We start from the raw sequence: 71,930 nt of genomic DNA, 5'->3' as shown, positions 1-71,930 counted from the left end.
CTTACAAGTTTCAATTGGCATTGAAGTTATATAAAAAAAACGACTAGACCTTGATTTGATCACTAATCATGTTTTTAACAGTTAATTCAGAGTTATTATTTTGGAGTTAGCTGTCATACTTGATGACCTTTATTTACAATGTAAAAGGATTAGATTTGCAGATGGCAAATTAAAAGTCTCTAATAAACTGAGTTAGTCAAAACACCTTCATTTAAACCCAGCCTTTTGTATCTTCAATATCATGGAATACATAACACTGTTGTGTGTACAATTGGTCACTACAGAACTCAGGCAAAGTGGCGCAGTGGAGGGCTAAGTTCGTTTAACTTTGAATTGCTTTGCTTTTACAAAAGAATAACAAACATGAACCCTAATTTTATTTGAATATATTTTCTTCTACGGTTGCCAATAGCCAAAATGACTTGATGTACACTAGCTTTTGATGCAAAATAGTGGTTTCTATGGTATGAAATCTGGAGATTCAAGTTTATAAGTAAATTTTGTAAATCAAGCAAAATAAAAATACTGTAAAATGTGAATTGTATACCCAGAAAATGTAAATTGATACACCCATACTACTTGTGTCACTTTATTAGTGTCAAATTATTTTATTAAACAGTGAAAATAGCTAAATTTAATGGACAGTAATTATTCTAAGTATTGCTACTTTCTCCTTTATGAAAATATTGTAATGCAGTGGTTCTCAAAGCCAGTCCGCTGCATGTTCAGGGAAAGCCCCTGGCGGGCCGGGCTGGTTTGTTTCCATGCCGCATCCGCAGGTTCGGCCGATCACAGCGCCCACTAGCCACAGTTTGCCACTCTAGGCCAATGGGGGCTGTGGGAAGTGGCGCGGGCCGATGGATGTGCTGGCCACCCTTCCCGCAGCCCCCATTGGCCTGGAGCAGCAAACCGCGGCCAAACGTGCGGACATGGCAGGTAAATAAACCAATCTGGCCTGCCAGGGGCTTTCTCTGAGCAAGTGGCGAACCGGCTTTGAGAACCACTGCTGTACTGCACATGCTTTCCCAGAAGATGAAAAATATATAGTTTTGACTTTTCATTGGCTGGAATTCCCTTTCCCTTCACTAACTAATATTTTCATGAACAGTTGGATGCCCAGTTCTGATATAAATAAAATGCCAGCTATATGAGAGAGCAATGAAGAAGCTAATGTCGCAAAGGCTACTGGTTCCAGGGAGAAAGGTAGCTTAAAAGACTGCATTGGATGGAAGCACAATTTAAATAAAAAAAAAAAAAATTGAGCTGATGGAAAAACAGAACCTTATATAAAATGCAGACCACTGACTGAATGGGACAGTAAATGGTGGCATTTTCCTAGTAGTTCCTTAATTTGTTAAGAGCCTCACTTGCTTATAGGAGTGTAGTCATCATTAGTGAGAGCTCATGTGCACCAATTTGCAGATAAGGGATCAAAACAGCTATATTTTACCGAACAATCTCGTAATAAGTAGTAAAGTTGTATAAATGCAATACTGAGAATCAAGTAAAATTAAACCACATTCTGCTGTTCTTCTTTAGAAACATTCCTGCGTAAATACTGCAGTAATACTGTCATGCAGAGTGTATCCTTTCTTGTTGTATCCTTTTTTTGTGCAATGTTTTCCATAGCACTCAAATACCTCCAAGTTCTCTTTTAGTGTAGGTGCGGGGAGGAATTTATACCCTTTTTACAATTTGGTAAATCTGTTCAAATAAGTAAGATACTTTAAATTATAAAGGGGACTTTTTCAGGAAGAAGGTTAGTGAATCAGGTCACTTATTTACTTAGAGGGACACCATGAATGTTTCTAGTCTCAAAATGTGACCTTTCCTCCCTGTTCCTTCTCTAAATCCATATAATTATTTATTTTGTGGGCCAGATCCAGAACTGGTGTAAATTGGCCTTGTTCCATTGACTTCAGTGGAGCGATGCTGACTTATATCAGCTGATGTTCCTTTTTTTAAAAAATAGCAATACCACACTGTGTGTTAGAATGTTTCAGTTTTGATGGGGTGGTTATAAGCAGAAAACAATCCTTGATGTTGTCTTTTTAAGTAATACATTCATTTAATGACAGCTTGTGCCCCAGTTATGGGACGCAACCTGCACTTAGTTTCTCTCGTAACGTTTTCCTTTTTTTAGAATAGAGAACAGAAAATCTAGCAATGTCTCATAATGAAGTAATGAAGACTGAAGCTAAACTTTATTCATTGCTACCTTTGTTCCCCACTTCCTGGTAGTGTTTTATGGCTACTAATCTATAATTTGCTTGTGGGGGGTTGTATTACAGCATTCTGTGATTAACCTTAATTTTTTTTAACTTTATAAACTAATACATGCTGTATGTAGTAAGCCAAATTTAGTTGGCTCAGACATGATTCACTAATTTTCTATATTTTAAGATTTTTCAACTTTCCAGTTAAGCTTCTGACAACTGAACACAGTAATTTTCCAGTCATTTATACTTTTAACATGCCTTTATAATGTTCCAGGTTCCTTTTGTGTTCCATCTCTTTCAAGTGTTACCAAGCCACAGGAAGAAGCAATGTGATCAACAGGACTATTGAACAGTGCGTAGGTGCATTTCAAATGTTTTTAAAACAAGACTTAATTCTCTTCATTCTTAAAGGTTCCAAATGCTTTTAAACACATTGTAGCCTATCAGAAGACAGACATATGAAAAATGTATATTAGTCTGCTTGTTAAATCTCTAATAAATTATTCCTCTCCCCTTCACTTCGCGTTATACCTGCTCTTTTTATTTTTTTGGAGATGAGGTGTTTACCTCTTACAGAAACACAATACTGAATTATTTTACATGTTTGTGCCTCAGAGCTTTAATGTCAGAAGACACATTCCCAGGCACTAGGGTGAATGATATTTTCTTCCTGCCTTGAGGATATTGATGTGCTCTCTGAAAGTAAAAATGGGGATAAGAATCAGTTTTAGTGAATCAGGAATTCTTGTTTTGCCTTGGAAACAGTACTGAACTAATGCCTTGGTATTGTGTTGGGGGCACAGTACCAGCAGAGAGTTTTGTTTTTTTTTCATTCAAATGAACATGAGTTGTTGCTGGTCGTTCATTCTTGGATTGAGAATTACACTGGTATGACCAATGTCAATAAAGTAGGGACCATATCTGCAAAAATATATGAATAGTATCAAGTTCAAAGAGGCCCCAGTCCTGATTGAGGCCTCTGGACATTACCATAAGATACCAAACAATTATAATTTTAAACACTGCTAAGCCAAGGGAACAATGTAGGCTGGCATTCTTACTTGATTATTGAAGCAGCAGTGCTATAAATCAATGCTTTTTGGCTATCTGAAGGTATGAGATACTAATTTTCAGAACTATAGGAAAGCCAAGCAGTTTTATATATTCTAAAATCATGTGGGAAAGACTATGTAAAGGTGCTTAATTGGCAGTGAAATACAAATATTTTGAGGAGCAATAAGCCTTACCATCAAATCCAGAGCTAGTACTTTGTAAGGCAGGTGGAAGGGGATATAGACCTGTCTCTTGTCCCTACTCCAGTAGCAACAAGGGAAAGAAAGATCACTCTTAGTACTTACTCATTACTATTTAACTAAACCTATGCAATACATCTACATTCTTTCTTCAGTGAAACCTGGTTTTATTATCATTTAAAATGCTTTCATATGAGTTCTTGAGTTTAAGAAACTCTACTTGTTATGTTTTTTAATGCCTACATTATAGAGGTCTGTATGTGGGGAGGTTAGGATGACTTGCATCAAAACTTTTAACACATCTTTAATAAAACCTTAAACAGCACACCAGCCAAATAATCATCATAATGTTCTTTATTTTGAGCACGGCTTATGGAGATGGAACACTAGCACAAGCTATGAATAGACGTTTTAGAAAACTAACCTGTTGACACAAAAGAGCAGGGAGCTTTGATTGTTTTTATAGTGTATCAAATAATTGTCTTTATTAGTTTTAGTTATCTTAGTTGTACTAGACACACACCACTCATGATACTGAAAGGTGTTTTTCCCCCCACTACCATAAATAAAAAAGCTAGTTCCCGTATGCTGGTTTATTTCTGAAGTTTAGCCATCAAACAAAGTAATTGGTTGTTAATTGGGGTTGTTTAGTTATACTGTAGAGTTAAAGCCACATCACAAGTTAAGTTACTTAAATTTGCTAAAGAAAAGCAGAATAACCTACAGGAAGAAGTGTTCAGGTAGTCATTATGTCAACTTCCCAAACTAGCTTTGGCTCATCGTCAACACTTGAGAAGTAAGTGATACACCTGCCATGCCTCCATGGTCCATGAGCGATGTCCCTCTCTTTCTACCCTTTTTCACTAACCAAGTCACCGAAGCCAGGGTGCTTCTCTTATGTGTTGGGTCTTTTAACACTTAAGCCTTGACTTCAACAGTTTACTAAATTACTGAATTTTGAAAGTAGCCATGGTACAAAAACAACTCAGGTTACACAGAGTGATTTGATTAACAGCTCAGAGTTACAGCTGAAGACTGTAGCTGTGTCCCTACTGCATTATAAGCTCATGCTTCAGTAGTACTGAAGCATCTACCCATCGCCCATGGCAGACCATCTAGCTTGAATTTAAAACACCAGATAACTCAAGCTAGAGATTTGTGTATGTAGCTGGGAGTTGGGTTAGAGGCAACTCTAGTTACACTTTGAGCTAACACTGCAGTGAAGACAAGTCATTAGAGAAAATTTTCTTTGAGTTTCTAGCCCATACATTTATAAACAAAAGCTTAAGTTTTGCAGACGCTGTTTCAGCACATCTGATGGCTACTCATCAGTATCTGTAAATACCAGCTTAATCTTATCATAGTCTTGCCATGTCTCTTCCCTACTTGGTAAAGAGTTTTTTTACCTCCTGTGTATGATTTTAAAAGGGTTAAATGCATTGAGCTTTAACACCTTTTAAATTACCCCTTTTTAGCAAGGCATGGGAGAGTGTTTCTCAGAGTGTGTGTAAATATAAAATGTAAAGTTCATTCACGTTTAGTAACGAATGGCTTATAAAAATCACAAAGCGTAAATTACACTTAATTCTTACTCAGTCCAATGTACATCATTTAGATATAGTTACCTATAACTAGTTTTCAAACAGATGCCAGGCTATAACAGTAAAGCACTTGGCTAATTCTCAGAACAGATGTGCTTGAATAAAGTACTCCTGAAGGTTTCTATTAAGATCTAGCAAAAGAGTCCTTGATGCATTGTTGGGAAGTTGGGACATCAGAAAGTACCTTTTCTATACAGCATAAATCTAAAACTTGGCCAGATTCTTGGATGTGACTTGATCATTTTGTGCCGCATTGAATCTGCCTGTAGAGCAAGTGTATCCAGTCCTCAGAAGGTCACTTGAATCCACAGTAAGTCTAGTCATTTTTCTTGAAAAGAGCCTTGAAACTAATGCAAATGGATTCTTGTGGTTAAATGGAAAATGCATGCAGCTTGGCTGCACTTGTGCTGCAGAAGACTGGAGTTCTTAAAAGAGCATTTCCACCCTCACTCAGTGTATTTTTGTGGTAAATCCCAACGAATCATGTAGCTAAGTGTCATTTGAATTTAAAGCTAACCTCATGTGAAGTGTATGCTGATAGCACATGAGGAGTAAGAGACCTCTATTACCAAAGCAGATCTACTCCCTAAAGAATCAAAAAGAACGCCTTCCTCAACTACCCATCCCACAGCTAGAGCTCACAAGAAAACACTGGCCATCGCTACTGCTGTGAGAAACAGCTGCCGCTTAGAGAAGATTCTGAGATACTATCGGACGTAGAGGTACTGAGGTGGAGGGTGGAGGCTGGATGATGGAAAGACTGAAGGGTTTGTCAGGGAAGATTACAGAATGGATTTAGGTGAGGACGGGTTTGGAACAGGACTCTTTTCAGGGAATTGCCTACAGGCAAAAAAATTGTAGCAGAGCTCCTTTTGTGAAGATACTACTGTGGCTTTGGTGAATTTGTTCCTTCGTTTTCATTTTAATGGTGGGAGTGGTGTATTTTACCCCAAAGAATTTCAGGAAAGGGTGGGGTAAGTAATTTCAGCATCGATAACACAAATGTTTAGAAAGATGTATGGGATTTCCCCCTTTTTTTAAAAATCCATTCCTGGGTTGGGAGGGTGGGGGGTTTCTCCTCCTCCTTCCCCTCCCCCCCCCCAACGCAACATGTCTTTCAGGGAAACTCATGGTGTGCCTTACCTCCCACTGTTTTGTTTAAGTACCTATTTGCAGTAGTTCATGTTACTAGTATTTTCATAGCAGCAAACAAATTGCTCAGGTTTTTTCCTCTTTGGTGGCACTCTCCTCAGTTTCTAAAACTGGATTCAGTTTCGGTTTGTGTGACAGTGCACAAATGTTTATCCTAGCAATGGAGCTCTAGTAGTTTTCACTATGAAGAAAACAATTCTCTATCTGCATTTATCTTAGTAATAGGATAAACTTCAGTCTCGTATGGAGAAGACAGTGTGGCAACAATAAACTAGGCAGGTCTATAGAAGACAATATTGGTTGGTCCACCAGTACCACTTTCTGTCATACCTAGATATTCTTTGAAAGGGACTGAATTCCTTAATGAGTTGGACCTGGCATCCTTAGTCTGTCTAGGTGACAGGATCACAGTGCAAAGCAGAATGCAGTCAGACTACTGAACAGATGAAGTATAAAGCAACACACACATGCTTTACAATGTTTTAAAATCTCTCTGCTGTATTCCCTGACACAGACATTTGCTTCTGTGTGTTCTGCCAAACAACCATCATTTCAGATTCCCAGGGAATCAATAGGATGGAAGCAAGATGGTGATACATAACAAGAAACAAATAAAACATATCCCCATTGATCCCCTTTTCAAATCTCAAGGATCGAGACCGTGCCCATTGCTCAGCAAATGGTTTGAATTTGAAAATAAAGTTTAAAAAAAAACATTTTTCATGTCTTTGATTTAGTGTGATGTTTAAAAACAAACAAACCTACTTTCTTAAACAAAATACATATTTTTAAACAAAACTGAATTTTTAAATCAGTAGCCCAAATAGATCAGTAGAGGGCAGCATTAAGAGACTTATAATTACTAGCAGTAGTTTCAAGAAGCAGTCCTGGCAGGCATCAGAGGAACGGATTCTATCTATTGCTCCTTTATAGACAGAAAAGGTCTGCCTTTCAATGACTGACTTAGTCATACGATATTGCCATCAGTTCTACTTCGCACTGCAGAATGCTGAGATGGTTGTAAAGCAGCAGGAAAACTACTGAAAATGCCATCAACCAGTCAAAAATGTATGTCTTCAGATCTGCTTTGTATTTATTTTAGTGAAATAGTAGTATAATGAATTTGCTCATTTCTTGTATTTACAGGAAAAGACCTACACAGGGCTATGGATCCTAACAAGAGCTTTATTTAGAGATACCTTGATTTAAGGAAATAGGTACTAGTCAGTTGAGAGCAATGCTAAGGAGAAGAACCAACAGATTGTATGGGATTTAAATTACTTCCCTCTGAGGAAATCAATGATCTTTTGAGATGCTCATCAGACAGAGCAGTCCTGGTTCTAATCTCACAATTGAATTCAACAGAGTTAGTCCTTGTCTGTACAATTGACTTAAACCTGTATAAAACTCGTGGGAGAAAACAATCAGGCCTAGTAGATGGATTTTGAAAATAAAGTGGTATCAACGGGTGTCCACCGTGCCAAATGGATCAAACAAAAACAAGACTACAGTATGATATAAAACAGGGATGGACAACCTGAGCCTGAGAAGGAGCCAGAATTTAACAATGTACATTGCCAAAGAGCCACAGTAATATGTTAGCAGCCCACCATCAGCTCCTGCTCCCAGCACCACCCACGCACCAGCAGCCCCACCAATCAATGCCTCCCTCTCTCTTCCCGCACCTCCCGATCAGCTGTCTCAGGGCATGCAGGAGGCTCTGGGAATGAGGGTGAAGAAGTGAGGGCACTGCAGGCTCAGGGGAGGGGATGGGAAGGGGTGAAGTGGGGGGCAGGGCCTGTGGCAGAGCCAGGGGTTGAGAAGTGAGCATCCCCTGGCACACTGGAAAGTTGGCACCTGTAGCTCCAGCCCTGGAGTCAGTGTCTATCAAGGAGCCACATATTAACTTCTGAAGAGCCACATGTGGCTCCAGAGCCATAGGTTGGGCACCCCTGGTATAAAATCTCCAAAGAAGGCACAGTTTTATGCCATATTCTAGTTCATTAAACCACATCTAGATTAGTTAATCATAAAAGAAGCACAACACATCATAGTGATTCCTCTTTTACAAACTGAGAAAAGATCTATAATTGCATCCCTAACCACTTCTTCAAGTTCTTGCTCATGTTGATTCCATTCTATGTGTGCATGCCCACGTGCACAGTTGTCAGAGACTTCTGCCTTAGCGATATCGGTAGGGTCAGCTCTGGTGCCCCTTGGAGTGCCACACTCATGTCAGTATATTAAGCGCTGCTGACCCTACACTCTCTTCTTAACCGTCGGTGACGATTGGTTGGAGAACCTTGTCTTGCAGATCGCAAGAGCATTAGCAGTTCTTTATAACCTGTATCTTCTTTGTGCACAGTTTGTAGGTACTGAGTTAGCCATTAAGCTAAGTTGTTACCCGGGGTTCTTTCAACCCAAAGCTCTTGGTAACTTTACTCTGTGCGAGGAGGTGTCAGGAAATAAATCAGGGGAGACACGGCCCTCTGACCAATAGATGGCTGGTACAAACAGGACAACACAAGAGTGCTTTCACTTAAAGCTAAACTTTACTTAGTCTCAAGCACGTACACATGTCTGCAACAAGTTAGTAAAACACCTCCAACCCTTGATAATTACCAAAGCTGAGTGTGACTTTCGAGTGATACAGTGGCAGCCCATCTGCCACTGGGGATCAGAAGATGCATCCAGAAGGAGAGGCCAGTTCTGAAATAAGTCCCCCCATCTCAAGCTTTTCCCCCTTATTTATACATTAGTAATTAAAGAAACCTTGTTAAGTAAGCAGTTTCAAGCAAGAGGTTCCTTCTGCTTATTGATTAACCAGGTGTGAGTTTTTCCAGAACTTGCAGCCTTGAGACCTCAATAGACATTCCTGGGGCATAGCCTACTCTTTGAAAATGCATGTATCAGCAATTTTAACTCAATTCTTATCAGGAAGGACACAGGGTAAAGCTGCCCTTTCAGTGGCACCCTAAACCCCCCCGTCCCCTCCTGCCTTGGTCAAACTGAGACTTGCTTTTAAAGCTTGCTGACTAGGCTGTCTTTAACAATAAGCCATAGTTGTTTCAGGCACTTTACTGGTTTGCCAAAGTCTCCCCGTACAGTTTCCCCTCCTTAAAGGCCACTTATCACACAAGAGGGCCTTTACACAATCACTGTCACACCTTGTCTGGATGCACCTGAGTTGAGATCTAAGACAGCTCAAGGCTCTTAGCTGAGACAGAACAAATTATCTTCTCGTTGGCATCCCATACTTAGCACACCAGCACAGCAATTGACAAGTGATCGCCTTAGCCTCCTTTCCCATTTAAGGGAGGGGTGACAAGTTCAATATGTTCCTTTCCCTGGGATAGAAGTGCCAGTGGCAGTAACCACTGACTCATCTGTCGGGGACTTGCACGTGCCAGATTTTGTGCCAAGTCCAGCATGTCATTAGGCTGGTAACAAAAACCACTACTATTTGGCACTCTAAGATTACTATGATGGGGTGTTAGGCTAAATGCAGGATGTCTGTGCCAGTGGGGGACCATCCTAATAACATTTCCAACCAGTGGTGTGACAGGTCCTGGCCAATTCTTGCAAATACCCATTTAATTTCATTGGTATTATGATGCACAGTAACCATGACTCTGCGCCCTTCCTGTTTTGCAGTATCTAGCTGGTTCTGTAAATCAGGGTGTACAAGCAATGTTTGTAAAGCAGTTAGAGCCATTCCCAGGGGCACAGGTTTTACAATAGAATGCAAAGTATAAGACACTTAACTGACTATATTTAAATTGGGGTACATGAAGTTCAAAGTGAAATTGCTATAATATGACAGAAACATTTATAACATAACTTCATTTGTTTGCCAGTACCTCTATGTTAGTAGCATCCAGCGCTCCAACATCTAATCCAGTTCCACCCAAAGCAGTTCAATACATTTATTGGGAGCCTTTTCTTTAGGCTACCAGGGAAAATCCAATAACCTTCAGTAATTCACATTGAGATAATATTAGGGCAGCTGTACCTTCACTGGGCCTTTCTTTCCTTACATCCAATGTCATACAACACCCAGGTGCATTCAGCTAGACTTGCATGCTGGAAGTTGACTAAGAAGTAATAATTGGCAAGTCTTATTCTTTTAGCAATCAATGTTTTTACATACCCTTTTTCCCTTGGTAATCTCACTTTGTACTTTAAAACTTTTTATGTCCATCCTTTTATTCCCACCAACAGATGCATCTTGTGTCTCACGCATATTTTGCTTTTAAATGTGCCTTTACGACCTAAGTATGTTTTCCTGTTGACAGACTGGCTTATCTGTAAATACAGTTAAAATGCTTGTTCATCCTTTTCTGCCTAATGCAGAATTTTCTTGTTTTGTAACACAATACACAACAATGCTAGCAACAAGACAAACAACACAAGACAAAATACAAAACATAAAACACAAAACACAATCTTCGTCATGACAGTAGATCCATGGTATTCTGGGTTGCTCTTCAGCTGGTACCAGCTTTTCCTGAACTTTTGAAAGACAAAAAGAACATGTTTCTACCCCTTTGGGGGTAGCAGATTATTGCTTAAAATATCCATTCCTTTTTACCAATATCCCTGATGATTACAGGCAAAACAGAGGAATTACCCCCATACTTTCCTGTGTCTTTGTTCTATAGGCAGGCCAGGTTTCAATGGCTCCTACCTTTTAAGAGTTATGGGGAAATAATCCCACTGTTCAATTATGAAATTTATGAGGTGGTGTACCTCAGTTTTCCTTCTCATACAGCAGACAACTTTGTAATTTTTCCTGCTGTGCTAAGCTTTAAGTTTATTCACAGGTAATGAGAAGCATCATTACCACAGCATTGCATCAAAATCTTAAAGGTTTTTCCAAAAATCATACACACTATACATTGTTACAGGGGTACTTATTAACATTAAATTCATCCCAATTTTTAATATTAATATCAAATCTATTAAAAGCTTCAGATTTTAGCACTGCATACACAAAAAGAATTTTTTCCTACTTTGGGTTAACCTGTCCCTCTCATTTTTAGATTTGACTCCTTTTTCCACCTTTCTCTATCAGTAGGGTAATTTGCATTTTCACAGACATTTTTTGCTTTTGCATCCAAAGCCATCAGCAGCTCAGAGACCCTGTCTCAAAAGGACACAGTCAACTTCCACCTGAGTTTTGATTTCTCCTGCTTCCAAAACACACAGTGATCTGAAAAAGAAAACACAACCTATTGTGGCTCCCTTTAATAGGATTCTAGTTAAGTAGCATGCTTTGTTTGTATTTATTTTACCCCTTCTACAATATACACACTGCACATGTCCTGGGAAACATGCACATTCCTTTATAGTTTAACTTCTATAACACTATCAATTTATACATAAGGTGTAGTAACTGTTTCTTTTGTGATCACACAGCGTTTTAATCAAAGTGACAGTCTGATTACTCAGAGCCACCTTAAGGCTCAGTGTTTCTAATGTTGCTTCTTCGAATGAAAGATTCCGATGTCTTTTTAGTGGTGTTATTTAAAACCAAAACAGAACAAAAACCAATTTATTTTAAACCCACAAAACAGAGTTCTACAAGTCAGGAGTGTCGGCCTAGGTCCCAAACACTCCACACATTTACACAATATATCTATACACACAGAGAGATACAAGCATACTCTTCTGCTTAACGTCCGTTACACTGTTTTAATTTTTACACAGCTGTACATATATTACATTTCTATACATTTGGGTCAGGTAGGTTCCAGCAGAAACCCTTTATGTTCTTTTAGCGAATTTGACTAAATTGTTCAGTCAAATGATTTAAAGCAGATTGTCTTTCTGCCTGGCTTATTTACAAACATTCCTTTGGAAAAGTGCCTATTTTTCCTTCAGAATGGCTGCAAAGAAACCAAGAATTCTTTTTCTATTAACATTTGTACAAGGTTCAACTGCTTAATTCCCTCCAGCCTCTGCAGAGTTAACTTCTCACTTTCTTTCCTTAACTCACTTTCTTATTTCCCAAATTGACACTTTCATCAACTCAGATTTCACCATTTCAAGTATTGTCCCAACATCTGAATTCCCCAGGCCTGTACTTACTAACTCTTTTCCTTACTCCTGCCACTATGCTCCTCAGAGCTCCTAACCTGTTTTCCAATCTCTTTATCTGTTGCCTGCCTGCTTGTCTGGGCCTGATCCTGCTTTCCTTGCTGAACTGCCCCTTCCCATGGGTACAGGCTTTGTCCCACTAACCATTTAGCAAGGAAGGTGGGCTCCTCAACTAGCCCCCACCCCTCCTGGTCCCTTTTCTTTGTTCCCTTTCTCTCTTGTTGCTCTGGGGTGGTCATTCTGCCAGATAAGTAGCGACCCTTTCTGGCAGAAGACACAGGTTCTTTGCTATTTGTTTACTGTGTTAGACTCATCAGTTCAGATCTGTTGCCTGCACACAAGAGATACCCACCTTTTCCCAGTTCCTAGGGCTCCAGGCAAAAAGCACCTAACTTTACCCCTCCGTGGGTTCCAGGCTCTACTTCTCCATGGGCTCCGGGCTCTACCCTTCCCCTGTGGACTCTGAGCAAACATTCCTTTCCCTTTGGACTCATAGCTCAACTCTTTGCAGGTTTACAGGGTCTTTTACCAGTGACAGAGCCTTACACAATAATATTCTACATAACCTCTATTTCTTAATCACCACCAAAAACAGACTGCACATGCTACACATACAGTGCTCACCACTCCCAATAAGACAGATTAACTTTTCCTGATGACCAGTCAGAATCAGTTCCATCTGGAGGACTCCAGTTTCCGCACAATGTCATTGGCAGAGTATTAAGGTCTGGCAGCTCTGGGCTTTGGGGCTGTGTCCTGGAGTTGGTTCCCTGTCTCTGGATATAATTTCTCCACTCGAGCAGGCAATCAGCCTGAGTTCTGAGTCCCAGTAACAGAATGTATCCGTAAATTAACTCGCGAACTGCAACACGGGAAATTGTAGGGAGCGATCCCACCCTGCCGTGTTTTACCTCCTACTGCAATGGACAGACTACAAACTGTTTGTACCATCAGTCTCCTTCCTCTCCACCACTCCTCGCTGGGGCCTCCAAATTCTGTTACCCGAGTTTCTTTCAACCCAAAGCTCTTGGTAACTTTACTCTGTGCGAGGAGGTGTCGGAAATAAATCAGGGGAGACACAGCCCTCCGACTGATAGATGGCTGGCACAAACAGGACAACACAAGAGTGCTTTCACTTAAAGCTAAACTTTACTTGGTCTCAAGCACTTACACATGTCCGCAACAAGTTAGGGTATGGCTACACTTGAAATTTCAAAGTGCTGCCACGGCAGCGCTTTGAAGTTGAGTGTGGTTGGACTGCCAGCGCTGGGAGAGAGCTCTCCCAGCACTGCACGTAAACCACATCCTCTACGGGTGTGGCTTGCAGCGCTGGGAGCCGCGCTCCCAGCGCTGGGGCACTGATTACACTGAGGCTTTACAGCGCTGTATCTTGCAGCGCTCGGGGGGGTGTTTTTTCACACCCCTGAGCGCGAAAGTTGCAGCGCTGTAAAGTGCCAGTGTAGCCAAGGCCTTAGTAAAACACCCCCAACCCTTGATAATTACCAAAGCTGAGTGTGGCTTTCGATTGATACAGCGGCAGCCCATCTGCCGCTGAGGATCAGAAGATGCGTCCAGAGGGAGAGGCCAGTCCTGAAACGAGTCCCCCCCCATCTCAAGCTTTTCCCCCTTATTTATACATTAGTAATCAAAGAAACCTTGTTAAGTAAGCAGTTTCAAGCAAGAGGTTCCTTCTGCTTATTGATTAACCAGATGTGGGTTTTTCCAGAACTTGCAGCCTTGAGACCTCAATAGACATTCCTGGGGCATAGCCTACTCTTTGAAAACGCATGTATCAGCAATTTTAACTCAATTCTTATGAGGAAGGACGTGGGGTCAAGCTGCCCTTTCAGTGGCACCCTAAACCCCCCTTCCCCTCCTGCCTTGGTCAAACTGAGACTTGCTTTTAAAGCTTGCTGACTAGGCTGTCTTTAACAATAAGCCATAGTTGTTTCAGGCACTTTACTGGTTTTGTCAAAGTCTCCCCGTACAAAGTGTTAGGTTAGTTCAGGGGTAGGTGACCTATGGCACGCGTGCCGAAGGCGGCCTGCAAGATGATTTTCAGTGGTACTCACACTGCCCGAGTCCTGGCCACCGGTCCGGAGGGCTATGCATTTTAATTTAATTTTAAATGAAGCTTCTTAAACATTTTAAAAACCTTATTTACTTTACATACAACAATAGTTTAGTTATATATTATAGACTTATAGAAAGAGACCTTAAAAAAAAAACGTTAAAATATATCACTGGCACGCGAAACCTTAAATGAGAGTGAATAAATGAAGACTCGGCACACCACTTCTGAAAGGTTGCAGACCCCTGGGTTAGTTGGTAGTTAGAGTCTTGGCTGGGACTTTGTCCTGGAGCAAAGCATGCCCTGCTATCCGGGCTTCAAACCATGTTTGTCATGCAGCAGACCGATGCCAATCAGTGACCTCCATGACAGGTGCTTGAAGTGTTTAGGGGAGTTCCATAGAAAGGACAAGTGTCGAATCTGTAAAAACTTTTGACCTAGAACCCAAAAGGAGCGGGATATCTGCTTGAGGGCCCTCCTTATGGAGGCTGCGCTTTGTCCTGGATTGGAGCTCTCCCACTCAGACCCCAGCCCGAGCACTTCAGCTTTGGTGTGGAGTGCACCACCAGCATTGGTGCCTAAGAAGTGGAAAAAGATAATTCCCCCTACCCCTCCCCACTCCACCCCCCTGGAAGGAAAAGGGGTCTGAGGCAAAGAACTGATGTCAGGCCATGTACCTACCCCAGGGTTTCACAGGGGTACCGCAAAGGTCAGACCCCACTCCCGCCAGCCTGACCAGGGATCCAACTCTGGAGAGTGGAAGGGGACCCAGGTCTCTCCCAGGGCCTTTGTTGCCTGAAGTGGGCCTGGTGGCTAAAGAAAACAAGTAGGCCGACTGGCACTGCTGGCGCTGCACCAGGAGGCAGACTCGGCTAAGACCCCAACATCTAAGGCATGCCAATCATGGGCCAGCCTCTTAGGGCAGTGAAGCACCCTCAGTCATCAGACCACAGCCACAGATCTCCATCTCCGCGGCCTCAGACCCCGGCACTTTACCCTAGGTCTCCAGCTAGAACGCCCAGGTCCTCAATGCACATTCCATATAAAAGACATGGGACACTGGAGTCAAGGCATCAGTCCCCATACCACCGGTACCAGGGAGCTTCTCACCACAGATCACCACGGCCCAAGTCGCTTTTGCCCAGATGGTCTCCCAGATATCTGTCCCCACCCAGGCAGGGCCGCTCCTTGTCACAACACCAATCCCCTTCACCCTGGTACCGTTCACTGGGCAGTCGTCATTCCTCGCTCTCCCTCACCAGTCACTGACCAAAGTCAGTTGGCAGACTCAGGCCTCAACGGCTCCTCCCTGGTCGCTGGAAGGACGGCAGTCCGAGTTGGAACAGGAGTTTAGCACCTCACCAAGAAAGGTCGATTTGCTGCTGACTCGTGAGACAGGTGTGGCACCTGCAGTGACCATGTGGCAGCAGGGACAGTGGCCCACTCAGTGGCCATATTGGAACCTGTGGGGCAGTGTGCCCTCTAATTTTTTCCACCCAGGTGTGGAATGAACCAGCTGAGCGGCGAACAGCAGAGAGGCTAACAGAGGAAGTTTGACTGGGATCTGTCCGAGAGCAACTACTCTAAGTGCTGCCTTGGGTGGGGCTGTGTTGGTGGTGAGTATCTGAGCGTCTGTTGTGGGGACAGTTTGTCAGTTTGACCGTGTGCTTGATTGTTTGAAAATCGAATTGGGAGTGCTTTGTTCCAGGTGGGCCTGACTGTTATAAAAAGACAGCAAGCTGTGAACCAGCTGAGCGGCGAACAGCAGAACGGCTAACAAAGGGAGTTTGACTGGGAATTCACCTGGGAGAGCCCATTGAGGCTTTCATGTTGCAGGCTTCTCTGAGTAGTTACTGCAACAACTGAGGAAGCTCTTAGAAGGAAGGTGATATGGATGGTGAGCGATCAGCTGTTGTGACCTGCAGAGGATGTGCCATGTTTGTCTTTCTTCCTCAGGACAGAAGTGACTTTGTCTGTATAAAGTGCAAGCTGGTCTCTATATTGGAAGAGAATGTTCAAGGACTGGAGAAACTAGTAGCAACCCTGCGTTGCATTAGAGAAAATGAAGATTTCTTGGACAGATGCCAGGATACGCTTCTGCAGGCACAACATTCTGAAGAATCAGAACAGACTGTGCAGCGGGGACAGAAGGACAGTGAAGACAATTGTCAGCATGTGACCTCCAGAAGAAGAAAGAGGAGTATCCATGTACCAGCAATGCACATACAGTGAGCAACCATTGTCATTTTCTCTCCACATGTACTAATGCAGAGGGTGGATGAGATGATACATCTGAAGGAAGTGAGCAGGAGACTGCACCGATTGGAAGGCATGAGATGCACTGTCCTAGGGATGGGGGTTCCACGACCACCACTCCCAAGAGAAGGAGGCAGGTGGTGGTGGCGGGGAACTCCTTCCTAAGGGGGACTGAGTCATCTATCTGCCTTCCTGACCGGGAAAACCGAGAAGTGTGCTGCTTACCAGGAGCTAGGATTCACAATGTGACGGAGAGACTGCCAGGCTCATCAAGCCCTTCCTGCTTCTTCACATGGGCACCAATGATACTATCAAGAATGACTTTGAGCAGATCACTGCAGACTACGAGTCACTGGGAAGAAGGATAAAGGAGTTTGAGGCACAAGTGGTGTTCTCATCCATCCTCCCTGTGGAAGGAAAATGCCCGGGTAGAGACTGTCAAATCGTGAAAGTCAACAAATGGCTACAGAGGTAGTGTTGGAGAGAAGGCTTTGAATTCTTTGACCATGGGATGGTGTTCCAAGAAGAAGGATTGCTAGGCAGAGATGGGCTCCACTAACAAAGCGAGGGAAGAGCATCTTTGCAAGCAGGCTGGCTAACCTAGTGAGGAGGGCTTGAGGTAAGAGGAGAAGTGGGATACCAGGAGGAAGCAAGAGCAGAAGAGCAGAAGAAGGGAGGACTCCTGACTCATACTGAGAAAGTGGGACGATCAGTGAGTTATCTTAAGTGCCTATACACAAATGCAAGAAGCCTGGGAAACAAGCATGGAGAGCTGGAAGTCCTGGCACAGTCAAGGAATTATGATGTGATTGGAATAACAGAGACTTGGTGGGATAACTCACATGACGGGAGTACTGTCATAGATGGATATCAACTGTTCAGGAAGGACAGGCAGGGCAGAGAAGTTGGGGGAGTTGCATTGTATGTAAGAGAGCAGTATGACTCCTCAGAGCTCCAGTATGAAACTACAGAAAAACTTGAGAGTCTCTGGATTAAGTTTAGAAGTGTGAGCAACAAGGGTGATGTCGTGGTGGGAATCTGCTATAGACCACCAGACCAGGGAGGTGAGGTAGATGAGGCTTTCTTCAGGCAACTAACAGAAGTTACTAGATCGCAGACCCTGGTTCTCATGGAGGACTTCAATCATCCCAATATCTGCTAGGAAAGCAATACAGCAATGCACAGACAATCCAGGAAGTTTTTGGAAAGTGTAGGGGACAATTTCTTGGTGCAAGTGCTGGAGGAACCAACTAGGGGCAGAGCTCTTCTCAACCTGCTGCTCACAAACTGGGAAGAATTAGTAGGGGAAGCAAAAGTGGATGGGAACCTGGGAAGCAGTGACCATGAGATGATCGAGTTCAGGATCCTGACACAGGGAAGAAGGGTGAGCAGCAGAATATGGACCCTGGACTTCAGAAATGGAGACTTTGACTACCTCGGGGAACTGATGGGCAGAATCCCCTATGTCAATAACATGAGAGGGAAAAGAGTCCAGGAGAGCTGGCTGTATTTTAAAGAATCCTTATTGAGGTTTCAGGAACAAACCATCCCAATGTGTGGAAAGAATAGTAAATATGGCAGGCAGCCAGCTTGCTGATCTTACACACAAAAAAGAAGCTTATAAGAAGTGGAAGATTGGACAAATGACCAGGGACGAGTATAAAAATATTGCTCAGGCATGCAGGAGTGAAATCAGGAAGGCCAAATCACACTTGGAGTTGCAGCTAGCAAGGGATGCTAAGAGTAACAAGAAGGGTTTCTACTGGTATATTAGCAACAAGAAGGTGGTCAAGGAAAGTGTGGGAGGGATGAGGGAGGCAACCTAGTGACAGAAGATGTGGAAAAAGCTAATATACTCAATGCTTTTTTTGCCTCTGTCTTCACGAACAAGGTATGTTCCCAGACTAACTGCACTGGGCAGCACAGTCTGGGGAGGAGGTGACCAGTCCTCTATGGAGAAAGAAGTGGTTCAAGACTATTTAGAAAAGCTGGACAAGCACAAATCCATGGGGCTGGATGCACTGCATCTGAGGGTGCTAAAGGAGTTGGTGGATGTGATTGCAGAGCCATTGGCCATTATCTTTGAAAACTCATGGTGATTGGGCGAGGTCCCAGATGACTGGAAAAAGGCTAGAGTAGTGCGCATCTTTAAAAAAGGGAAGAAGGAGGATCTGGGGAACTACAGGCCAGTCAGCCTCACCTCAGTCCCTGGAAAAATCATGGAGCAGGTCCTTAAGGAATCAATTTTGAAGCACTTCGAGGAGAGGAAAGTGATCAGGAAAGGTCAGCATGGATTCACCAAGGGCAAGTCATGCCTGACGAACCTAATTGCCTTCTATGATGAGATAACTGGCTCTGTGGATGAGGGGAAAGCAGTGAACGTGTTATTCCTTGACTTGAGCAAAAAGGTCTCCCACAGTATTCTTGCCAGCCAGTTAAAGAAGTATGGGCTGGAGGAATGGACTATAAGGTGAATAGAAAGCTGGCTAGATCATTGGGCTCAACGGGTAGCGATCAATAGCTCCATGTCTAGTTGGCAGCCGGTATCCAGCAAAATGCCCCAAGATTTGGTCCTGGGGCCAGTTTTGTTCAATATCTTCATTAATGATCTGGAGGATGGCATGGATTGTAGCCTCAGCAAGTTTGCAGATGACACTAAATTGGGAGGAGTGGTAGATACTCTGGAGGGTTGCGATAGGATACAGAGGGACCTAGACAAATTAGAGGATTGGACCAAAAGAAATCTGATGAGGTTCAACAAGGACAAATGCAGAGTCCTGCACTGCTACAGACTAGGGACCGAGTGGCTAGGTAGAAGTTATGCAGAAAAGGACCTAGGTGTTACAGTGGACGAGAAGCCAGATATGAATCAACAGTGTGCCCTTGTTGCCAAGAAGGTTAACGGCATTTTGGGCTGTATAAGTAGGAGCATTGTCAGCAGATCGGGGGACGTGATCATTCCCCTCTATTGGGCACTGGTGAGGCCTCATCTGGAGTAGTGTGTCCAGTCTGGGGCCCCACACTATAAGAAGGATATGGAAAAATTGGAAAAAGTCCAGCAGAGGGCAACAAAAATGATTAGGGGGCTGGCGCACATGACTTCTGAGGAGAGGCTGAGGGAACTGGAATTATTTAGTATGCAGAAGAGAAGAATGAGGTGGAATGTGATAGCTGCTTTCAATTATCTGAAAGGGAGTTTCAAAGAGGCTGGATCTAGACTATTGTCAGTGGTACTTGATGACAAAACAAGTAGTAATGGTCTCAAGATGCAGTGGAGGAGGTTTAGGTTGGATATTAGAAAAAACTTTTTCACTAGGAGGGTGGTCAAGCACTGGAATGGGTTACCTAGGGAGGTGGTGGAATCTCCTTCCTTAGAGGTTTTTTAAGGTCAGGCTTGACAAAGCCCTGTTTGGGACGATCTAGTTGGGGATTGGTCCTGCTTTGAGCAGGGGGTTGGACTAGATGACCTCCTGAGGTCCCTTCCAACCCTGATATTCTATGATTCTATGAATTTTGTTATGTGCAACAAAATGGAGGTGATGTGTGACACATTACTTTCATATCAGTGCACATAACAAAATTCATGTGGTGGGGGTGGGACTGAGAGGTTTGGAGTGTGCTCAGGGCTGGGACTGAGGGAAGGGGTGTGAGGGCTCCAGCTGGGGGTGTGGGCTTTGGAGTGGGGCTGGGGATGAGGGGCTCTGGGCTGGGACAGAGAGTTGGGGTGCAGGAGTGTGTAGGAGTGTAAGGACTCTGGCTGGGGGTGAGAGCTCTGGGGTGGGGCCAAGGATGAGGGGTTTGGGGTGCAGGAGGGTGCTCAGGGGCTATGGCAGGGAGAAAGGACTCCCCGCAGCTCTCTGTCCCTGCAGCAGCAACTGGGCTCTTCCCACTGCGGCAGCTCCAGGGCTTGGACTGCAGGATATGCACCCCTCTCCTGGGTACTTGTTGAGAAACATGGTGGCCTGCACTTACACGGTCCGGCATGTGTGGCTCTGCCTCAGGCCCCTGCAGGAGTGCCTGGCATCAGGCTACATCCCCAACAGACATGGCATGGACTGGGTGGTCCAGATTCTGAAGTGCATACTGTTGTCACTCACCTGGTGGCAGGATCCTACATCAGTGGTGGCAGAAGTCCCCTTTGTGACTCCTTCCCCCTCGGTGACACTTGTCTCCAATGGGGTGAGGGAGCCCACCTGGGCAATGTGTTGGAGCTGGGATGGGGGAGCCCATGTGGGCAATCTCAGCACGCAAGGTCGTTGGTCCAGTTATGATCGCTCCCTCCATATCAACTCAGAGTGGTTCTCCTGACCTGCCAAGCCTTCCTACAGGGCTCGACAGGGGCTCCCTGTCAGACGCTTTTCTGCTCCCATGGTCGGGGGCTCTGTTTTACGCCTCCCCCCCCAAGTTCCATTAAAACCACGGCAGTCTTCTGCATCTGAACCTGGAGGCACTGCAACTGACAGTTTGGCTGCTGCATGGTTGAATGCATAGGAGCAGCAATGCTTAGCCAAAGTCCAACAGGTCCTGTTCGGCAGTAGAAAGCCCTCCACCAATGCAGCCTACCTTGCCAAATGAAAACAGTTCGACTGCTGGAGGTCAGATAAAGGCATTTGGCCTGAGAAAACATCACTGCAGTTAATCCTGGACTACCTTCTGCATCTCAAGCTCCCAAGGCCTGTCCCTTCATCTATCAAGGTCCATTTGGCAGCTATATTGGCCTTCCATCCACCACTTGAGGGTAGGTCAGTTTTTGCCCAGGATATGATGGTCAGGTTCCTCAATCGCCTTTACCCACACATCAAGGACCCCGTTCCTACATGGGACCTAAATCTGGTACTGTCGCAGCTCCTGGGTCCCCACTTCAAGCCTGTGGCTTCCTGCTCTCTCCTTCACCTGTCCTAGAAGGTCGTGTCCTGATTGCAATAACATCTGTCCACCGTGTCTCCGAGATTAGCCCACTCACCTTGGAACCGCCCTATATGGTCTTTTACAAAGACAAGGTCCAGCTGAGGCCACACCAAACCTTTCTGCCCAAGGTGGCCTCTCAGTTTCATACAAGCCAGGACACTTTCTTACCTGTCTTTTCCAAAGCTGCATATGTCAGAGGAGAAGCATAGGCTGTATTCCCTAGATATCAGGTGGGCACTAGCCTTCTGCATTGAAAGGACCAAGCCATTCTGCAAGTCGATGCAGCTGATAGGATGAAAGGTCACCCAGCATCTGCACAAAGAATTCTTCTTGGATCACCACCAGCATTCACTTACTTCTATGATCAGATGAAGGTGCAACCCCCAGTGATTGTAACTGTCCACTCAACCAGGGCTCAGGCCTCTTTGGCAGCCTTTCTGGCCCAAGTGCCTATCCAGGACATCAGGACAGGCAGCCACCTGGTCATCTGGCCATACATTCACATCCCACTATGCACTTACCCAGCAGGCCCTGGATGATGCTGGCTTCAGTAAAGCAGTACTACAAGCCACCAAACTGAATTCTGAGCCCACCTCGGATACTGCTTGTGAGTCACCCAGAATGGAATCAACATGAGCAAGCACTCGAAGAAAAACAGTTATCTATCTTTTGTAACTGTTCTGTGAGATGTGTTGCCCATGTCCATTCCCTGCCCTCCTACCCCTCTGTCGGAGTTGCCAGCAAGAAGCAACTGAAAAGGCATAGGGTCGGCGGCACCTAATATACTGACAAATGAGCGCAGCACTCAACAGGGCGGCACAGCTGACTCTGTGGATACCACTAAGGCAAAAGTCTCCAACAACTGTGCACGCAGGCACGCACATACCTAGAATGGAATGGACATGAGTAACACATCTCGAAGAACAACAGTTACAAAAGGTAGGTAACAATTTTTCCTTTGTTACTCAAAGTGGTATTCTAGTAAATATTAGAGTCACTTGTTTTAATCCCAGACAGATGACAATTGCATTCTTAAATTTGCTCTGAATTGAAGGGAGAGTGTGCCTAGCTAGCACTATTGAAAGCTTGGAAATTTACATACTGAATTACAACAGCATTCTACAATTAAATGCAAAAACTAAGTTAAGAAGGAAGTTTGGGATGCCAATGTTATGTTTCCAGAGCATCTGTAACTCTCTTAGGCCTTGTCTACACTACAGGGGAAATTCAATCTATGATACACAATATGAGTTATGTGATTAGCATAATTCAAATTGATGTATCTTAGACTTACTTACCGTGGGGTCCACACTATGCGATGTTGACAGGAGACACTCTCCCATCAACTCCCCCTAAGCTTCTCGATCTGGTGGAGTACAGGAGTCGACGGGAGAGCGATCTGCAGTCGATTTAGCAGGTCTTCACTAGACCCGCTAAATCAGCTGCCAATGCATTGATCACCACTTGTCAATCTCCCGGTAAGTGTAGACAAGCCCTTAGACTATATAGTATTTTGCTACCTTCTATTTTTTTTTTAATTATTGTTTGCATACACACTGTTTCAAAGTAATTACTGTAGAAACCACAACTTTGAATTTGTGCATATCAGATAATAAGAAAATCTCAGCTGAGTGTTTGATCATATTTGAATAATCAGGTGATATCTTGGGTGTGAGTGAGGTACCATGGGCTGCTAACCTAGTTCAGCATCTGTTTCCTCACATTTATTTATTTATTTATTTATTTATTCATTCATTTATTTATTTTAAGGCTGTCTGGATTTTCACTAACTCTGTTGGTGTTTTCAGGGGACTGAATAGGAGGCTTGTTCTCCTAATTTGTCACCTGGGGGAAATTGACTAGCTCTCTCTAAAGATTTCAGGAAGTCAATGATATTGTTCAGAGGATCAGCCCCAAGCCTGCTCCTCCATGCTGTGGCAGCAGGATGTATGTGCTCCTCTGTGTGGTATTCTGCTCTTTAAATACTGAAAGCACACTGAGGCTCAGATTCTAGGACCCTGTGAGGTGAGAGAGTTCTAGAGCTTGGGCTGCAGCCCAAGCACGAACATCTACGTTACAATTAAACAGTCCTTTTTCCCAAGCCCTGTGAGCCTGAGTCAGCTTGCGTAGGCCAGCTTCCAGTGTCTAGTTGCAGTGTGTAGACATACAGTCAGGGTGCACTGAGGGATTTCACAATCACCATCATTAATTGATCTGGCTTTACTGCAAGCTAATCTTCCACCTCATCTCAAAGAACTAGAAAACCTCCGCAATGGACCCTCCTTTCAAACATTAACTGAACTGAGTGAAAGTAAGGGCAAAGTTCATATTCAGCTTGCTATTTTGTGTGATCTTATCATACATTTTACCTACATGATTACTCACTTTACTGTGGACACGGACATGTAACTGTTCTCTTGGAGTCAGGACAATATAACCAATTATAGTCACAGCCAGCACACACAAATATTAAATAGCCAGTCAATGCTTCAACCTCACTCTTGATTGCTAGGATTGCATGTACATGTGCAACTTACAGTTGTGGTGTGAATGTAATAACAAACTTAACTTTAAAATCAGATTGCATGGTGTAGAATTGCCTGGTTTTTCTAGCAGTGATGTATAAAACAAGGTGTGATTCACGTGTCCAGGAAAGAAAAATATTACAAATGCCATAATTCTGCCAACCACGTAAGCTGCTTCTGTCCTCTCCAGAGAAGATCAAAGGTTCAGTGACTTGATCACAGATTCTCCCTCTTTGTTACATACATTCTCCTCCAATCAGGGAACAGAAACAATACTATGTGATCAAGCAGACCTGGCACACGATGATGAATCTACAAACTACAGTTCATAAACAATTCCTAGGCTGAAACTTGTTCATAACCTACTTAACAGTTACAGATAGCCTATTTTTCTTCTTACAAACTGATTTTCGTGCTAAATTTGTCAAATGATTCATTCAAAATAGCTAACCACCCAATTATGATTGTGAATTACAATAACAGCTGGTGGCAAGAGGATCTAGCAGCAGAAGCTGCGCTATATAAACTGGCACACTTTGCAGTTGAACAAGTTCCAAAGAGTACAACTACACAGAAAGGGTGAGGTAGTACTGCCTTGCTTGTATATTTATTTAAAGCAAAAGGAGGGTTGCTATGTAGAAGTCAAAAAAAAAAAAAAGACATTTTGGGATAGACCCTTTACCATTCCACTAGTTTGTTTGGTGTCTGTAACATGATGAGGTTTTCAGCAGCATTTTCCAACCCAACATTGTTTACAAATGAAGGCTGTGTGACTGGGGGTATAGAAACCCTGAAGACTTAAGTCTTTCCAAAAAACACATGCTGCACTGAGCTGAGTGTAAAAGAGCCTGTTTTGTTTTTCAACCTTCATTGTAGACCACCTCCACACTGGACCTCCCTTTCAAACATCACCAAAGCTGACCAAAAGTCACACCAATGTTTATTTTTATCTTGGTCCTTTTGGCTTGTCTACACTGGCAAGTTTCTGCGCGTAAAGCAGCTTTTTGCGTTCAAACTGCAGACATGTACACACTGCCAAGCCACTTTGTGTGCAGAAACTCCTCAGCTGCAGCGCTGCAAAAAAAACCACCTTGAGGAGAGTCATAAGGCTATTTGCACAGAAGCTCCAGCGTTCTATTGCCAGTGTAAACACTTGATTGCTTTCCGTGCTGTAACTGGCCTCCGGAATTGTCTCATAATGCCTCAAATGACTGCTCAGCTCATTGTTTTGCACTCGGCTACCCTGAAGACATGCATCCCTCCCCTTTCAGAGCACCGTTTCTGACAGGCCTTGTGTGCTGTGCTGATCTGTTCCAGGACACAAAGCAAGCCATTAATGTGGAATGCTTGTGCTGTTGAACACAGAAGTGTGTGTGTGTGTGTGTGTGTGAGAGAGAGCAGGGATGGAGGCAGGGGCTGATGTCAGGGGTTTTCCCCTCCCCCACCTCGGGACTGGTTGCTTCCTGCCACTGTCTGAATTTGCAAGACAGCATGCTGACACACTCTTGCCCCCACCCTCCACTCACACACACACACACACACACACACTTGCTCGCTCTCTCTCTCTCTCTCTTTTCCTGTCAAAAACTCTCCTACCTCCCTCCACTTCAGTTGAAAAGCAGCCAGCAATGTAGTAGGATGCCCATGGAAGATGGGATTGAGAAAGCTGCATCATGTGACACTGTGCCTTGCCCCATGAGGCATTGCAAACCCCTCCCAAAGCACCCTGTGACCAGTTGCACAGTGGGATAGCTACCACAATGTTCTGCTGTCTTTGCCGTTGCAAGAGCTGCTAACGTGGATGTGCTCCAGCATCACAAAGAGCAGTGTGGACACACAACAACGTTTTAATAAAAGTGGTATAAGTTGTGTTGCAGAAACTTGCCAGTGTAGATAGAGGGATAGCTCAGTGGTTTGAGCATTGGCCTGTTAAACCCAGGGTTGTAAGTTCAATCCTTAAGGAAGCAACGTAGGCCATGGCTACACTGGCACTTTACAGTGCTGCAACTTTCACGCTCAGGGTGTGAAAAAACACCCCCCTGAGCGCTGTAAAGCCTCAGTGTAATCAGTGCTGCAGTGCTGGGAGCGTGGCTCCCAGCGCTGCAAGCTACACCCGTAAGGGATGTGGTTTACGTGCAGCGCTGGGAGAGAGCTCTCCCAGCGCTGGCAGTCCGACTACACTCACACTTCAAAGCGCTGCCGCGGCAGCACTTTGAAATTTCAAGTGTAGCCATACCTTTAGGGATCCTGGGGAAAATCAGTACTTGGTCCTGCTAGTGAAGGCAGGGGGCTAGACTCAATGACCTTTCAGGGTCCCTTTCAATTCTATAAGATAGGTATATCTCCACACATTGCCCTTAGTTCCTTCCTCTAGCTCAATACTCAGTCCTGATAGTATATGTTGACTTCCTTCATAAAGAACAGCTATTCAGCTGCTTTTCTCCTAATTTTTAGATTTTGAATCCAAGAAAAGCTTTTCAACTCCCTGGTTATAAAAAGTATTTACCATCTGTATGAAATGTGTACAAGTTAACCTAATTCAACTGTCCTACTGTCACTGCTACAAAATGAGAGGCTAAAAGCTGGGGTTCAGGCAACCTCCAATCTGTTGGGTTCTACATTCTAGCTGTGTTTGGAGAAGAGAGCACAGGTTGTTTTCACAGAGCCATTTCAAGAGATCCCAGAATTTTGACAAACCCTTATTTCAGGGAACATGTTTAGGGGACTCATTATTTTAAACAAGGTCTGGAAACTGAGGACTAAAAGCTGGTTGGCCCTGGCTTGGCTGCACAGAATAATAAGAAGCTTTACAAAGTGTGGCGCTGGGCTACTTTCAGTGCTAAGTAAAATACTGTTACTGCACCCAGCAGAGTGTAGCACTCCAAAGGTGTAGGAGAGTAGGTAGCCATGGCTCTGGCCTCACTATGTGCCAGCCAGGAGAGCTGGTTAGGCCACACAATGGTGGGGACTATGCTGAGCCTGTTAAATGGCTGAAGCACTTTCTGCCAGCTCTCCTTTTGTACTAGGGAGCTAAGAGAGGCAAGACAACACAGCTCCACACCACTCCCAGCCAAGGACTGTGCATGAATGGCATAGTCTACCCTGAGAAACAGGTTTTCAGTACATTTAATACATCATTTTGCACTATCAAGCTGCAGCACAGATGGATGTCAAATTTTAGTATTTCCGGTTCCAACCCAATAGAAAATTACAGCTCTGAGAGACCCTCGGCAATTAGGATTTAGTTGCATTATTTGATGCTGCGTTCAAGTCTGGTTTTGACAATAAGTATTTGTTCTCACACACATCACTGTCCTTTGAAATACCGAATTTGTTGACAGCATTAAGCCACAAAACAAAACACTAAGGCTTTCTCTAAACACAAAAGTAGTACAAATTTGACTATACTTACAAGACCCCCTTAGTGCAGATACAGTTATAGCAGTATGAAAGTGCCTTCCACGAGTATAACATGCCTATACAGGATGGGGAATGAGCCCTAGTGTATTACACACCTTTGTACATTATATCTTACGGATTGTACTGGTATAACTATAGCTGTAAAAAGCTCACTCCCTCAACCAATATAGTTAATACCAATACAACACTTTTGTGTAATCCAGGACTAAGCCTTAACGTGTTACATTAGTAAAGTTGTCATGAGAGGTTGTGGCATAGCTTCATCAGATAAGCAGTTCTGAAACTATCAAAGCAACAGCAAGATAAATGCTAAAAATAGTTGGCCTTTTAAAATGTGTAATTTGTACCATGTACTTTACCCTCTTGCACGAGTATAAAAATCCATGAGAAGAGCACAAGCTATTACGGAAAGAACCATGAAGGCCTTTCTTCTGCTAGCAGCCATTGGACTTTGTTCAGCGCAATACAACCCAAATACAAAACCTGGGACGACGTCTATTGTCCACCTGTTTGAATGGCGTTGGGTTGACATTGCTCTTGAATGTGAACGGTACTTAGCACCCAATGGATTTGGTGGAGTTCAGGTATGTAGCTTCTAATGTTAATAGACATTGAAATTGCCTAATAAGCGGCACATTTTGCTTACCAAAGTAAAAATCCTGGTCATATGGGACAGGCACCAAGTTCAAACTAAACAGAAATTGGTAATGGAAGTACTAGATGCTGAAGCAGTAAAAATAGACCAGTCCATCATGATGGGGTGCATTTATTTAATTACTCCAAAGGGTGTGATTGAAATATTTATTCCTCTAGGTGAAAAGTAACACCTGAATCTTTATTTACTACTGTGGAAAATGAGGGAGATACTGATATTTTGACTATGCAGAATTAAATGAAAGAAATAAAGGTACCCACAGAGAGATACCAAGGCTCCTTAGGGGAGCAATGGAGTGAACTTTAATTGGGAAATACTCACCTCTCTGACTCCAGCTGGGCTAGTGCATTTATTTTTTTTGATCCTGGGATCAAAGGAACATGATGGCAAAGACCCCTCTGCCTAGGAACAAAGAGGATGCTGGAGATAAGTCTGACAGACATACTGAAAGTATGTTGCAAGGGCTGGCTGTCTCTCTCCCAGTCCTGGTTTATGTGGGCTGGGCTGGATGGAATTTACTCAAAACTTGCAAAGAAAGAATAAAGTTTAGGTAAGACATGGGCATGTATGTAGGCCCCTCACTTTTTAACTTCTCGGAATACTGTGTATTTTGGGAGGAATAAACAATACTTTATTTTGACGAAGCTGTTTTTAGAGCCTTTAATCAGCCAGTAGTCACAGGCTTCTAGATTAAAAAAAAGGCTGGCAGACCAGATGCCAAATGCAGCTGGGCTTGTCATATTATCACCAGGGGACCTGCAGCCCAGAGGCCCATTCTAGGAGTTGTAGGACTGTGTGGTTCCACCCAGAGAGGGATGATGGTAACAAAACTTGTTACCAGAGAGGTATACTCGAGGAGCCAAAAGGGGTCTAAGGTACAGCTTGGCCTTTTAGTGTGACAGCTACAATTTGATATATACCATTTCTCAAATTGCTGCACAAACACTCACCTATGTCTATTTCATATGCCAGTTTCATTCAAACACTTAAATATAAGCAAGCTCAGGAGCCTGATCACCCAGTGAGTTCCTGTCTGTAAGGACTGCCTCTGAGATGCTGAGCTGCTTCATCTCCTATTGATATCAAAGGGAGATGAGAATGATGAGCATCTCCCTGGATTGGGCTCTGGTAGAGCCAACTCCTTGCCACAGAGGATCATGGTCTCAGATCCTCTGTCTTTATATGTCTTTTACAACACTGAACAAGTACATAAGTAATTACAAGTTTATTTTCAAATGACATCACTTTATTCACAGATATCTCCTCCAAATGAAAATATTGTCATTACTAACCCGTGGAGACCATGGTGGGAAAGATACCAGCCAATCAGCTACAATTTATGTACACGATCTGGACATTATGATGAATTTAAAGACATGGTGACCAGATGCAACAATGTTGGAGTAAGGGACTTGAAATTCCTCCTATATAAACAGTGTGGGGAGATGTAAGAGATTTCAGGTTGCCCTCTGTCCTGTTCCCAGTTAAAAAAATATATATATTCTTCAGTAATGCCAAGGAGATAAGGTGCCAATTCTAAACTGAAGACGTTTTTTCAAGCCTTCGCAGTGGAAGACTAGGTCAATCAAAAGCTTAATCATGCAGCAATAGCGCAACCCAAGAAAGTACTATTAAAGAGAAACCCAGCAAAAATTGTTTGGTTTTTTTTGTTTGTTTGGGTTTTTTTTAAGTTTGCAATCAGGAAAAATAGTTGCTTTTCAAAAGATGCCTATTTTTAAAATTTAGTATAATTGAAAAACTCTCAATTAGCAAAATTGGAGTCATTATTCTTTGAAGATAGAACTTAAGATGGATGCTTAAATGTAACTTCTTTACTTCACATGGTCTTGAAGCTGACTGATGGTATGTGGTCATTAGCAGTCAAAATCAGAGTGAGGCACCAGATAACTCAGGAGGGAAGATATGGGGAGATAAGAGTTAAAAAGAGAGATGATCTAATGTTCTCCCAAACAGTCTGGTCTTTCAAATGAGGTGCAATCACTGAATGGTAAGCTCACTGCTGGATATTTAGAAAAAAATAATATTCTATCGCTTTGCTCACATGAAAAAACTCTAGAAGAAAAAAAGTGAGGCGTCAAAAGGGTGGGGAATGTAAATGAGACAATAAGTGCTATTTAGTCAATGGCATTCAGGTACCGGCTTTATTAAACTGAAATGCAAACATTGTTCTCTAGGTTCATATTTATGTGGATGCTGTAGTCAATCACATGTGTGGCTCTGGTGCTGGCTTTGGTAATAGTTCTACTTGTGGAAGCTATTTCAATGCAGAGACCAGAGATTTTCCTGCTGTGCCATACTCAGCCTGGGACTTTAACGATGGTAAATGTAAAACTGGAAGTGGAGAAATTGAAAATTACCATGATGTGACTCAGGTAAATTTAGAATTGTAAAATATATTTTCCTTGTTTATTCTTACGCCCACCCTCTTCTTTACAGGGCTTTGCTGTCACATAAAAACCTCAGAACAGGAAAAACTCAGAGATGGATGAATAACTGATTTCTCAGTTCACTGGCAATTTAAAAATAATAATATAAAAAAGTTTCCATTTTAATTTTTTACGTTTAAAAAAGCTTAAAATAAATTAAAGAGGTTTTTTGAAATAAAAATAGTTTCAAACCAAAATATTAATACTTTAAAAAAAAAAGTCAAAATGAAATTTAGGAATGTCTCAGCTCCCCTCCTCCCCAAAAACAATTTGGCAAAATTGACACAAAATCATTATTTTCCTTGAAAAAATGTTTGATAGAAAATTTTTGCCCAGCTTTAGCAATATTTCACACATAATAGTCTTTCCATTAATTAGTTAGTAGAGGTAGTGAGAATTACATAACCAATAGGCTACATTTCAGCAAGATACTTTAAGCATGTGAATAGTCCTATCAAATCAGTGGGATAACTCTTGTAAGTTAGATTTCAGAGTATCAGCCGTGTTAGTCTGTATCCGCAAAAAGAACAGGAGTACTTCCACAAGTACTCCTGTTCTTTTTTCTTATACGTTAGGAATGTGCTTAAGTATCTTGCTGATCAATCAAGGCCCTGCTGCTCCTTTCAAAGGCTATTACCTCTTAAAAGCTAATCAGGACTGAGCCTGATCAGTAAACATGCATGCAAATCCCAGGGTAGTACAGAGACGTGTGAGTAGTTAGCATTCTTCCTTGTGCTCTTTTATGGGTTAGCCACACAACTGACTTGACCTCTTGTGCTTAGTTGGTATTTAATGGCTCCTTTTCCCAGTGAGGGGTCTTAGGTCATCAGCTGTATTCACCAAATTCCATTATGCATTCCATTGCCTAAATTCCCATGGCAGCTTCATTTGGAAGCAATATTCTTCACCCCTCTACCCTGAACAGTTAGGTAGTGGTGCTGTGCATTGCTAAACAGCATCTTTTACCCCATTTCAATATGACATGAAAGGATTCCTGTGTATATCTCTCTTACTCTGTTTCCCTTTGTCCTTGTCTTGATGGCTGGGGAGGGGGAAAAGGAGGGAGCGAGAGAGAGAGAGAGAGAGAGAGAGAGATTGTAAAATTCATTAAGCGATTGGGCATCATTCAGGATGAAAGATGCTAAAGTGTCATTATTATTCACCTCTTCACTGTAATACAGAGATCAAGCACTTGATTACACATGGTCTCTCAGAAGTACACTAGGATTGCTATAGGAAACCATTCTTTTTCTGTGAATATTTTAAAATACTCTTTTAAAATCTTCTATTTCATTGAAAATTCACATCAGCAAATTTTACAGGAAGCAAACACAAAAACGGGCATGAACACAGTCAGAATGGATTTGTTTAAAATTATGAAATAAAATCTGTGGAAAAATTTTGTATTATGAATCCAGCTATAATAAAATCTCTCATGCACTCCCATGGTAAGAGAAAAGTAGCATGTAGTTGATGTTCAAGAGAAATATTTTTATCTGTATATTAGAGTTGAAGTAAAAATGATATATTAAGCCAAATTACTTATTACTTCTCCTAGCTGTATTGAAATCACATGAGCAGGTTTGGCAGAATTTGATTTTTTAATATAATTTTGATGGATAATATTGTTTATTTTTAAGCCTTTTTACATTTTTATAGATTTAAATCATCACAGTTGCAAAAATTGTTTTAAGCTTTTTTTATATTTGTATTAATTTTAAATTTTCATAGATGTGGGAATTGATGGGAAAGGTCACACAATTTTTAATGATAATCCACACTGAGATTCAAAAATGTCAAGATTTATAATCATTAAAACAAAAATCAAACACCAATAAGTTCTCAAGCAGCATTTTTCTTTCTGCGCTACCTGTACATTTCAATTTTTAATGGGGGAAATATTTTTTCATTGTGTGTGTGTGTGTGTGTGTGTGTGTGTGTGTTGAAATCAATGTGTACTGACAGTTACTGATAAAAAGCTAATCCTTCCAAACCTCCCTATGAGTATAGAATTAATGGACTGATTCTCAGCTGGCATTTTCCTAAGTCACTTACACCTATGCAGAGTGGGTGTAAAATGCAATCAGTCTTTGTACAAATATAAACAACTACATATGATGCAAAGTAGTAGAGAATCAAGTCCTATAGCAGCAAAGTCTAGTATACATAATCCCAATGTCACCTGCAGCCATACGTATGTTATGCAAATTGTGTACCATTGGCAGTGACAAAAAAGAGGCGCGCTGGCTGGCCCACTGAGCACTGAGCACTGAGCACTCATGTTTGTCCCTGCCAGCCCTCCTGTCATAGTAGGGGAGGAGAGCAGTGGGGCCAAAATTGAGAGGTGTTGCAACCTGGTGCACAGGGGTCACAGTGCCACTCAGATTTGGCCTCATGATGGAGGGGCTGTGGGACCAACCCTGAATGGGTACACAGGGCAGTGGGATGGCCAGCACTGATCCTCCTTGCCATTGTCATGGGGCTAGTTTGTGCACCAGCACACCTCCACAGGGGCTTGCCCTGCCTCAACCCACTTTCAACAGCCCATGTCCCCTCTCAGGGATGGGGCGTGACACAACACCTGGCGGGAGAGGCTGGAATATGGAGGCTGAGCATGGCATGGGTGAGGAGCTGGTGTCAACAGCTCCCCTGGGCATGGCTGTACAGGGACTGGCAGTGCATAGCATAGAGAAAATTTCTGGAGGTGGCCCTGTGTAATTCTATATTATTCTGTGTTTTTTCGACAATGGCTTTGCAAGAACTGTGTTCAGGATATTTCATTTAGCACATGGGATGAAAATTGTCTTAAATCAGGGTCCCAACTAATTTTTTAAACAGGTCCGTGACTGTCGCCTCGTCAGTCTTCTTGATCTTGCCCTGGAGAAGGACTATGTGCGCTCGAAAGTTGCTGAATACATGAACGAACTTATTGACATTGGGGTGGCAGGCTTCAGAATTGATGCTTCCAAGCATATGTGGCCTGGGGACATGATGGCATTTTTAGACAAACTGAAAAATCTAACTACACCATGGTTTTCCAAAGGCTCGAGACCTTTCATTTACCAGGAGGTAATCTCATTTTCTTCGTTTTGCTCTACATAGAAATGGGGTCTTTTATGCAAATACTGTATGGCCTTGACCCTGCATGTATGTTAGTGCTTTGTTGCATCAGGACCCAAGTGCTCAGCAGCTTGCAAGACTGAATTATCTACAAATTAATGCAAAGAACTAAGGTCAAAATGTTCCACTTCCTAATTTGTATGGGCCCAAATGGAGCCTTTTGTTTGCAATCAAGTAACTGTCTAAATAGCTGAGGTGAAATCCTGGCTTATTGATTTCAATGTCAACACTCCCATTGACTTCTAGGGGCCAGGATTTTATTCATGATTTTACATGTGTATACACATTGTAGATGTCTAAATGATCACACAAAATGAAAAAATAATGGAGAATCAGGCCCCAAAAGTTTTAGTTCCTATGGATTCTAACCTTTAGTACTTAATATTCCAGCTCCCGGTCTCCTATTTTGGTACTAGTTTTACGTTTCCAAGCCTACTTGGCTTATTCAGTGAAAAACTTTCAAATGTGTACGTTAATTCTTCCATGCATTTTCCTCCATCACCTATTCATCATTATTCATATAATCATTAAAAATATATAGAGATCTCAGAATTTTATTTCGTAAGTTAGCTTCTGCAGTATCAATAGAGAAAATATAAATAAATAACTTTGTAAGATTTTCCCCCCAAGTCTCAGCAATATTGTTACATGACTTTTATCAGTAAATGAATGTTTTTAAACCAGAAGACAATCTCTACCAATTTTAAATGTAAATTAGTATTTTGGATCTAAACCTCCCAGCAATGTCCCTTTAAAGTCAAACTTCTCATTTGATTCTTTTTATTGTCAAACTGATCGTTCTGGAATTGGATCATGTATTTCATTACTAATCTATTCATGGTCATGACATATTTGGGAGTGGAGGAGAGGAGACGAGATTCTAATATTTTTCAATTGCACCTGAATTTGGGATGCTTTAGGAAGCAATAAATGGGATTTAGTAAGTAACCCAACTTGTTACTGTTTTAATGCATTCAATTGATTTCTTCTTCCCTAAAAGCAGCATTTAGGACTATGAATTTCTTTTTAACCAGGTGATTGGACTATAATAGTGGTTTTTCTTTCTTCTACTAGGTAATTGACTTGGGTGGAGAGTCAATTAAAAGCAGCGACTACTTCGGAAATGGCCGAGTGACTGAATTCAAATATGGTGCCAAACTGGGTACAGTGATCCGCAAATGGAATGGAGAAAAGATGGCCTATTTAAAGTAATATATCTATAATTTGAATTAATCATTAGATTCCTGCAATATTTGAACTACTAATTTCAATGTGTTTGACTCCTTGTTTGTTTGTTTAGGAATTGGGGAGAAGGCTGGGGTTTCATGCCCTCTGACAGAGCCCTTGTCTTTGTGGATAATCACGACACCCAAAGGGGACATGGTGCTGGGGGAGCTTCTGTTCTAACCTTCTGGGACTCCAGGTAGCTTCATAAAGCCAGCAAAGTTCCCTTTCTTCTTCTTCTTTCTTCCTTCCTGTCCTCTCTTCCCCCAGTCCCACCCCCCAAAAAAAAGACAGCATATCTTCATGTGTCTCATTATTCTTTGGTTTACAGACTATATAAAATGGCACTTGGCTTTATGCTTGCTCATCCTTATGGATTTACACGTGTTATGTCAAGTTACCGTTGGCCGAGATATTTTGAGAATGGAAAGGTAGGTTTATGATCAATGAGAACAAGTCTGTAGGCCATTAGGCTGTTAATTATCCCTGTGTCATCTTGTATGCTGCATTGAGCTGTCTCCCCAGATAGAACGTTTAATCTGTATAACTTTGTGTTTAATAACAAGGACATTAATGATTGGGTGGGACCACCAAGCTCTGAGGATGGATCAACCAAACCTGTTACAATTAATCCAGACTCCACTTGTGGCAACGACTGGGTCTGTGAACATAGATGGCGTCAAATAAAGTAGGACACTGCAAACAGCAATTTCCAATATATTCTTCACCTGATGTGGGGATATTTTAATTAAAGTCAAGCCCATTGGTTGTATTTTCAGGAACATGGTTATTTTCCGTAATGTTGCTGATGGCCAGCCTTTCTCAAACTGGTGGGACAATGACAGCAATCAAGTGGCTTTTGGGCGTGGTAATAGAGGATTCATTGTCTTTAATAATGATGACTGGTAAGTGGGAGGAGTGAATAGCTTCAGAAAAAATGTTACTCCCTGGTCAAGCTGTAGACCCTATTACTTGCTATAGAATCTGTGGCAACTGGTTGATGGGACAGGTCAAGGCTCTTACCTGATGCAGCTCCAAACCTACCATCTTCCCACTCCCAAAAGCATTCTTCAAAAGCCAGCAATAGCTCCTTAAGCAACACAATACTCTGCTGCTGGTTCCTGGTCATTGGACTTGAAACCTGCAGTAAGAGGTTGGTCAGTGGGGAATGCATGACCACGCAGATCTGAGAGGTACGTTGGCTGCTACTGGTGTTGGGCCTGGCCCTAAATAGGCTAGCAGACATGGCTGTGAGGAATGGGTGGAGAAGTGACTGAGAGTAATGTGGGTCAAGCTGGGATAGGTTTGAGAAAGGGCTGGCAGCTGGGAGTTTTCAGCTTTCTTTTATGGTGAGAAGAGTTGATGGTTGGATTGGATGTTTTAGAGGAGCACAGCAGTCAAGAAGTTCTCAGAATTGCATTACATATGAATTGTTCTCAGTCTTCTGTGTGTGTTGAGGTTTGAATCACTCACTTCATTTAAGTGTCTTCCTGCCTTATACAAAGGGCTTTGTTTCTAATCAGGCCCACTTCCTTTCTGGATATTCCACAAAGCCACTGGCAGAGTCTCATTAGGATTGGCACTTCATGTTAGGGTTATTGTTGTGCTTTTCTAGACTTCTTTAGAGTCAGAAGTGCAGAAAGAGATGTAGGGAATCTGTCATGCTGAGGTAGCCCCAAACAATATGATATTGGAGGAAAAGAGCCCTCCTGATTCCAATGGAGAGTGCCAAAACTGCTGAGATGACTCAATGGGACTGTCAGAAAAGGTAATTTGGGTGTGCAGAGAGGAAGGGACTTGGGAGAAGAAAAAGAACAATAGGAGACTAATAATAAGGAAGACTCTAAACTTTTGAAAACTGACAAGAATACCTGAATTTACTATCCCTACAGATAATATCATACACATTTGTCATCTTGTTTTTTTCTCTAGTTATTTGGGGTCTAATTCTGTCTTCTGATTTGTATTCACAGTCCCCATTGACTTTCAGTGGAAATTATATCCACACAGATGCATAATTTATATAGTAAATAGAGCAAGTAGAGTAGAATTGAGTCTTTCATGTGTAAAATATCAGAGGGGTAGCTGTGTTAGTCTGGATCTGTAAAAACAGCAAAGAGTCCTATGGCACCTTATAGACTAACAGACATATTGAAGCATAAGCTTTCGTGGGTGTAAATTACACTGTAGATATCTCCTTCATGCAAAAGCAGGAGGAGCTGTCAAATAGAACTGTATGCATGAGAGCATGAAAGAGAGACTGTCTGTCTGAAAGATACTTCAGCGGATTAACATTTGTACTCATGTCTATCCCACATGAAATGGGGCTTCAATTTTAATTAATTTTTGCCCTTTCAGAAGTGGGATCGTTCTAAAGATAATTAAAGCTAATTCTTTAAATGTCCAGGTCAAATGAGTCCAGGAAAAATGAGTCTGAATAATTTATGTTCACTGGCCTATATTATTGAATTTTAAATATATGAAGCCTTTGTGAATGGGAGTAGATGGATAATCTCTCCTTATTCATGCCTACACAGGCAAGGCTTGATGGCATTTCAAACTGGAACCTTTATGTCTAGAAGGGCTGCATGGGCCCATAGAGGCCATATAGACAGTATATACAATGGCCTTAGTATTCACTGTAGGCTGATGTTGCTCCCTACCTAACACACACTGGCTCTGTTGTATCAGAGACTGAAAGACCAGACCCAAGAGTAAACCCCAAGTATCGGATATTGTAGTGCAGAACACTATCCCCAAAGCCACCTGGCTGGCCAAACATATGATGCTTTATAATAACAGAGAAATACCCGCACTGGAGAGTCTGACGTACCACTTATTCCTTTTCAATGTTTTTATACATAGGAGCTTGAATGTGAATTTGCAAACTGGCCTTCCTGCTGGAATTTACTGTGATGTTATTTCTGGGCAAAAGGAAGGTGACCACTGTACAGGAATACAGGTGCAGGTTGTAGGTGACGGCACTGCTAACTTCCAGATTAGTAACCAGGCTGAAGATCCTTTCATTGCAATTCATGTTGATGCTACATTGTAATCCATGCAAGAATGAATGATTCTCTGTATAACATCTCTAACAAGGAATAAACTGTGCTGGCACAAAAGTCACTTTTTTTTAGACTCATTAATGAAATACTATATAAGTGCTGTAATAGTATTACAGAATAAGTAGCACGGATACAATTTTTTGAGATGGTTTAACAGGCCTACACATATGGTTCATTTTAAAGACAACTTCATTTTATTTCACAAGAAGACAGTAAAGGACAAATTAAACCATGAATTGAGATGATTTTACTGTTGTAATTCCAAAACTCAGGCAGGCAGACAAACACACACAGTATAGGCGGAGCTTGTAACAGCATCTATTACAGCCGTCTGAAAAAAATGATTTTTTTGGTTTGCTCGCAATGCAAACATATTGAAAAAGATCTTGTTTCACATCAAACCGGTGACCTTCTGTACCTCAAAGTGGCACTCTGAAACCCCCATATTCACTACTGTCATATATTTTGTACAAAGTATGCCTTGTGAGGTATCGGTCTTGATCTGTTGAACAATAATAAACTGTTGAATTTTATGTACTATCATTGTATATGAAGTTATGAAGTATTACTACATGTGTTACAGAAATATGTTGTGATGTTAGGAACACCCACAACCAGAGATGTGGCTATTGATAGCTACTCGGCATTAATGGCTCATCAACGCATAACTTAGAGACTTCTCTGAGGAGGCACATATGCCATGGGGGCAGACTAACCCACATCATAGCAATGATCTTTGCAGCAAGCTGGAAGAAAAGAAAGACAGTGACATCACCACTTGGCCTCTCCCTCCCTCCCCCTCCCCCTCCGCCTTGAGCTCAACACCTGGAGTAATGTCTGGGTAAGGGTGGTCCCCGGCTGGAAGGTAGTCCCAGCCTGAGTATTGGGGAGCTGTAACCTGCTTGTACCATCTGTCAGGGTGAGATATTGTTTGCTTCAGCTCTTGCTTAGAGTAAAAGTTAGGATTTAAAATATGTTTACTTTTTATTTTCTTAATGTAATCTCTGATCTGTATGCCTAGTATAATCACGTAAACTCTTATCTTTCTGTAGTTAGTAAACCAGTTTTATATTTTACCTAAAACTGTTTTGGTGGAAGTGCTTGGGAAATCTCAGTTCAGTTTACAAAGCCTAGTGTGCATCCATTCCACATTGAGGAAGTTTATTTGTGACACACACACTCATATACAAATAACATGTATTACGGTGTATAATCCTTTGCCTGATTATACAAGACAATACTTGTTGATCTGATGTGTAAGGTGGAACTTTGGGCACCGAACGGCCAGGTGGTCGTGCTGTGGGTGACTTAACATATTTCCTCTCAGTCTGCTTTGGGACAAATCTGGGACACAGTACAGGTCAAAAAACTTGAAGAACACTAGGCAATCTATTGATTAGCAGGATGGCAAAATAGGGAGGGGCTCAGTTTCTGCAGCATGAATTACATTTTATGCACCCTTACCTTCTTAACATTCAAGAGCTATAATGAATTCATTAAATAACATCAGTGCAATATTTAAGGTTACATATGCAAACATAAGTGTCAGGAAATGTTAACATTAAGACTCCCATCACATTAATTTGTTTAAATTTATGCTTTAACAGACAATATATGCAATTTAATGAGTCATTAAAGATGGAACAGCACAACTTTTTTTCATGGTATACAGTTCATTGCCAGGTAGGGTAGGAGGCAGTCCGTGGCTGCAGCACTATTAGAGCCCCTACCAAGGCAGTTGGGTGAAAGCAAGAAAATTCAGCTCCTGAAATAATCTCTTTGGTCTCGCTCATTGTGAATGGGACTCTTTTGGTGGCAATTAATTTTACTATAATGTCTAAAATCTCTCCCTGGGGAGGTGAAGGGTATTTGACTCAGATGTTCCATCTCCCACATTCAAACTGTTGCAGCTCCTGGCCTTCTCCTGGTGGCTTTTTGCTCCTTGCAGTGATAATAAGTGAGTGGGGTGGAGGGGGTGTGTGTGGAGTGAGTGAGGGTGGGGCCTTGGAGAAGGGGCAGGGTTGTGGGGGTAAGTGTGTTTGGTTTTCTGCAATTAGAAAGTTGGCAAACCTAGTGTGGAGTGGGGTTGGGAGATGCTCCCTCCCCCATGGGAGCTTGCTTGGGCCCCTCTGTGCCCCCTCCCAGTGTTGCGCTGTGCCCCCTGGGAGGGGGGCATGTCCCACAGTTTGGGGCTCATTGCTCCATCCACCCACTGGCCTACAACAATGCTCCAGGCCCTCCAGACACCTTTTCCCAGCCTGCTTAAGTCTGTGGCAGGAACAGAATAGACTGAAAAGCCACTAGAGAGGTTTGTGATGGAATTAGTGATCAATTGTTACAGGCAGTTTGCTGAGCCCACAGTGAGGCATGACCACTAAGCCCCTCAGGTAGAGGATAGCCTGACTCAGAGACAAAGGGACTAGATTTATTTTCAATTTTGGGTCTACTGCCTAGGTCAGGCAGTTAGAAACCTGTGGATACCAGTATCCTGGGAGGCACAGACCCAGCTGGGGTTGGCTCCCTAGAGCCAGGTGAGACCATAGGGCCAGGAGCCAACCCAGCCTACATGGGGGGTGAAAACACTTTATGAGGGCCCTATTGTTGTCTTTAAGCCAGCCAATGGTTGCAGCACTATACACACAACGCTTTCTGTCTCTGGAGTCTCTGTTTCCTGTTGCCAATAAAGTCCCCCTTTGTTATATTGTTCTTTCCATGTGTGGCATTGAATTTTGTTTGGGGTTGCATTACTGAATTCTATTTCTTATGTGCTGGGTCAGAAGCCTTGGTAAGAACAGGCGTATTAGTTCAAGGGACAGCATCCGCTTGTGTCCTAGGCACAGAGAGGCTTCACCTTGGTTGGTGATACCAGGCAGCACAACAAAGAACCTAGGGCGCTACCATTGGGGTAAGGGTGGGAGCGAAGACTCTCTAACAAGTAAGCATCAGGGAGGAGGCTTGACCCCCCCCACATGATCTCCATAACTATACCAAGTTATTTTTAAATACTAAAAGCAGTTTGTGCTGCTCTCTGCATTGACAATATTTTGAATAGTAAAAATAAAGCGCCATCTCATACAGTCTATGATGAAACACTGGTGCTAAGAAATTCACTAAAATCTGCACAGCAGCCTATTTACAAAGAAACTGGTTTTTTCAAAGATAAGATTTTGCACTGCACCCATCTCTATGATAGCTGAAGAACCTACAGAATTCCCAGTGCCTGTGATTTAAAATTTCCAAGAAAATAAATGTTGTGTGGCAGTATGTGTGTAGTTGTGTGCACACTTCTACACTAGGTGTTTACTGCGTTAAACAGTAAGTGAAGCTTAGATTTTTTTCCCCCACGATGCCTAAGGAACTTGGCTTGATAGTTGGATGTTCAAATGCCTTAGGGCTTGGCTACACTGGAGAGTTGCAGCGCTGGTGGTGGGTTTACAGGCTGCAACATAGGGCTGGTCCAGACTAGGGGGGGGAAATCAATCTTAGATACGCAACTTCAGCTACGTGAATAACGTAGCTGAAGTCGAATATATAAGATCGAATTACTCACCCGTCCAGACGGCGCGGGATCGAAGTCCGCGGCTCTCCGTGTCGATTCCGGAACTCCGTTGGGGTTGATGGAGTTCCGGAATCGATATAAGCGCACTCGGGGATCGATATATCGCGTCTAGATTAGACACGATATATCGATCCCCGAGCAATCGATTTTAACCTGCCGATACGGCGGGTAGTCTGGACATACCCTTAGTAACCATCCACACCTGCAAGGTACATCCAGCGCTGCAACTCCCTGGCTGCAGCGCTGGCTGTACACCTGGTCTGCTTGGGGTGTAACGATTGCAGCGCTGGTGGTGCAGCGCTGCTCATCAAGTGCGGCCACCAAAAGCGCTGTTATTGGCCTCAAGAGTAGTAGGAGGTATCCCAGAATTTCTGTCCACAACAACCTTGAAGAATGGCTGACCTCCGAGTGTAGAACTGATAAATGAAATTGTTTTCAATTGTTCACTTTATTAACGTAACTTCTGTTCACCATTCCCTACACTTGCCTATACTGTAACTTCTGTTCCATATTGTAATTCAAATCCCATTTTAAAACACTCACTCCATTTTGTAAAAGCTTCCTCCAACCTTCATTTTTGCAAACCCTGCTGTAATCTTATTAGTTTAGTTTAGATGTGTGAATGAGGTATGTATGAATGATGGAAACAACCTACAGCCCCAGCCTGTCCTGATGACATAAAGTTCAAATACCAACGGCTGAAGACCTAGACAACAGCCCTAAACAAAGTAAGAAGCATCCACCCTAAAAAGAAAAGGACAACAGAACAACAGAAGACAGATCAAAGCCAGGTCCAAGGCTGAAAGTCACGCCTGCAATTGATGGGTGATCAATCTAAACCCAGAGGCAGCGTGACACAGCAAGACCTATAGACTTTGAATCCAAGCTAAAAGCCTATAAAAAAGAAGGGTGAGATGAGAAACTGTGGGTAACATTCTGCTGCCAACATGGAAGAACATCGGTGCCTGCCCAACAGAGATCCAGCTCAGCCTTGTGCCCAGCTTTCCTGGCCAGTTAGCTGCCACAAGCTACGAACCCAAGCTGCAAAATCAAGCCATGAACTTAAGTTATCTTCAGGACTGGTAACTATGCAGCAGCTGCAGAACACCTGATGAATGTGGGTGTGTGTGTGTGAATGTGTGTGTGTGTATAGGTATTAGGTATAATGTGTGTGTGTGTGTGTGTGTGTGTATAGGTATTAGGTATAATGTGTGTGTATAAGAATTAAGATATTAGTTATTAGTCATAAATTGTTATCATAATAAATGTGGCATCTTTGCCTTGTCCCCTTTAATAAGATCCTGCTGGTTTTTACTAAAAGCAGCAAAGAATCCTGTGGCACCTTATAGACTAACAGACGTTTTGGAGCATGAGCTTTCGTGGGTGAATACCCACTTCTTCAGATGCATGTGGTGGAAATATCCAGGGGCAGGTATATATATGCTAGCAAGCAAGCTAGAGATAACGAGGTCAGTTCAATCAGGGAGGATGAGGCCCTGTTCTAGCAGTTGAGGTGTGAAAACCAAGAGAGGAGAAACTGGTTCTGTAGTTGGCAAGCCATTCACAGTCTTTGTTCAATCCTGAGCTGATGGTGTCAAATTTGCAGATGAACTGAAGCTCAGCAGTTTCTCTTTGAAGTCTGGTCCTGAAGTTTTTTTCCTGCAGGATGGCCACCTTAAGGTCTGCTATAGTGTGGCCAGGGAGGTTGAAGTGCTCTCCTACAGGTTTTTGTATATTGCCATTCCTAATGTCTGATTTGTGTCCATTTATCCTTTTCCGTAGAGACTGTCCAGTTTGGCCGATGTACATAGCAGAGGGGCATTGCTGGCATATGATGGCGTATATTACATTGGTGGATGTGCAGGTGAATGAACCAGTGATGGTGTGGCTGATCTGGTTAGGTCCTGTGATAGTGTCGCTGGTGTAGATTTGTGTGATGGTGTACCGTGGTATCAAGAAAGTGGACCTCCCGTGTAGATTGGTCCAGGCTGAGGTTGATGGTGGGGTGGAAGCTGTTGAAATCATGGTGGAATTTTTCCAGAGTCTCCTTCCCATGGGTCCAGATGATGAAGATGTCATCAATGTAGCGTAGGTAGAGAAGGGGCGTGAGTGGATGAGAGCTGAGGAAGCGTTGTTCCAGGTCGGCCATAAAGATATTGGCATATTGTGGGGCCATGCGGGTGCCCATAGCAGTGCCACTGATCTGGAGATATATATTGTCATCAAATTTGAAACAGTTGTGTGTAAGTATAAAGGCACAGAGCTCAGCAGCCAGTTGTGCTGTGGCATCATCAGGGATAGTGTTCCTGACAGCTTGTATTCCATCTGTGTGTGGGATGTTTGTGTAGAGAGCCTCTACATCCATGGTGGCTAGGATGGTGTTTTCTGGGAGGTGACCAATGCATTGTAGTTTCCTCAGGAAATCAGTGGTGTCACGGAGATAGCTGGGAGTGCTGGTGGCATAGGGTCTGAGTAGAGAGTCCATATATCCAGACAGTCCTTCAGTGAGAGTGCCAATGCCCGAGATGATGGGGCGTCCAGGATTTCCGGGTTTGTGGATCTTGGGTAGTAGATAGAATAACCCTGGTCGGGGCTCTAGGGGTATGTTGATTTCTTCTGGTGTTAGTGTAGGGAGTGTCCTGAGTAGATGCTGTAGTTTCTTAGTGTATTCCTCAGCTCTCCAATACCAAATTCTACAGGCCACTTCCCTCAGATCCCACTGAGGAGGTCCACTTTCTTGACACCACGGTGCAAATAAGTGATGGTCACATTAACACCACCCTATATCGAAAACCTACCGACTGCTATGCCTACCTTCATGCCTCCAGCTTCCATCCCGGACACATCACACGATCCATTGTCTACAGCCAAGCACTGAGGTACAACCGCATCTGCTCTAACCCCTCAGACAGAGACCAACACCTACAAAATCTCCACCAAGCATTTTCAAAACTACAATACCCGCACGAGGAAATAAGGAAACAGATCAACAGAGCCAGATGTGTACCCAGAAGCCTCCTACTGCAAGACAAATCCAAGAAAGAAACCAACAGGACTCCACTGGCCATCACATACAGCCCCCAGCTAAAACCCCTCCAATGCATCATCAAGGATCTACAACCCATCCTGGACAATGATCCCACACTTTCACAGGCCTTGGGTGGCAGGCCAGTCCTTGCCCACAGACAACCTGCCAACCTGAAACATATTCTCACCAGTAACTGCACACCACACCATAATAACTCTAGCTCAGGAACCAATCCATGCAACAAACCTTGATGCCAACTCTGCCCACATATCTACACCAGCGACACCGACACAGGACCTAACCAGATCAGCCACACCATCACTGGTTCATTCACCTGCACATCCACCAATGTAATATACGCCATCATATGCCAGCAATGCCCCTCTGCTATGTACATCGGCCAAACTGGACAGTCTCTATGGAAAAGGATAAATGGACACAAATCAGACATTAGGAATGGCAATATACAAAAACCTGTAGGAGAGCACTTCAACCTCCCTGGCCACACTATAGCAGACCTTAAGGTGGCCATCCTGCAGCAAAAAAACTTCAGGACCAGACTTCAAAGAGAAACTGCTGAGCTTCAGTTCATCTGCAAATTTGACACCATCAGCTCAGGATTGAACAAAGACTGTGAATGGCTTGCCAACTACAGAACCAGTTTCTCCTCTCTTGGTTTTCACACCTCAACTGCTAGAACAGGGCCTCATCCTCCCTGATTGAACTGACCTCGTTATCTCTAGCTTGCTTGCTAGCATATATATACCTGCCCCTGGATATTTCCACCACATGCATCTGAAGAAGTGGGTATTCACCCACGAAAGCTCATGCTTCAAAACGTCTTTTAGTCTATAAGGTGCCACAGGATTCTTTGCTGCTTTTACAGAGCCAGACTAACACGGCTACCCCTCTGATACTAGTTTTTACTGGTCTAATATAATTGGTACAACATGAGCTCCCCAGAGCTACTTATCTAAAAAATAAACACAGCTGCTCTTTGCTCCAGCGAGCGAGCAGAGGCAGGTGAATTGCTTTGGAATGTTCACAGCTGTTTGCTTGAGGAGAGAGGGGAGTCCATGTTGAGCAGCTGCTTATATGGTCTGAAGGCTATTTAGGAGCGCATAATTTGCAGTTATTGAATAAGAGAAGGGTGGGGGAAGGAAACTTTCTAAAATGATTCAAGGTAGGTGCTGTGTATCTTCCAGTCCTTAGAATTGCAAGGCAGGGAGTTGAGAACAGTGTCAGCTCCAAAAATCCACTCTCTCTGTCTCCCCCACGCTCCCTGTCACACTCCACCCCACCCCCCCTGTTTTAAAAAGCACGTTGCAGCCACTTGAACGCTGGGATAGCTGCCCACAATGCACCACTCCCAACAGCGCTGCAAATGCTGCAAATGTGGCCACACGGCAGCGCTGGTAGCTGTCAGTGTGGCCACACTGCAGCGCTTTCCCTACACAGCTGTACGAAGACAGCTGTAACTCCCAGCGCTGTACAACTGTAAGTGTAGCCATACCCTTAGTCTGCTTTGAAAGGCAGATGGGAGATAGGCACAAAGAAAACCAGTCTTTATAACTGTTTTTGCATATCACCAGAAGGCTGTTTTATTACATCAGGGTCAGAATAGTCCTACTTGGATGCATGTTAGGCATCTAAATTCCTTTTGCATCATCTAATTTGCATTCCTCCATGTGGGTTTAGCTGCCTACTTTAGTTGCAGCCATGTTAGAAATTGTAGGTCAAAAGATTCATAGTTTTTTAAGGCTAGAAGGGACTTGTGACATCAAGTTTTATTGCCTGCATAACATAAGCGATAGGCCTCCCGTGAAGTGATTCCAGTTTCAAGGCCAATAGCTGTGGTTGAACTGGTGCATGTCTTTTAGTAAAACATCCAATTTGGATTTTAAAATTTGCAGTAATGGTGACTCCACCACAGCTGGTACGTTGATCCAATGGTTAATAATTACTCACACTGTTAAAAGCTTGCACTTGATTTCTAGTCTGATTGTTGGCAACTTTTAGCCTTTGGATCTTGTTATACCTTTTGTTTGCTAGACTGAAGACCCCCTCTAGTATCAAATTGCTGTTCTCTGTGCAAGTACGTTGGGGGTCAGATTATAGCGCTGGCCATCTCAGTGTTTTAGAAGCTCTCTAGGTTTTTTTTTAGTTTGAGATTGGATTTAAAAGTTAGATGAGTTTGACCAGCTAGGCATACATATTTTAATCTATAGGCATTATCATAACATGTACTGGCTGTTGAAAGTTGGAGGCTTACTGCTGGCAAGTGGGGCCTGCTCGCTGACAACTTACTGTTCTTGTGATATAATCAAGCTTGTGTGTTAGTTGCCTGTGACCAATCAATTCCTGGTGAGACAATCGGTCTCACAGTTTCTCAACATCTGGCTGTCATTCAGTCACATTGTTAAGCTTTCCATCTTCCAGAGTCTCTTTTTAAGTTTAATACATTTTCTTAATATTTACTTTTCTGTGTTTTTACTAAGACTGTGGAATTTGATTACGCTTTGTTTTAGTGGGAGACTACGATATGATGCATCTCTTTGAAATTCATATTGCCTTTGTCTTCGCTGCAAGAACAGATCTTTTTCCATCAAGATAGAATAGCTTGTAAAAGATAGCTATTGGTAAAAACCTGTTTCAGGTTGTTTGCTTGTTTGTTTGGGTTTTTTTGCAATGAAGACAGACAGTGTCTCTCTTAAAAAATCTGACTCATGCCCTCCTTATATCTGCTGTATCATTTCAGCTGGTCTGTTCTGCTATTTCCCTATTGTTTGCAGTCCCTTCCACATTTTGGCTAAGATTTGCTCTCTTTCTAAAAGATAAGCTTTAGTTCAACCACAGGTTTTTGGGCTTGATGTAGGATTTTTTAATGAAATTTGTGGCCTGCATTATGCAGAAGCTCAGACTAGCTGATCCTTTTAGCCTTAAAAAGCTATGCATTTATAATTCCCTACTATCTCTCAGGCCTCTATCAGTCCAGGTAGTAAAATATTAACCAAAAGTTAATATTAATCTCTTTCTTTCTGATTCTACTCAATTGTTCCCACCAAATCAACAAGAAAGCACTAATGGTGAATTTAACTTCTGTGATTATAGTCCTTTTGATCGCCAAACTGTTATATATGTTGGGATGCCTTCTGAGCTTTTCCCACATATTTTTTCCAGAACACCTTGTCAAGTTCTGGGAGAACACTTCATCCAGTTCTCTGGGATCCAGAAGACAGTTTGACATTCAGTTTACTTTATTAGGCATATAACTGCTCTTTGCGTATGCTAAGCCAGGCCTAGATGCAAGGGGTTTAGGTACAGGGGGATACCATCATTCTAACTCTTGTCACACCACACACCACCTATCTTAGATACCAACTTGCATGTAAAGATTAATTGCTTTGCAGCTTTCATAAGGCATGCTTATCACTTCAAGATGTTTCTGACTACATTGTTTACTATAAACATAACCACACTAGTTAGCGTCTATCTTCTTATTTACTGTAATCACAGTCACAATAGTTAATTGTTTCAGGAGTTACATGTTTGGGTTTGTTCAGTAATTACTCATGCATGTCTTGTCTCAACTTGGGATTGCTCATGTCAGCTAAGCCAGTGCTACAATAAAAGACCCAATACACATTTTTTTGCAACCCACAAAACTACAGGAAAATACAATTTCTTATGGTTACTCTTAAAATATTTTTAGGCTACAGGGAAAAATACATTTTAAAATAGCCAAAGCACAATGCCACTCATGTGTCCTCTGGGGCAGTGTAGTTCCATGCCATTCCACCCAAGGGCTATCTATCCTATGTGGCAACAATTTAGCCCTGAGAGAGAAATTCTGGACTTTTAAGAAATGATGGAGTTCTCTAGAAGGGCAGTGCAGATGGATGTTTAATATTAAGTATTTCTGGTTCTAAGCCATTGATGCCTTTTAGATCTGTGAGAGTGAACCTCCCAGTTTAGCATCTACTCCTAATTACTGAAGCCAATGATATTTTCATATCTGTTTTTTGTCAATGAGTTTGTGTTCCCAGGTGCACTCTCACATGCCAGAGACCTCTGCAAAATTGTGTTGTCATCCTTAAAAACACACACACACACACACACCCCTAATTTGTTTTCTCTACAGTTAAAGTTTGTTAGCACAAGTATTTCTTTTATCTTCACCTGTTGAGCACTTCAGACACAGTCAGATAAAATGACAAATGGCGAGTTAACCAAATACTAGGTAGTCATGTGAAATATGTCACATGTAACTGTACCCTCTTGCAGGACTATAAAGAGCCAGAGAGAAGAGCACAATCCCTCACTTAAGGCGCCATGAAGGCTCTTCTTCTGCTAGTAGCCGTTGGCTTTTGCTGGGCACAATACGATCCAAATACAAAGTCTGGGACGACATCTATTGTCCACCTCTTTGAATGGCGTTGGGCTGACATTGCTCTTGAATGTGAACGGTACTTAGCACCCAATGGATTTGGAGGAGTTCAGGTATGTAGCCTCTAATGTTAGTAAATAGACAGTAAAATTTCTTCATCTTTTGGCATTATTTATTTACCAGAGTAAAAGATCCAGTTCACAGAGAACAGGCACCAGAGGTACCATCAGTAGAGATGGGTGATGGAAGTAGGAAATGTTGACAGGTATGTGCCTAGACCAGTCATTGTGAAGGGGTGATTTTACTTTGTCCTCACTGAGACAGCACCAAAACCCCACATGCTTTCTACTATGTGTCACTTACTTTGTACTTGGCGGAATTAGAATGTAACAATGTATTTCTTATTTAGTACCATTTCAGACATATTTATTCTCCAGTGATGTGCACAAACACCAACTCCTGTCATCCCAATTTAAAAAGAAACTTCTAAATTATTTCAGTCTCCCAGGGTGGTTTTGTCTTTCTTTAGGGAATCAGTCCTAGTTACCTTTGTGAGATGGTGAGCTCCTTTAACTCTCACTGATTTCAATCTGAGTCCTCCCAGGATCAGCTCATTGTCAGAGAGAGGGGGTTGGATTGCAGTGTAAATCAGGAATAAAACTGGTGTAAGTGATCTCTGTTTGTGCTCCTTATATGTGTTGTACAGGACTGAGCACCCTCTCTGCGCTTCTACAAACATCAAAATAATGACTAGTTTATCAAATGACATAATTTCATTCATAGATATCACCTCCAAATGAAAATATTATAGTTACTAATCCCTGGAGACCCTGGTGGGAAAGGTACCAGCCAATCAGCTACAAACTGTGCACACGATCTGGAAATGAAAATGAATTTAAAGACATGGTGACCAGGTGCAACAATGTTGGAGTAAGTATCTGTGGATTTCCTCCTGTTGAAATAGTGTGGGGAGAAATAACTGACTTCAGATCAGAATAGTTGCCTGTCCTATTTCAAATGAAGGGAGAAGGCTGCAAAGAAGTTAGAAAAGGTGAAGGAATGTAAGTGGAAGGAATAAAAGGTGATCCAGTCTGAGAAACTCACAATGTCACTTCGCTCTCCTTTGTAAAAACAAACTGAAATGCAAACATTGCTCTCTAGGTTCATATTTATGTGGATGCTGTAGTCAACCACATGTGTGGATCTGGTGGCGGCTCTGGAAATAGTGCTACTTGTGGAAGCTATTTCAATGCAGGGACCAGAGATTTTCCTGCTGTGCCATACTCAGCCTGGGACTTTAACGATGGTAAATGTAAAACTGGAAGTGGAGAGATTGAAAATTACAATGATGAGAATCAGGTAATTTATATGTAAGTATCTGTTTTTACTCCTCCCCTCCCCATCTTCTCGACTACCCTTTGCTGTTGGACGACCATTTTAATAAGGCAAAAAAATAACAAGATCCTTGGCTGAGCTGATCAGTATGCACTCAATACAAGAAGGTACTTAAGTATGTGCCTAAATTTAATCATGGGAGTATGACCATTGACTTCTCCAATGCTTAGAATTATGCGCCTATTTATTCACCTGTTAGTTATGCACCTAAGGAACTTTCAGCCTGATCAGTAACTATTAATGGGAGACATCCTTAGAAAACCCACAGTTCTGCATCAAGTGATGCGGGTAATTCAGCAGTGTGATGAGCAAGAAAACTGAACTCTGAGCTCTTGTAATCATTAAATGGTTAATGTCTCCTTTCCCAAATTTAGGGATTTTAGCTCCTTGTGTTTGCCAAATTCCATTGTGCAGTCTCCCTTCCTAAATTCACAAGGCAGCTAGATTTGCAGACAATCTTCACTTCCTGGCCTGACCTGAGAATCACACCACCTAAATACAATAAATTCCAGAGTACATTCTTCTGTATTGACTTTGAAGGAATTCTATTTAAAACAGGTTTAGCATGTGAATTGAACTGGTTTAGCATATGAGATTAAAAATATGTTAAAATGAGTATATTTTAATCAAAGATTTATAGTTTGGTGTATGACTCGGTGACATCTCAACTAATTTTTAAAACAGGTCCGTGACTGCCGCCTGGTTGGTCTTCTTGATCTTGCCCTGGAGAAGGACTACGTGCGCTCAAAAGTTGCTGAATACATGAACAATCTCATTGATATTGGGGTGGCAGGCTTCAGAATTGATGCTTCCAAGCACATGTGGCCTGGGGATATGAAGGCATTTTTAGACAAACTGAAAAACCTAAACACTCGATGGTTTTCCTCAGGAACGAGGCCTTTTATTTTCCAGGAGGTAATCTCGTTTTCTTAATTTCACTCGGTACAGAGATGGGTTCTTTTATATAACCATACAAATACAGTATGGGCTGGATCCTGCAAAGTGCAAGGTTCTGAACACTCTGGACTTGATCTAGCAGAGTACTTAATCATAGGCTTAACTTAATAAAGAGTACTCTGCAAAATCATGCCCTATATGAAAGAAAGTTAAGGGCTAAATTTTAAATTCTCTAATTTTACATGATCATCAGTTTGCATACACAAACAGATGCTTTTGTTTTGAAATCAAGTAGGTGTATAAATATCTGGTTTTTGCATGCAGATACTTATGCATTTGATCTACACAGGTGCAAATGATGACACAAAGTGCACGTAAGTGCCAAATCAAGCAAAAATATTCCCTATGGAGTCTAACTTTTGCCACTTAGGAATCTCACTTTTAGTCTTTTATGATGACACTGGAGCTTTCCAAGACCCCTTGGAAATCTTAAGCGAACAGTTCTCCAGGGTTTTTTAATATGTACAGGTCTAGGAAATTTTATTTTGTTAGCTAACTTCTACTGCAGAGCCAACAGAAAGAGCATAGAATTATTTTGTGTAGTCCCTAAGCTAATGATAGAGTGGTTGTTATTTTTTAAACAGAATACTTTTCACAGTTGAAAAAGCTGACACTAATTACTCCCAGTAGGAAAAAGTTTGGTGTGGTTCTTCTCAAATGTCTCTCAAATTCTCAAACTAAGCATTCTGGCACCCGGGCAATTCTTTTAACACCCACAACAGCTAACAATGCTTGCTATATACAAAATAAGACATTGTAATGTTCTTCATTACATTGAATTTAAGGTGCTTTAGGTAGTAGCAATAAATGTGTTTGAGCAAGTAAACCAAATTATTTCTCTTATAATACAGACCCAGAATTAGTGTTTATTGTATTGCTTTTTAAATAGCTAGGAATGTGCTAACAGCTTTTCCTTACTTTTGCCAGGTAATTGACTTGGGTGGAGAGCCAATTAAAGCCAGTGACTACTTTGGAAATGGCCGAGTGACTGAATTCAAATATGGTGCGAAATTGGGGACAGTCATCCGCAGATGGGATGGAGAAAAGATGGCCTATTTAAAGTATATAGCATTTGGATTAATTGTTAGATTCCTGCAATAGTTGAAATATTAGTGTCAATGTGTTTGACTCGTTTGTTTGTTTGTTTGTTTGTTTGTTTAGGAATTGGGGAGAAGGCTGGGGTTTCATGCCCTCTGACAGAGCCCTTATCTTTGTGGATAATCATGACAACCAAAGGGGACATGGTGCTGGAGGAGCTTCTATTCTAACCTTCTGGGATGCCAGGTAGGAAATGCTGTTGGCTGTGTGAGGGTCTTATTATTTTTGTCCTAATGAAGACAGTGTATCTTAATGTGTCTCATTGCTCTTTGGCTTACAGACTATATAAAATGGCAGTTGGTTTCATGCTCGCTCATCCTTATGGATTCACACGTGTAATGTCAAGTTACAGCTGGACAAGAAATTTCCAGAATGGAGTGGTAGGTTTCTAACAGTTGAAAATAAATTCACGACTCTTAAGATGAACTTTACCCCTGTGTAGCGAGACAGCGCTGGGCCTAGGCACTACTTAATGCCCATTAATATCCTTAGGGTAGGAGTGGTAGTTGAATGATGAATAAGCCTTGTGTTGACTCTCTGAACAAGAATGAATGTTATCTTGTTTCCTATGTATGGCCTTTCTCCGAGATAGAACATTTAACTTCTATAATTTTATGTTTATCAACAAGGATGTTAATGACTGGATAGGACCACCAAGCAATGGTGATGGCTCAACCAAAGCTGTTACAATCAATGCAGATAGCACTTGTGGCAACGGTTGGGTCTGTGAACATAGGTGGCGTCAAATAAGGTAGGAAACTGTAGAGAGAAATTAACTAAAGATGATGCAGTTTGCAATATATCTTTAACTGAAGTGGGGATATTTTAATTTAAGTCAAGCCTATTTGTTGTATTTTCAGGAACATGGTTATTTTCCGTAATGTGGTTGATGGCCAGCCTTTCTCAAACTGGTGGGACAATGGCAGCAATCAAGTGGCTTTTGGGCGTGGTAATAGAGGATTCATTGTCTTTAATAATGATGACTGGTAAGTAAGTGGGGTGAATTGCTTCAGAAACATTTTAGCTATAGAAAGGTTATGTGACAACTTTACCTGTTGCAAATCCAAACCTACCACCTGCCTTCTCCCAAAAACACTTTTCAAAACTCATCATTAGCTTTCTAAGCAACACACCAGTCTGCTACTAATTCCAGATTACTGGATTTGTACCGAGCAATGAAGGTTGGTCAGTTAGGAATGCATGACTATGCAGGTCTGAGAGGTAACTAGCCATGGGCTAGCAGGTGGATGGCTCTAAAGAACTGGAGATTTAACAGAGTAATATGTCAGTCAGGTTGGGATGCTCTCAGAAAGGCCATGAAGCTGGGATTGGGTCAGATCTGCAGAAGGGAGGAGGAGAAAAGTTGATGACTAGATTGGATGATTTATCGGGATGGTATTCTCAGGTTTTGAGTGCTATTCACTGAATTGTTCTTGGCTTCATCTATGTTACGGTTTAAATCACTTCAGTTAAATGCCTCCTTCTCCAATACAAAAGGCATTTTGTCCCCAGCAATGCCTTCAATCTCTCTGGATATTCCCAAAGACTCGACTAGAGTCTCATAAGGGGTGGCAGTTTGTTAGGTTTGGTGTTGTGCTCTTCTAGGCTCCTCTCATGTCAGAGGTGCAGAAAGAGACTTGGGGAATCTGAAACTTAGTGGAAGCCATAAAGAGTATGACATTGCCAGAAAAGAGTCCTTATGAAGCCAGCAGTCTGCCAAGGTGCCTCAGTGGGGCTATCAGAAAAGGCCATTTCGGGTGAGTCCTAGGGAGAGGGAAAAAACAATATATGTGCAGAAGTGATAATGAAGAGTCAAAACACTGAGTCTGAACTGAAAGCTGAACATGCTAAGAAAGCTGGTAAATACAGTAAGAATCTTTTGTGACATTTGTATTCTCTCTCTTGGTCATGTCTACACTATGGGCATACAGCTAGTGTGCTGTAACTGTGCTACGGTGTAGACACTTCCTATAGTGACAGAAGGGTTTTTGCCACCATAGTAGTTAACTACCATTGTTTGAAAGGTGGATTATGTCAATGGAAAAATACTTCCGTTTTCTAGCCATGTGTATGCCAAGGTTTAGGTCGGCTTAACTACGGTGGTCAGGGGTGTGGATTTTTCACATCCTGGAGCAATGTAGGAAAGTTAATCTAAATTTTAAGTGTAGATCAGGCCTTAGATGAAGTTTCTGTGGAGGTTATGCCTGTTATGAGAGTAGTATCCCAGAAATATGACTGACAGGGAACTCCCTGTCTTCTTCCTGGTGCCGCAACCTTGCGAGGTGCCTGTGAAGACTTCCCTGAAGCCTTTGAATTCATCACGGTTGCTCTTACTTTGGCTAAAGAAGTCACAGTAGACTGAGTATGCTTCCCAGACCAGCAATCCCAATCCCACTGGCCAAAGAGTATAAGACCAGACAGAAGACTAAAACCTATCTGGCCTTGCAGTGCCATCCCACGGGCCACAGGCTAGCATGGAATGGGTTATCTAGGAAGGCAGTGGAAATTCCTTCCTCAGAGGTTTTTAAGGTCAGGCTTGACAAAGCCCTGGCTGGGATGATTTAGTTGGGAATTGGTCCTGCTTTGAGCAGAGGGTTGGACTAGATGATCTCCTGAGGTCCCTTCCAACCCTGATATTCAATGATTCTATGACATTTCAAGTTTTTAATTACAGAGAAATATCTGTATTAGAGAGTCTGAATTACCACTTATTCCTTTTCAATCTGTTTTTATACATAGGAGCTTGAACGTGAATTTGCAAACTGGCCTTCCTGCTGGCACTTACTGTGATGTTATTTCTGGGCAAAAGGAGGGCAACTCCTGTACTGGAACAAAAGTCTACGTTGAGTCTAATGGTATTGCCAATTTCCAGATTAGTAACCAGGCTGAAGATCCTTTCATTGCAATTCAAGTTAATGCTAAATTATAATGTAAACTGGATGCATCTCTTCCCTTGGTCATTCACCTAGTATTTTTTGTTCTGTGTAGCACACAACAATGAATGATCCTTTAATTAAGAAATAAACAGTAGTAGAACAAAACTGTTGTTATACTTTATTTCATTAATGAAACTATTTGTACTGATGCTAATACAGGTTTTTGTAAGAGGCAGTGTAACTAGCCAACAGTGTTGTTTACCATTAGCAGTACCAGTTTGTTTCAACTGGAGCAAAGAAATTAAATTATAAATAATTTTACTGTCATAAGTCCAAATCCGATACATGTACACACACCACTAATATATATTTGAATAATGAATTTAAAGTAGTGAAAACATGTGAAACAAACACATACGTTACACTATATTAAATTATATGATGTCTGTCTCACTGCATGGAGTGTCTCACAATCATGAATGCCTACTTCAGGGCAGACTGGCACAAACAGGGCAAAAAGAACAGGAGTACTTCTGGCACCTGAGAGACTAACAAGTACTCCTATTCTTTTTGCGGATACAGACTAACACGGCAGCTACTCTAAAAACCGGGCCGACACCCCAAACTGGTAGTACATTCTATAATTAGAATTCACCAGTCCAGTAGTTAATATGAACTCCTGGATCACTGTAACCGTCTTACCATGGACACTCCCTTACGCTCTCCAGTCTGTTTTGTAACACACACACACACACACACACACTATTCAGATTGCTCCCCATCCAAAGAGATCCATCACTTACCCAAGATCCACTGGTACCCTGGATCTTAAACCAAAGAAAATGCCTGTAGCCACCCCTGTAATAAGCTATCCTTAGGATTTAATGTGTATCAGCCATTATCGTCAGTTAACATAACCACATAGACTGTGGAATCTCCATCACTGGAGATTGTTAAGAACAGGTTAGACAAACACCTGTAAGGGATGGTCTAGATAATACTTACTCCATCACTGGAATCTCCATCACTGGAGATTGTTAAGAACAGGTTAGACAAACACCTGTAAGGGATGGTCTAGATAATACTTACTCCTGCCTTAGTGCAGGGGATTGGATTAGATCCCAATCCTACATTTCTAAGGCTATGTCTACACTACAGACCTTACAGCAGCACAGCTGTACTGCTGCACCTGTGTTGCTGTAAGGTCTCTTGTGTAGCCACTCCATGGTGGCAGGAGTGAGCTCTCCTGCGGGGGTGATGCTGCCTGCATCCACCCCAGCAACAGCGGGGGTCCTGGGCTGTGTGCTGCCACCCACCCTCCTCTGCCCCCCACCCCGCCAGGCAGCCAGGTTGCCCCCTGCAGCACCCACAGGGGCCCTGGGCAGCCCCCTCCCCCCAGCCCCAAGTTTTATTCACTGGTATTTTTAGTAAAAGCCAGTGACAGGTCACAGGCTGTGAATTTTTGTTTACTGCCTATGACCTGTCTGTGACTTTTACTAAAAATACCCATGACTAGAACATAGCCTTAATTATGTGAACAGAAGAGCATGCACTAGACTGGCAACAATAAAACAGGTAGATGGCACCTTAATCTACATTTGATGGATGTTTCTCCTCTTCACAGGTTACATATGTGCATAAGTGTTACACCTGTTGCTCTCAGGAAGACCTAAGCCCAGTTAACCCTTATAATGCCTACTTGCAAATGTAATTATTTAAAAAGAGGGCACTGAAGTATAGGGAGAAGGCAGAGTAGCAGTAAAAAAGGAATATAATACAGAGTTCAAGCAAAATGCATGGGCTAACACATATCAAGCTGCAGAAAATGTCCTGAATACTGACTTAATTTTCAACAGTGAACAGTGTTTACTAGATTTCCAATTTTAATTCAATGTTAACAGCTCCCTAAGCTGAATGGGACAAGTTTAAGCAAAGTTAGGCCTGGTCTACGCTATGCGTTTATACCGATTTTAGCAGAGTTAAATCGATTTAACGCTGTACCCGTCCACACAATGAGGCCCTTTATATCGATATAAAGGGCTCTTTAAACCGGTTTCTGTATGCCTCCCCGACGAGAGGAGGAGCTCTGAAATCAGTATTACCATATCAGATTAGGGTTAGTGTGGCCACAAATCGACGGTATTGGCCTCCGGGGGGTATCCCACAGTGCACCACTGTGACCGCTCCGGACAGCAACCTGAACTTGGATGCACTGGCCAGATAGACAGGAAAAGCCCCGCGAACTTTTGAATTTCATTCCTGTTTGCCCAGCAAGGAGAGCTCACCAGCACAGGGGATCACGCAGAGCTCATCAGCACAGGTAACAATGCAGTCTCCTGAGAATCGAAAAAGAGCTCCAGCATGGACTGCATGGGAGGTACTGGATCTGATCGCTATATGGGGAGAGGATTCTGTGCTAATAGAACTCAGTTCCAAAAGATGAAATGAAAAAACATTTGAAAAAATTTCCAAGGCTATGATGGAGAAAGGCCACACCAGGGACTCAGTGCAGTGCAGAATGAAAGTTAAGGAGCTCAGACAAGCCTACCAGAAAACCAAAGAAGCAAACGGAAGGTCCGGGGCAGGGCTGAAAACATGCCACTTCTACACTGAGCTGCATGCAATTCTAGAGGGGGTCTGCCACCACCACCACACCCCTGTCCGTGGATTCCGAGGTGGGGGTGGTAATCTCAGGCATGGTTGAGGATTCTGTGGATGGGGAAGATGAGGAGCAGGAAGAGCTTGCAGACAGCACACAGCACTCCATTCTCCCCAGCAGCCAGGAACTTTTTCTCACCCACACAGAATTACAATGAAGCCATGGAAGTGACCTCTGGTGAGTGTACCTTTGTAAATATAAAACATGGTTTAAAAGCAAGCGTTTTTTAATGATTGAGGACTTAGGATGCATTCGCAGTCAGTACAGTTATTGGAAAAGTTTGTTAACATGTCTGGGGATGGAGTGGAAATCCTCCAGGGACATCTCCATGAAGCGCTCCTGGAGGTACTCCAAAAGCCTTTGCAGAAGGTTTCTGGGCAAGGCAGCCTTATTCCGTCCACCATGGTAGGACACTGGACCATGCTATACATGTAGCAAATAATCTGGTATCATTGCATGACAAAGCCTAGCTGCGTATGGTCCCTGTGATTGCTGGCATTCAAGCAACATCCGTTCTTTATCTTGCTGTGTTATCCTCAGGAGAGTGATATCGTTCATGGTAACCTGGTTGAAATTCAGGAATTTAATTAAAGGGACAGAGATGGCCATTCCTACTGGGCTGTTTGCCTGTTGCTTAAAAGTAATCCTTCCTTGCTGGTAGCCAAGCAGGGGGAGGGGAGGGGAGGGGGGGGAATGGTGCTGAGCTTTTTCGTGTTTGGCTATCACTGATCTTCCCTGCTACCAGCCACGTGGTGGAGGGGTGGGAAGGAGGGTGATTAGCAGTGATCTTCCATGATACCAGCCATGCGGTGGGGGGAGGGGTAAAGCGATCATCCCACAGAATTAGATTGGGGGGTGGTTTCTGCTGCTGCATGTTAACAGGAAAGAAGCATCACTGAACGGGATTTGCTTGGTATTTGGGAAAGGAGGGCACTGTGTATATGAAGGCTGCAGAAGCCAAAAGACAATGGCTTACCATGGCCACATGCAAGCTCAATTCTGCTGCTCGGACCTGCATCTGTGAGATCTGTAACACCAGAGCTGCAGGCACTCAATATTAAGATGCAAAATGTGACCTTGTAGTGAAATCACATGTGCTATGTAAGGTGAATAGTGTTGTTCACTGTGAAAGAGTATAACCATTGTTCTGCAAAATGTATCTTTTTAAATACTTCTCTCCCTTTTTTTACCTCCCTCGTGCAGCTGCAAATTTTTCAAGCCTCCCTACTCCATCCCGAAGGCTATCTCAGATAAGGCAGAGGAAAAAAAAGATGCGAGATGAAATGTTCTCGGAAATCATGGAAGTGACCCGCAATGAAAGAGCTCATCTGAACGAGTGGAAGGACGTGGTATCAAATTACAGGAAAGATGCCAGTGAACGTGAGGACAGGAGGGACGCTCAAGATGAGAGGTGGAGGCAGGAAGATCAGAGGTGTAGGTAGGAAGATATGCAGTGGCGGGATGCAACGCTGGGGCTGCTGCGTAATCAAACTGACATCCTCCGACATCTGGTGGAGCTTCAGGAAGAGCAGCGGGGTCACAGAGTGCCGCTGCAGCCCCTGTGTAACCACCCTCACCACTCACCATGTTCCACATCTTCCTCACCCAGACGTGTAAGAACGCGTGCACCCGCTCACTCCACCCCCGTGGACGGCCGAACCAAAAGGCTGTCATTACTTTGAAATATTTTTAGTGGCCTTTTTCTTCCCTCCTATCCTCATCTCAAACCACACCCAGGATACCTTGTCAGTTCTCTCCCTCTTTTTATAATGACTTTAAAAAAAAGAATACATGATTTTTAAACGATAGTGACTTTATTTCCTTAAGCAAGCTGTAATCGAAGGGGGAGGGTGGGTTGCTTACAGGGAATGAGTCAATCAAGGAAGGGGGTTCATCAAGGGGAAACAAACACAACAGTCACACCGTACCCTGGCCTGTGATGAAATTTGTTTTCAAAGCTTCTCTGATGTGCACCGCTTCATGGTGTGCTCTTCTAATCGCCCGGGTGTCTGGCTGCACGTAATCAGCGGCCAGGTGATTTGCCTCAGCCTCCCACCCCACCATGAAGGTCTCCCCCTTACTCTCACAGAGATTGTGGAGCATACAGCAAGCAGCAATAACAACGGGGACATTGGTTTGGCTGAGGTCTGAGCGAGTCAGTAATGTGCACCAGCGCGCCTTTAAATGGCCAAATGCACATTCTACCACCATTCTGCACTTGCTCAGCCTGTAGTTGTACAGCTCCTGACTACTGTCCAGGCTGCCTGTCTATGGCTTCATGAGCCAGGGCATCAAGGGGTAGGCTGGGTCACCCAGGATAACTACAGGCATTTCAACATCCCCAACTGTTATTTTCTAGTCGGGGAAGTAATTGCCTTGCTGCAGCCATTTAAACAGAGTAGTGTTCCTGAAGATGCGAGCGTCATGAACCCTTCCTGGCCATCCCACGTGGATGTTGGTGAAACGTCCCTTGTGATCCACCAGTGCTTGCAGCACCATTGAAAAGTACCCCTTGCGGTTTACTTACTGGGTGCCCTGGTGCTCCGGTGCCAAGATAGGGATATGGGTTCCATCTATCACCCCCCCTCAGTTAGGGAATCCCATTGCAGCAAAGCCATCCACTATGACCTGCACATTTCCCAGAATCACAACCTTTCGTAGCAGCAGCTTAATGATTGCTTTGGCTACTTGCATCACAGCAGCCCCCACAGTAGATTTTCCCACTCCAAATTGATTCCCAACTGACCGGTAGCTGTCTGGCGTTGCAAGCTTCCAGAGGGCTATTGCCACTCGCTTCTCAACTGTGAGGGCTGCTCTCATCTTGGTATTATGGCGTTTCAGGGCAGGGGAAAGCAAGTCACAAAGTTCCATGAAAGTGCCCTTACGCATGCGAAAGTTTCACAGCCACTGCGAATCATACCAAACCTGTAAAACTATGCAGTGCCACCAGTCTGTTCTTGTTTCCCGGGCCCAAAATCAGCGTTGAATGGCTAGAACCTGCCCCATTACCAGCAGGATCTCCAAAGCGCAGGGGCCCGTGGTTTGAGAGAATTCTGTGTCCATGTCCTCATCGCTCTCGTCGCTGCTCTGCCATAGCCGCCACCTCGCCTGGCTTTGCAGGTCCTGGTTCAGTATTGACTGCATGAGAATGCACGAGGTGTTTACAACGTCCATGACTGTGGTCTTGATCTGAGCAGGGTCCATGCTTGCTGTGCTATGACGTTTGTACAGTTCACCCATGAAAAAAGGCGCAAAACGGTTGTCTGCTGCGTTCACGGAGGGAGGGGTGAGGCTGTACCCAGAACCACCCGCGACAATGTTTTTTGCCCCATCAGGCACTGGGATCTCAACTCAGAATTCCAAGGGGCGGGAGAGACTGTGGGAACTATGGGATAGCTACGGGATAGCTACCCACCGCCGAATTAATGTGCTTTGTGTGGCTGCGAGCACTCGCCTTTACACAATCTGTTATACAAAACCAGTTTATGTAAAATCGGAATAATCCCATAGTGTAGACATACCCTCAGATTAACAGAGCGGTTTGACAACTGCTACTTTGTGATGGCAGTAGTTTGGAAATTGGAAATGACAACCGGAGAGAAAACTGATCCTATACGGCTGTGCCTATGAAAATGTGCAAGTACTTGCCAAAACTGGCATGAAAATGGCTTCTCCCTCTGAAACCTATGGCAGCCCTCTTGACATGGTTGCAAGGGAATTTGCTGTGGGGAATAGCTGCTGAGAGGCAGGACTTGAAGGCTGATCCATTCCCAGAGATTTTCCAGTAGAAGAAAATGGTGACTGTTGCTTTAATCTCTAAATGTTACAGGTTAATACTTTAAGTCTACAAAATTATGGTAGAAATCGTTTAGCTTCATGCAGAATCTGGGTAGAAAAGTACATTACAGGTATATAAAGAATTCTAGACATTGAGTTAACACTACAAAATTATAATAAAATTACCACATCAGAAGCATTTGAACCTACTACTCCTGAAATATAAATAAAGTTCTTCCTTCATGAATCTATCCAATCTTTGTTTACACATTCCTAGCATTTTACTGGTGTTGTCAGAGTCCATGTTGTTCAATTTAGCAGAAAAATGCTGAGAATCACAATTAAATTAACATGGAAGGAAAAGGGAATATAAGAAAGACTTGCCTAGTTTGTGTGTGTGTGTAACTTCTTGTGTAAATGATAGTTTGCTTCTTCAGCCACAAGAAGCACGAAGCGTATTTTTCTACATTTGAGGGCTGCTTTTCAAAAGTTCTCAGCACCTAGCAGATCCCAAAACAATGAGGTCTGCCGGGTGGTGATCTTTCTTGAAAAATCTGGCTTGTAACAGGGGATGACTCACTACTTCAGTGCCTCCTGCTGGCCATCCTGGGAATTAGCTCTGGTTTGCTGATGCTCCCTCATCTCATGGCATCTCGCGGCCATCACTTCTGTTAAAACCCATGTTGCTCTTCCGGATACGGCCCTCTGGCTGTGCCCCACTCGGTTCTCTCCCCCACCCCATACAGGGGCAGAAGAGGGGGGCAGCAGTCCTCTGTCCAGCCACTTGCCTCAGTTATGGGCTGCAGTCCAGGGTCTAGCCACCTATGTCAGTGGCAACTGGGGTTAAAGGTGTGTGTGTGTGTGGCAGTCACACACTGCATCTCCAATTCCCACTATCTGTTTCCCTGGGCCATTTTCCCACATTTTCCCTAGCACCTTCTCCACCTTGGTATCAGGGCCCCAGTCTGGCAGCGGCCAGCTGGTGGGCTCATTCATGCTCCCCGACCCACCCAGCACTGCTCTGACCATGGCTCTATCTCTTCTCCCTCCTTCAAGGCACCAAGTCCTCCCTCCTCAAACTCTAGGGAGTGACTGAAGCTTCTCTGTTCAGCAGTCCTTCTTATATGGCTGAACCTGGCCCTGATTGGCTGTCTCTCTAACCCTTCTCCTGATTGGCTATCTCTACAAGCCCTTTCCTAATTGGCTGCCTCCTGCACAGCCTCCCTGGAGCTGCTTTAACCCCTCTTCTGCCAGGGTGGGGCAGATGCCCCACCACATGGCCCCTTAATTTACATGCCTATCTGGGTGCTGAACTGTGGAAAATTTGGTCCTTCTTTAGGTGCCTGAATAGGTGCTGAGCAATTTTGCAAACCTGGATTTATATTTCTCTACAAACAGGGGGAGCCCATTTACAATTACTTGGCATACCTAAATAAAGACATAAAAAAAGTATATTCTTAGGCTATTAACACATTTCCCTTCAAGCTTAGTCCTTTATAGTAACATTCATTGTCTTTTTCCACCCTCCCTCAAATCATTACAATGACGGTCTGCGGAGGAGATATAATATTGATTTGTTCAGTCTGAATGGTGGTGATGCAGACAGTTGGCCTGAGAATTTTCTCATAGATTTTAATGGTGCTTTAAAAGGGTAAATGACATAGGGCCTTATATTGTCATTTATGCCAGAGCAGCAAATCAGGCACATTGCTTCCTGAGATGAGTAAAGGGTGTTTTTAAAACTTGTAAAGTTTGAAGTCTTTGTTCTCCAAACACTGAAATCTAAGGTCAATTCTCTAAGTTTTTTGGGTGCCCAACTTGACACATCTGCAGCTTGATTTTTCAGAACACCCCAAACTCCAGCTGAAGTCTCTGGGAGCCAGAGGTACTCAGCACCTCTGAAAATCAGATCCAACATATATCAGGATAGGCACGAAGAACCTGAAATACCCAAAATTGCATGCCACTTCTGAAACTTTAGTTGCATACTAAATACTCTCTGCTTGGGGCTATGTTTGAAAAGGATTCAGAATGTTCAGATAGTGCAGAATAGCTTGTCTCACATTGGCATGTCCCACTCAGTCACATAACATCAGCACTACCTGCTTTGCAACCTGTTTGCTCTTAAGTGCAGATCAAGTTATTGGATGAAATGTCTATGGCCCCTAAGAAGTTGAGCACCCTGCCATGTAAGAGCTTACTTCTTCCCTTTTATTCTATCAAAGGAGATCTCTCTCACTATAAATACTCTCCTTAGCTGGTAGCCAGGTATCTCAGCAAAAGACACATAACTTTGGAAAACAGTTCCTTCCAGTGATCTCCCATAATCTAAATCTGATGAGTTTCAGAGTGAGAAGAATTGGAAAAAGCCTTTGACTGATGCTCACTAATATTAAGGAATAAGGCTTTTGTTCTTGGTGGTAATGGTAGTGAACAGGAGGGTCTGTTCTATTCTGTAATCTTTTTTTCTTGGTGTGTAGGGTGCCTTGGTGCTTCACTTAATGGCTTGATGTATATTTCTAAATTAAAATAAATAATTTAGAGACTGCTTCCAGGCAATTTGAAATCTTTAATATGCTCTTCTCCTCTGCTACCATTTGAAAATATTCTGATGTTTACAACATATTTATGTTGTAGGGGGACAGCTTCCTAGTGAAGCTGATGTGTTGAACATTTTATTGAAAAAAGCCAGTGAAAATAAGTAGTAATTTAACATTTAAAGAGCCCATATGAAAAAAAAAAAACATAAAGAGTGCAGGCTCTCTCTTTCTCTCAACTGGAATCAACAAGAAAAAAAAGACCTTCAAAGGTCTTTGATTAGAAAAAGAACAGATGGGCAAACATGATCTGTTTGCTCTTTTTGTCCTTGAATATAAATTCTGGGAAAGAGAATGATGTTTATGACGCAGAGCCACTGACATAGCTTGTTTTAGAAAGAGGCACATACCAGAATAAGAGTACAGGAACAAAGTGCACTGCGTTTAGATTGGTGTTAGAATTGATGTGATGTGCTGTTAACTTCCCTTCCCTCTTCGCCCCTTGGATATCCACCGAATGTCGCTGACATTTTATTCTCTAAGTCCTTTGGGGAAATCTTATAATTAACAACACAATTCTAGTTGTATATTTAAAGCACTGTCATTGAGTCCTTCATTTTATAATTTTGTATGTCAATATGGAAGAGTGAAGATTTTAAATCACAACTTAAAAATATTTTATAATAACATTAAGTGGAGAATTTCGTGAGGCAAACCAGGATGTCTATAATTCATCTTCATAGTTTCAGTTGCTACAATGGTGAAATTCATAGCGATTCATTTGCTTAAGCACTCATTATCTTTTTTAATATTTCAGATATGTGTGGACAAACAGTATATTAGTCAACTAGCCACTGTGGGTCAAACTCAGGTTACTTTATTCACTCAAACAATACAATTTAACTCAGTTATACAGGATCATGGCATAAATCAGTATTCTAATGATTTGTAGCAGTATTGCCAACTGCAAACATTACAAAATAATGAGCCACAAGATTGACTTAGATATCATAAGACTTTTAAGTATAATACATTTTGGGTTCTTTTAGTTTGACTTCAAGTTTTTGAGCCTATAAGGTGCACTTGAGTCATATTTTCAATCTTTTCTCTACAATCATGAGAACTAGAAATTTACCTGTAAAAGAAAAATGAAAGCAGGGATCCTCATGTAATCAGTTTATCTGTAGCAGCCAGGGGTTTATGAAAAACATCAAATTTTGCAAGACTTGTAATCCATGCACGCACAAGAAAACATTGTTGTAGTAATTATGACTGACAATTTGGTTCTCTTCAAACCTATTTCTGCCACCTAAACTATAACAGAACTGCCTCTAGCTTTACCTGTGAATTATAAGGTACCTCAAACATACTACAAAATAACAGCATTTCAATACTCCAGGGCCTGAATGTTTCAGTTGCTTTTGGAAATTCAAACCTTGCCAGTAGATAGCAGGCCCATTTCCAATAAATATGTTCCATTTAACTATATGCAGCTGTGCCTGGATGTAGTGTCTAAGAAACAACAAGTAAATCTTGTCTAATTCACTGTTTGTACCATGGAGGCTGTCTGTAAATTATTATTTATATTCTTTATTGAATCTAGATTTGTATGTCTCATGTGACTGATTGGACGAGGCAACAAGAAGTTGTGATGCAGGATCACTAATAGCAAAGAGAAGCACCCTCACTTTTTGATGAAGTATCAGTCTACCAGGCTGCTTTTAAATTGGCTGGAAGATGATTTATAGTTGTGTCCACTCCACAGCAGCATGAACTAAAACATAATTGTTTTCATTTTGAGATCTGAAAAATTCATCCGACAGGAAAATGAAAACCTGTCTGTAATGTAGATTTCTTCAGCTCCCTTAGTGCAGGAAAGCACTTCCAGAGCAACCCAGTTACAAAGAGCTGCTTGAGAGGAGGAGTGAGTGAAATCAGTATTTGATTATGGGGCCAAAGGGAAGATCCATCCCTCCCTAGGAAATTTTGTGCATTGGTTCGCCTCCTCTATTATCTCCCATTTACCCAATTCACCTTCTTCTCTTGTCTAACTTCCCCTTTTACTGTGCTCTTTCAATTCCCTGTCCTTCCATTGTGCTTCCCCCATGTCTCCTTTCTCCCTAAGCCCTTTCCCTCCCCCCACTGCATTTCCCTTCCCTCACCATTCTGCTGCACAACACTGCTTTAGCCACTGCTGACTACCATTTCATTTCCAGCTGGTTCTTCTACACAGATTATTTGTGATTGTGACTCAACGTCAGGCCCAGACACCTGAGAAGAGGGAATATCTTGCTCAGTTCTTGTTTGGAGTATGAGATTTCAATAAAACAGAGGAAATGTGTGGGAATAGGATCCCGTGAGTGAGCATCACACCTACAGCGGGACACTTGGCAGATCGGTACCTTTTACATTTCCAGCATTTGGGCTGTTCGCTTTCCCTGAAATCTTTAAAAATTATTCAGCATCATACTGAGTAGATAGCAATGAGAAAAGAAGAGAGTGAACATTTTCTCTCCTCACTGTTTGGAAGCTTTACTCTTTACAGGCACTCCAGCCTCAGAGAAAACTCACTCACTCATTAATGGTGAGGATAGAAACCTGTTAGAAAGAGCTATGCTCTTTTCAAACTGCATTAAAGTGCAAATGGCATGAGGTACTATCTTACTGATAACACTCCTTTAGACAATGTGAAGTCTATAAAGACATGATTTGGGAGAGCTAAATTTCATAGACTTCATAACTCAAACTAGGCAGAATCTTGTATATATCAAGATGTTGTTTTGTGCCATACAACATATGGAGGCATTTAAGGGAAATAGACTGGAACAGAAGGAAGATCAATGAAAATATAATTAATTATGAGTGTAGGTGTGAGATAATGCCTTGATTTATATCACCCAGCTGGTCTATATGTATCCATTATTGGCAATGATATCTCTAACTTAGATTTACAGAACATTTTAAGGACAGTAGTAGTTTAACAGAAGAAACTGGGGTGTGTGAAGAGGAATGGTGGGTGGGGCTACACTATGGTTTAGGACCTTGCTAATACTGATAGTAGAGTATTATTGTTGTAATCTATTTTGAACATTAAACGTAGTTTCCTTTCTGCACTAGGAAAGATCCTTTTTTTCAGTATTTCCAGTCAAGACATACTTTCATTGTGCCAGGTAGGGGAGATGGGTGACGAGTTAGAGGTTGGCAAACTACGGCCCACAGGCCATTTTAAGCCAGCCACAAACTCCTGCCGGGGAGCAGCATCTGGGGCTCAGCACCGCTCCAGCCGGGGCGCTGGGTCAGGGGTGCAACCACGTGGCTCAGCCCTGCTCTGGTACTCCGGCTGGAGCGCAGGGTCAGGGGCTGCACCTCCAATGCGAGCTGCAGGGGCAGTGCCTGTGGATGGGGCAGCATGCAGAGCTCCCTGGCCGTGCCTCTGCGTAGGAGCCGGAGAAGGGACATGTCACTGCTTCCGGAAGCCACTTGAGGTAAGCACCACTTGTAGCCTGCACCCCTGAGCGTCTCCCCATGCCCCAACCCCATGTTGCAGCCTTGATCCCCCCCACTCTCCAAACCCCTCAATCCCAGCCCAGAGCACCCTCCTGCAGCCCAAACCTCTCATCCCCAGCCCCACCCCAGAGCCCGCAACCTCATCCAGAACCTGCACCTCTGCCTCAGCCCTGATCCCCCTCCCGCCCTCTGAACCACTCGGACCCAGCCCAGTGCACCCTCCTACAGCCCATATTCCTCATCACCAGCCCCACCCCAGAGCCTGCACCCCCAACCAGAGCCCTCACCCTTTCCCGCATCCCAACCCCAATTTTGTGAGCAGTCATGGCCCATCATACAATTTCTATTCCCCTATGTGGCCCTCGGGCCAAAAAGTTTGTTCACCCCTGCCAACAAACAGCCGTGTCGCTAACTGCTTCGTAGTGTAGCCATAGCCTGTGTAAGGCAAAAACCTCCCGAGAGAGAGAGAGAGAGAGAGACATTCCATCTTTTTCCTTCACCTAGGAGACAAAGAAACCAAGTGATCTGATCTCTGTGATGGGTCCTGGCCAGGCTGACTGGTAAAAATTGGAAGGGAGACTGGGGAACAGAAACCATCCTGAACAAAGACTATTTTGCTAGACTAAATTTTAGACTTTTAGACATGTGTTTCTCTGCTTTTCTCTCTAATATCTGGTATCACTGAACTCATGCTCTTTTGTTAATAAACTTACTTTACTATAAACCAATTCAGTGATGTGTAAGGGAAGAGTATATGTACCCCAGTTAAATTAATAAGCTGTGATGTACTGACTCTTAAACAGACCAGTGAACTTGATGTCTTCTGAATACCCAATGACAGGGGCAGTGTGTTTGATGCTGGAGTTCACGAATTGTTAACTGCTCAGCGCAGTTTGGGCTGGGTGAGCCTTGAGGAAGACAGACTAGTGGCGGCAGGGAATTGACACACAGTCTAATCACAAACAAAAGTCACTCTTGCTGGAGCAGAGAGGTAACACAGTGGCTCACAGCTCTGGGTAGCTGCAGTAGCATGTTAAGCTAACATATACAAATGGTACAAACCCATGACAATGATTCTTTCCAGGCAATATATATTCCACTCATTCACTAACCTGTGCATAGAGTTTAACTGTTTCATGCATTACTAGTATCTAGCACAATTCTGCAAAAATCAGATTGCTATAATCATTCACTTCCCAAAAATATACTGATAGCCTGAAACTCAGCTTTAAAAGGTATCAAGTATAGAAAATAAGCATTTTCTTGTAGTGAGGCCAATATTCTGCATCTTCTACAAAGCAGTAGCATCAGCAGCTTTGCAGTTGAATTTAAATACGTGGGACAAGTGAAGTCTCTGATCATAATTATTCTGGATAATAAAGTAACCTGTAGTAGTTGGGAAAAGGGCAAAAGTACAGTTGGGAAATAATGCACAACACTTTTGCAAATATTTGTTCAACTTTCTAAATGAATTTGGTTTGGTCATGCCTGCTCTCTTTTGATGTTTTCCATGATCATTTGAATGATCAGGCTTTATTGGAGTAAACTTTGCACAGAAGCAATGTGAATTTCAAAGTTGCACATACAAATATTAATGGATACTGAATTTTACATTCACACAAGTATTCATGCTGAAAGTACTTGCAAGCTCATCCAATCAGGGAACAGCCACATGATTGATCTGACCAACCACAATAAGGCAATAAAGCATGAAATTTTGAATATTGTATTTATGGTCCACAGAGTAAAAATTCAAAAACATCCAGATAATGTACACATTCAAGGAAACTGTGTTTCTGCTCTTGGCTTTTCCATTAGTGGAATTAAAGGTTAATCAAATAATTATTCATTGTGATTTTTTTGCTCAGCTCTATTCAAGAGCATAAACTCAGTCTTTTTTTTTTTCCAGTTCTGCATGTCTCATTGTCAGACTGTTCTCATGAGTCATTCTTATTTTTCTAGCAAAAGAAAAAGAGCTATAAAGGGAAGCTAGTAATCTATTATGCCTTTCATAGAGACTAAAGCTTGATTCAAGTTACTATTATGCGCAAATGGAAACAAATCATAAACTCTAAAAGCACATAACACTTGAACTTTTATTGCAGTTCAAGTGCACAAGCTCTTTCTATGCAAATCTGAGTATTTTTAAAAAAAATGTGCATAGTCTCTTGTCCTCACCATACACGTACAAAATTCCCATTGTAATGAATTGCAGTCATATATTCATATGGCAAAAACAGAGCTATTACTGTCAGCAAAGTGTTCTGAATAATATTCTAGTACAAGCACCTCCTCTGTAACTGTTTTCTCATTGTGACATTTATTCCTCTGACTTAGCTTTAGATCAGTGCCCCAGAATGGTAGTAGGAGTAGGAGTAGGGGTGGGGGTCGGGTGGGGCTGGGGGTTGGGCAGTTCTCTCATTCAGATGCCATTCATAAAGGTATTGATTGTTAAAAAAGCTATGTTTTTTTTTTGCAGTAGTGGGTAAATTAGTTCCAATATCCTGGCCCAGTTGGAACTCAGGTGACTATACACTGCCTCATGGAAATTCCCCTTTTTATTTCAATACAGATCTTCCTTCCTTAGTTAATCTGGCTTGGGACAAAATTCAGTTCTGGGGGAAGTTTACAACCAGAAAAAAGGCATGAGGAAATATGCTCCTCCTTAGAGACCAGAAAATCATCTTGTCTTCATAATTAGGCTCAAAATTACAGTTTGAATAAGCAGATGTAATGTCATTGACTTTGGTGGGGTTACTCTCACTTATGCCAGTGGTGAAGTTGGCCCAAAGTATCAACTCTGCTCCATGAAAAAAGGAGAAGCTACCACAAGGAGGTTTAGCAGAAGTGAAGATCTGGCCCAAAGTATGTATGATTTAAACCAGTACAGGTACACAGACTTCAATGGAGTTACACCTGGTGTAATTCAGCCCTGGTGTAAGCAGAATGTTTTCCAGGTGCCATGGAAAGGATAATATGGTAAACATGTACCAAAGATACTATGACGCTGGCAGGCCAGGTACCAGCTCATGCCAAGGGCCCTACTTCTCAGCTGGACCCAGTCAGATTACCTGTGTGTTAGTATTGTTAACAGAGGTATTAGAGTTACAAAAATGTGCTTAGTGTTTAGACTTTATAGAATGCTTGTACGTTGCTGCATGCCTTAACTGCACTTATAATGAACTGTCGTCCATGTTAATGGTAATATTTACATGTTTGCTCTGTAACTGTAAGTCACTAGACAGGAGAAAAGCATTAGCAAGTGTAAACCACTAGTTTGCCTCAGGAGGTTATCTCCTGCCCAACAAAAGAAGGACCATAAACATCAAACAAAGAAGATAAGAGACCCCTCCCCACGGCATGGAAAAGCAGACATGAAAGTGAATTTCTCTCAACAACTGAACTCACAACTCGAAGCAGAAGCAGGTAAAAAAGGAATTAAAAGCCCTAATGAGACGAAACTGTATCTTTATGCTGTCTGGACTCTGAGGGACAAGGATTGCTAAGCATAGGCAAAAGATCCCCATGTGTATATAGGTTTACTTGCATTAACTTTGTTTAAAAACCAGGGCACAAACCCCTAAGAGGTAGTGAGTTCTAACCTTAGACTTCACCAATGAACTGCACTAAGGGCGAACTCGTCAGACACTTTAACAGCTTCAACACAGAGTCACAGACAGTCCCCTTGGGCATTCCAATCTGTCTTGCCACCCAGATGACATCTCTGTGACAGATGGCCACTTACACCAAGAATCACAGCAATAGTCAGGTTACTCCTAATACCAAAGAATCAGTCACTTACTCCAGGTCAATTGTGCTTTAGGTCTCTCACCAAAGCCAATCCTTTACTAAACGAATTGAAGATTTATTAAACAGGAAAAGGAAATTAGAGTTATTTACAAGGTTAAAGCAAGCAAACAGACATGAATGAGTTAGCCTTAGGTTTCAAAGGTAATAAAGCTTGGTGATTATAGAAGCCTATATTAGCAGCTGGGGATCTCTTGCCCCCACCAAAGTCCAAGCAGCACAGAGATCCTTAGTTCCTCGGATCTGGGGCTTTTACCTCCTTCCTGCCATGTGCTCTCAGCTGCAAACTCAGCTAATGGAGGAATCCACTGGTATCACTCATCTTCAT

At 42.7% G+C, this 71,930-nt stretch overlaps 3 protein-coding genes across 6 annotated transcripts in view; all 3 read left to right on the top strand.

Annotated features, from left to right (window-relative positions):
* Positions 1–2,737, top strand: part of RNPC3 (RNA binding region (RNP1, RRM) containing 3) — a 22,951-nt gene extending 20,214 nt beyond the window's left edge. Inside the window, exons 15-16 of one of the 4 annotated variants that reach the window (XR_007775485.1) lie at positions 1,540–1,583; positions 2,494–2,737. The gene's annotated coding sequence lies outside the window, so the exon portion shown is untranslated. Of the gene's footprint in view, positions 1–1,108; positions 1,204–1,539 lie in introns of all 4 variants that reach the window. The other 3 variants (XR_007775484.1, XM_050962392.1, XM_050962391.1) reach the window with 3 other exon arrangements.
* A 25,183-nt stretch (positions 2,738–27,920) lies between these two features.
* LOC127055437 (pancreatic alpha-amylase-like) lies at positions 27,921–38,479 on the top strand. The gene is made up of 10 exons (XM_050962393.1): positions 27,921–28,088; positions 29,416–29,562; positions 30,355–30,552; positions 33,445–33,675; positions 34,801–34,934; positions 35,027–35,149; positions 35,282–35,381; positions 35,517–35,638; positions 35,730–35,855; positions 37,816–38,479. The coding sequence occupies exons 1-10, from the start codon at positions 27,921–27,923 to the stop codon at positions 38,003–38,005; spliced, it is 1,539 nt and encodes a 512-aa protein (XP_050818350.1). The 3' UTR covers positions 38,006–38,479.
* Positions 37,873–55,368, top strand: LOC127055439 (pancreatic alpha-amylase). Its single transcript, XM_050962395.1, has 11 exons — positions 37,873–37,912; positions 48,887–49,102; positions 49,773–49,919; positions 50,151–50,348; positions 51,069–51,299; positions 52,269–52,402; positions 52,503–52,625; positions 52,720–52,819; positions 53,069–53,190; positions 53,300–53,425; positions 55,179–55,368. The coding sequence occupies exons 2-11, from the start codon at positions 48,935–48,937 to the stop codon at positions 55,366–55,368; spliced, it is 1,539 nt and encodes a 512-aa protein (XP_050818352.1). The 5' UTR covers positions 37,873–37,912; positions 48,887–48,934.
* Positions 55,369–71,930: the final 16,562 nt, after the last annotated feature.

This window comes from Gopherus flavomarginatus, chromosome 7 (assembly GCF_025201925.1).
Source record: "Gopherus flavomarginatus isolate rGopFla2 chromosome 7, rGopFla2.mat.asm, whole genome shotgun sequence".
Lineage (NCBI taxonomy): Eukaryota > Metazoa > Chordata > Testudines > Testudinidae > Gopherus > Gopherus flavomarginatus.
Note: the sequence above shows the minus strand (reverse complement) of the source record. Positions and strands in the feature narration are given on the sequence as shown.

Bases quoted from the DNA above. Each gene is read 5' to 3' on its own strand.
- LOC127055437 (XM_050962393.1), top strand. From the start codon at position 27,921: ATGAAGGCCTTTCTTCTGCTAGCAGCCATTGGACTTTGTTCAGCGCAA. The intron at 28,089-29,415 runs GTATGTAGCTTC...CTTTATTCACAG, and splicing joins ATGGATTTGGTGGAGTTCAG to ATATCTCCTCCAAATGAAAA. The intron at 35,150-35,281 runs GTAGCTTCATAA...TTTGGTTTACAG, and splicing joins CTAACCTTCTGGGACTCCAG to ACTATATAAAATGGCACTTG.
- LOC127055439 (XM_050962395.1), top strand. From the start codon at position 48,935: ATGAAGGCTCTTCTTCTGCTAGTAGCCGTTGGCTTTTGCTGGGCACAA. The intron at 52,403-52,502 runs GTATATAGCATT...TTGTTTGTTTAG, and splicing joins GAAAAGATGGCCTATTTAAA to GAATTGGGGAGAAGGCTGGG. The intron at 52,820-53,068 runs GTAGGTTTCTAA...TTTATCAACAAG, and splicing joins GAAATTTCCAGAATGGAGTG to GATGTTAATGACTGGATAGG.